Source organism: Aulostomus chinensis, chromosome 14 (genome assembly GCF_037954235.1).
Source record: "Aulostomus chinensis isolate RoL2024-O1b breed Wild chromosome 14, RoL_Achi_v1.0, whole genome shotgun sequence".
NCBI classification, from domain to species: Eukaryota; Metazoa; Chordata; class Actinopteri; order Syngnathiformes; family Aulostomidae; genus Aulostomus; species Aulostomus chinensis.
In genome coordinates, this window is record NC_141333.1 from 16,724,922 (window position 1) to 16,779,566 (window position 54,645).

The 54,645-nt window shown below is 41.5% G+C and overlaps 2 protein-coding genes across 6 annotated transcripts; one reads left to right on the plus strand and one right to left on the minus strand.

Moving 5' to 3' along the window:
- Positions 1 to 18,879: 18,879 nt before the first annotated feature.
- Positions 18,880 to 25,313, minus strand: atp5f1d (ATP synthase F1 subunit delta). 2 transcript variants are annotated; one of them, XM_086224802.1, is made up of 5 exons: positions 25,087 to 25,313; positions 23,919 to 24,072; positions 22,487 to 22,575; positions 19,124 to 19,257; positions 18,880 to 18,993 (listed from the first exon to the last, which is right to left on the minus strand). In XM_086224802.1, exons 1-4 carry the CDS (start codon positions 25,201 to 25,203, stop codon positions 19,135 to 19,137), a joined length of 483 nt encoding a protein of 160 aa, XP_086080928.1. In that variant the 5' UTR covers positions 25,204 to 25,313; the 3' UTR covers positions 18,880 to 18,993; positions 19,124 to 19,134. The 2 variants fall into 2 exon arrangements, with proteins under 2 accessions (XP_086080928.1, XP_086080927.1); XM_086224801.1 differs by having other exon boundaries at positions 18,880 to 18,998; positions 19,128 to 19,257; positions 25,087 to 25,312.
- A 3,762-nt stretch (positions 25,314 to 29,075) lies between these two features.
- Positions 29,076 to 47,573, plus strand: cbarpb (CACN subunit beta associated regulatory protein b). Of its 4 annotated transcripts, XM_086224823.1 has the most exons (11): positions 29,076 to 29,207; positions 30,482 to 30,678; positions 31,625 to 31,697; positions 34,127 to 34,275; positions 36,248 to 36,309; positions 37,000 to 37,162; positions 37,535 to 37,706; positions 39,561 to 39,716; positions 40,012 to 40,243; positions 41,706 to 41,895; positions 42,999 to 47,573. In XM_086224823.1, exons 3-11 carry the CDS (start codon positions 31,650 to 31,652, stop codon positions 44,497 to 44,499), a joined length of 2,673 nt encoding a protein of 890 aa, XP_086080949.1. In that variant the 5' UTR covers positions 29,076 to 29,207; positions 30,482 to 30,678; positions 31,625 to 31,649; the 3' UTR covers positions 44,500 to 47,573. The 4 variants fall into 4 exon arrangements, with proteins under 4 accessions (XP_086080949.1, XP_086080951.1, XP_086080950.1 ...); XM_086224825.1 differs by lacking the exon at positions 30,482 to 30,678 and having other exon boundaries at positions 29,179 to 29,207; XM_086224824.1 differs by lacking the exons at positions 29,076 to 29,207; positions 30,482 to 30,678 and adding an exon at positions 30,713 to 30,914.
- The last annotated feature ends 7,072 nt before the right edge of the window (positions 47,574 to 54,645 follow it).

The window sequence follows — 54,645 nt, forward strand, 5'->3', positions numbered from 1 at the left end:
ACTGACCTGCTCCTACTTTATTCCTGGTTTTGAGTAAATAAGGTCTCTAATTTGATTGATATGCTGTCCTTGAGATGGTATTGACTTCAGCTTAAGGGCTTGTTGTTGTAAATGGAAAAAGTTTGTGAATTATATGGACTTTCAGCCATTAGAGTCGTGTGTATGGGCAGATTGGTGGGTTTGTGAGAGTCACTGTTAAACAATGAGACATTAGATTCAGATAAATACAGAACATGTTAGTGGTAGCGATTGATAAGGGGTCACTGGGTAGAGATGTGATAGATATGATAGATTTTTTAGTCTGTGTGAGAGAGTAGGTAATTGGAGTCAATACTCTGGAAAATACAGGAGAAGTTCATAGTTAACTTTTATTAAGGCAGTATGTTTAGATTAGGTACTCAGATTAGCAAAGCAACTCCTCAGGAGCTGCAAAAATCCCACACAATAATAGATACGATTTGAAAGTTTTTCAAAATTCCATTTTCTATATTATAGTATTATATTTCACTCTATATTCACATTTTCTTTTTAGTTTTTATGTCACAATTGCTTAAGCAATGGAAACATGTGCCATTAAAGCCCTGTTGAATTTAAATATAGTAAATATTATCAATGTAAATATACCAGATGTTTTTTTCCCTCCATATAGGTGCGTGTAATATTTTCTGATATGAAATTTTTTTTTTAAAGTAACAAAGTGAATAACTAAAAAAAAAAACAGCAATAGCAAGGGAAGTGGTAATTATTTTAAAAAATGTGCCCTTTGATTCAGATCTGGACAGTGGTCTTGAGCCACAATGCATCATAACCTGCAGTTAAAGATCATATTCGTAACAGTGTATCATAAACATTCTCCTATTAAAACACGATGCGTTTTGAAGATTCTGTTCATTCATTCAGACATATTTTATTTCTGAGCATTTTCATACAGTTTTTGACTCTCCTGTTTTATAATCCTTTTTTAATTTTTTTTTTTGTTTTCAGCTCAGACTTATGTGTTTCGTTTTTTTAAAGTCTGTTACGTCTATCAAGTCACTTTCACTTGTGTTTACCCACCAGTTATGGTGGATCCTGCCCTTTTATTACAATAAAAACCTCACTCCTTTGCTTCCTGCCAGCTGCTACTGTTCATTTACCTCCACGCGCCATGCCAGTAGGATCTGACACTCTGTTGGTTTCCGTTTCTGTGTTTCAGTTCTCTTTTTGCTTGAGTTATCCTGTAGCAGCCTGCCTTTTAATAAAATACAACTCCTGCCTCACCTGCTCTTGGGACCTATTTTCCTGTGTCATGCTGGCCAAGTAGTTGAAATTCTTCTATTCTCTATTAATAATAATAATAATAATAATAATAATAATAATAATAATAATAATAACATGTTAAAAGAGAACATCAAAAAGAAAACATATCAAGATACCATGACATGGAAATTAAAACATCAAAAATACATAAAACAAGTAACATTACAAATGGCATTCAAAAAAGTGCATTAAAATAATTGAATTATTTCAAACTGGATGTCAATCAACAACAACAACAACAAAAACAGTAATTTGATGAATGGCCAATCACAGTACCTCTTGTACTATTCTCATCACACGTATGATGAGTTATTTCGACTAACATACGGAGAAATGTGAAGTCACTGACCAAGTCTTCCCATGTGAGTCAATATGTGATGTGTAGATGAATATTCTCATGAAAAAGTTTAAAATCGGACAAGAGGCAACTCTGGTGTTGGGGATTTTGGAGTTTGTTCTGTATCTTGAAGAAAGCTGGCCGTAGTAGTGGGTGACCGGAGTGAGATGTGTTTAATTTTGGGTCGTGAGGAAGTCGTGGAGGGGTGAGGAGCTGTGTGAGTGTGAAGGCTGCAGAGTGGACAAGGCCTCCGATCCCACACCTGCTAAAGGAACCGGTTTGAAGAACTGCTTGTTCGCCCTCCCGACTCACAGCACAGATGACTGATGACACATCTTGAGCTCTGTGGCTTTACACACTAAATCAGAGAGTGTCACAGCCCCGGTCTGAGAAACAGAGAAAATGTGCAAAACGTGCAACAGCAGAGGACAAAAGTGTCACTTCAGAATAAGATCTAGTCAGAGTTTACACAAACTTTTGCAAATCCAAGCCAGGGACACCAAAACCCCATTTCTATTGTCATGACTCACGACATTTTCTTATGAAAACTTTTATCTGTGAGCAGACTCTTCATGGCTCCATGACGAATCACTGAAGGCCAACATAGGTATGTATCGAAAAGTTTATGCTTTTCACTCATTGCTGACTGAGCGATGACTAAACTCAAAAACCTCAGTAGATTAAACAGAGCCCAAAGGCAAGTTGGATATAATCCAAACATTTCACAATCAAGCTCACTGTATTGTGTCTCAATAGTACATTCATCCCATGGCTGACAGTAAGTGTGCTCAGCGATGAAGAACAATATGTACCTTTTGGTGTTGTTGCTGTACAGCCTTCTGAACTCCGTAATCACTTTAACCTGAAGGACTGTTTAACAGATTATAGGTGTTTCAGTTGGTGTTACATCTGTAAACAGCAGTAGCCAGTTGATCAAGTATGTAGTTTGGTTTCCACATGAAGAAATTACTTAATGGCTGTGAAACAGTATAGCACTAAAAGAAAATTTAGCTTAAATCTTTTGTCGCAAATAACATACAAGACCTCATTGCTCTGCTTGCTCCAAACTAAACTCATCCTTTCCCTTGTTTGCAAAAGAAAGACATGTCCTTTAACCAGCCAGAGCCAAGCAGATTAAATCAAATCACTCTGAAAACACCACCACCTCTGGCCAGAAGGGGCGCCAAAGTCACACTAAACTGAAAGTTCACAGAGGCAACTTTAATCAACACATTCCTGAGTGGCAGCGAGCACCGATGTGTACAAAGTGTGTAATTAGAGTGTTGTTACTAGAGTGTGTTAATCAACATGATTCATCAACTGTTGTAGACAATTATTACATTATCCAAAGAGGGTGTTGTCAGTTTTTTTTATTGTTGGATTTTGAGGAGTTGTTCATTCACTCTCTGACTTTCTTTGATTCAGTAGTTTTGGAAATATGCCATTAGATGAGAAGACTCTCATCCTCTCAAATTTTTTAAGTATGAAGGTGCAGCCAAGAGATAATAAGTTTAGCATGAAGAGGGGAAGCAATTAACACTCTGGATCTGCTTTGTTACGCCAGTACAAAAGTGTTAAAAGAAAAAGTTGCGGTTTTATTTCAATGAGTCTTTTAGGTGATTGTCAAGAAAGTGTATTTCCTAACATTCAGAGCTCTTCCTTTTAGTGCTATTTATCACTGAGACCATTGGTTTATAGTAGCATAGTAATGCGTTATCGGTGTTATTCGAGCCTCCTCATGGAGCCTGTGAGAATACAATGTGCCGTAATGGCTTAGCCTATCACGTTTGTAACAGGATATTTCACACTGCACTCCATATTCTGGACTTGTTCTGTGAACCATTTGTCTTGTTCACAGTCTCTCTTGTCCTGACGCTGCACGACTCATAGGACACTAGCAGCCCAGCGCTACTTCCCTACCCCATATTCAGGCCTGTCAACCACTTATTGCACAGCCTAATCCAAATGGTGTAAATTCAACACCCCCACAAAGTGGACCTGATAATTGCTGCCTTTTACAGAGCCAGTCTGCTCGCACTAAAAGGCCCACAATAGGACTCAGGCTGGAACTGGGCTGAATGTGCTAAATAAGCTAATGAAATCCACCCACGGGACACAAGCTGGGCATGATAAGAACCTTTATAGCAATGAAACTCAGCCAAGCTGGGAGGGTGTGAGCTCTATCTGTTTGTTTATTTGTCTGTTTAACAGCCTAAGGCATAGTGCCAGGGGGAATGGTGGTCTGACAAAGGTTAGGTGTCGGCGTGAAGTGTATAAAATAGAACAAAGCATGAGAGAGAGTGAGACTGAGAGTGGGCAGGAAGTGTGGGTGGCTGGGTAGGTGGTTTTGGCACTGCAGAATGGACTTCTTGCATATTACTTCTGGTAAAACAAAGATATGCGATGGCTCTGCCCATTCACTCAGTAGTATCAGTTGTAAAATGCTGCTCTTTAGGGTCAGCATGTGCAGAGGGGACACCAGATCATTTTAGGAGCAGCATGTTATGATGTGCACCAGTACTCCTTGCATTTGTACACTGAAAAACAGGAGATAACAGCAGCTAATGTGTGCGTGTATAGTACACAGTGATGAATACCAGATGCAGGCATTTCCTTTGTTGGTGCAAGCAAGTTCAGAAATTGCCAAAACGCCCTGCTCTCCTCCCACACGGTTGAATACTTCCACACACACACACACACACACACACCCCCACACACTCCAGAATCCCAGCCCAATAATCCTCCTCCATCCGAGGCTTAGGGGTAGCTGAGGCTGCAGGCTAATTCAATCTTGGCTGGCACTCCTCTGTTTTATATCTCTCCTGTTGTCTTACTCCCCTCCACCCATGGTCTTCGCAGTCACACTTGAGCTTAATTATTTTTTTCTCTCCCTCTCCTGCTTTTAACTCTTATCAGGAGACTACTACTCCTTCCATACTTTTGGTTTCTTAACTTTCTGTGCAGCAGTAGCAGTAGCAGCAGCAGCAGCGTATCTGAACACATCAAGTTTTTGCTCTGCAGTTGACATGCAGTAATCTAATCACAGATATCTAAGGTCATTACAGCTCACATGATCTGGCTGGCAGGTTGTGCAGAGAGTTGATCCCACTTGTGACGTCAGCCCGGTGGAGTGTACGGTGGCCTTCTCCCTGTCACATCCTCAAAATACCCCCCCCCCCCATGGTGATGTCATCCATTCCCTCTAGCTCCGCCACTCCCCCATTCTCCTGCTACTCCCCCTTTTCACTCACTTTTTCCACCCCTCCCTCTTCTAACTTTTCAGGATTAGCCCCCATCCTTTTCTTTCCCCTTGCCATCTCTCTGTTTGTTCTTCTGGATAACAGCAATAATTCTGTAAAGGAGAGTGGATTGTATGTGATGATGATTAGTGTCAACCAGCCAAACATATCCATGACAGTTTTAATAAGTTGTTTCTTCTCTGAAAATTGGGAACAACGACATGCAAATGAATACAACATTTGCCAACCCGCCAATTTCCCAGCACTGGAATGACACTGTTGTTAAAAATCAGTGAAAGACACTGTCATCTCTGAGAAGAGGTGCATTTGGATAACAAAATGTCACCAGTGACGGGTGGTTAAATATTTACTATGTATGGGTGTAATAGCATGCAGTCCAAATGAGTCACACAGGGAGAGCTGCAGAGAGACGTTTGTGTCTACAACTAGCGGTCATTGGCTAACCTTCAATTTAACCTGTCCAGAGGCAGGCTGCCATGACACCTCCGCCAGTTCAAGTGTTGTGTCTTTCTAACAAAAATGTCCATCAATCTTTTGCAAAAATAGAAAAATATGCAACCCCAAAATCAGACATCTAAATTCATTTTTAAGCCATTTAGTAATATTTGACTCTATGATTTGATATGTTTTGCTGTGTAATTTTTTTCCTTCCTGAAAGCAAGATGTCAAATTTAGTAAAGTTATTAATGTTTCTTTATTAGCCATGCTAACATGGTCTTTCTGTCTGAAGTAGCTGGTTGTGTTGACTCCAGGAATGGTCAAATAGTTTTTGCTTAATTTGTTTGTAGGATGTAAATGTTGATTTTACAAATTAAAGAATAAAGTAACAAACTTTATGTCTGGTTGTTATTGATAGCATCATGCTAATAATTAGCCTAGCAATCCAGTCAGGCTAGGCCTGGCGATGTATGTCAGACCATGTTCATCTGCCATGTTGGAAGCCATCTGTTGTGTTTTGCTGCAGCCTGTATTTCATCTGTAATCACAGTTACATGTATTTTGTTAGTACTGAATCTATCATTCAATCCACAGTTAATTATTGGAAGACATTGTTGCGTTTGACATTGCAGCAGTGCTTGACATGACCACTGTGGTATGAAAATAGACAACTGACATTCAGTCATATGTCATAGAGATCCTGTTCTTAGAGTTGTATCAGTGCATCTATCTCTTTAGAGCACTATTTATTTCTCTAAGTTATTTGAGCAATACCTCAGCGCATTAGTTGATGTTGCCTGACAAGACATAGGAAAAAAAAGGGGGGGGGGGAATGAAAAAAAAGGTAATTTAAGCCAGATTTGACTCAACATACCTATATTCTAATGACAGTGTTTGCCAGTTTGATAATGTGTGCACCTTTACACACCCATCATGAACTAGACATGTGATTTCAGTGACTTATATTTACTGAATAGCTCAGCAGCTTCAACGGCTTATCCGACTCTTCTTCAAATACCGGTTCTTTGTCTTACTTTAACAGTTTTTCAAGTCAGTTTTATTTGTCTAGCGCCAAATCATAACAAAAGTTCTCTCTTGACACTTTACAAGTAGAGCAGGTCCAGTACCTCCCTCCTTCAATGAATCTACACCCAACAGTTCTCCATCAGCAAGCACATCCTGCAACAGCAGCAACCAAAACCTTCCTTTTAACAGGCAGGAACGTCGAGCAGATCCAGGCTCAATGGGGACGGCCTTCTGCTTTGAGTTGTTGGGAGGAAAGAGAGCAGGAGAGCAGGGCAGAAACAAGGACAGATAATGGAGGAAGACAGATATGCAGAAGGAAAGAGTGGGACAGAGATAAAGAGAGAGAGAGAAAGGGATGGACAGACAGACAGGGACGTGAACAGGCTGGAAGGAGAAAGATGAGTGGATGGATAGAGAGAGGGACGGAGTAGGCAAAGTAAACAACGACAACAACTAGCTACCAGTAATAACATCTATACATCACTCAGGCATTCAATTTCAGCATAATTTGAGTAATTGCGTGCTAGCAAATACATTGCAAACACAATACTGATGTTGATACTCGTAAATTATTGAGAATACTTATATGAATACTGATATAAATACTCCTAGAACCAATACTGATGCTACGGCTGGCAGCTAGAGCCTCTTCAGGTCTGCATCCTCTTCCAGCAGCAGCATCAGTCAGAGATCAGGGAAGTGAGGAAGCTTCGGCGAAGATGATGAGTTAGTAACATGTATGAGTACAGGAGGACAGAGAGGACAGAGAGGAGGAGAGAGAAGCCCAGTGCATCATGGGAGATCCCCTGACAGTCTAAGCCAGGGGTGGGCAACCATGTGCCATGGAGGGCCGTGTGTATGCAGGTTTTCCTTCCAACCAAACACTTTAACAGGTGATTCCACTGATTACCACACCTTCAGCCACAGATGAGTGTTAATCAGTGGAATCACCTGTTATTGGTTGGAAGGAAAACCTGCATACACACGGCCCTCCATGGCACATGGTTGCCCACCCCTGGTCTAAGCCTATAGCAGCATATCTAAGGGCTAGCCTGAGCAGCCCTAACTTTAAGCTCTATTAAAAAGGAAGGTCTTAAGTGGGCGGCATGGCTCAGGGGTAGATTGGCCGTCTAGCAACTGAAGGGTCGCTGTTTCGATCCTCGACCCCGGTGACCATGTCGAAGTGTCCTTGAGCAAGATACTGAACCCATAATTGCTCCTGATGAGTAGGTTGGCACCTTGCGTGGTAGCCTCCACCATCAGTGTGTGAGTGCGTGTGTGTGAATGGGTGAATGAGATGACACTGTAAAGCGCTTTGAGTGCCGCTAAGGTAGAAATGCGCTATATAAAATGGAGTCCATTTACCATTTAGGTCTGCTCTTAAATGTAGAGAGGGTGTCTGCATCCTGGACTGAAACTAGGTGACACTTCTACAGGAGGGGAGCCTGATAGCTGAAGGCTCTGGCTCCCACTCTACATTTAAGAGATTCTAGGGACCACAAGTAACCCTGGATCCTGGGAGGAAAGAGTTCTAGCTGGGTAATAGGGGACTATGAGCTCTGTCTGAATTTTGAATTCTATTCTGAATATGACATCAAATTGTCTTAGACTTAATAACAGTAATAGCACTACAGTGTTTGTTGTTAACTTCACTTCCTCCCAGCATGCCCCATAATTCAATATGAGGTGATGGTTCACAAGCCCTTTAGATGGGTTTCTTTAAAATGTCATCAAAGACAAGCTTTGCATGTCAGGGGGCAGAACGATGCAATCTCCACAGCAAATTAGCCTCTAAGCAATGATGAAAAGGAGATCTTGTGACGGTAAACTACACCAACCATCAAAAAGATGGATGGAAAATGTTCAACATTCAGAGGGGATCACATGTTTTGTTTTTTTGTTTTTTTAGAGAATCAAAGGAGATTATGATTCAAGCCATTAAAAGGGTGGATTAGGGTCCCTATGGTCTTAAAGGCAACGTCTGACTCAACCTTCATTATGCGAAACTCTGTTCCCATGTGATAATACCATGTCTCTTGCACATGACCACAAAGTACATAAAAAACACATGATTGCATGCCTGTTGATTGAAGAAACGCAGGGTTTCATCTCAAGATATCTGCACAGTACATGTCTGGTATATATCTGGCCCCTTGACCTAAAATCCATATGTGGGCTGGAATAGCATCAGGATGTTAAATGGGAATTTCATTGACTAATCTTAGCTTTTAAGGCTGTAACTGGTAAAACCATGTCCTCACTGTCCTTCATCTAGCTAGCTGTCCTACAAGTCTCATGGTGCTATCTGCAAATATGGGGAGGATAAACGGACTTAACCAACAAAATGCAACCACAAGTAAATTGGTAACTCATAATTTGATCTGCAAACTTTGTGGGGTAGTTTCACTCAGATAACTTCACGAGGTAGCATTTCCATCTTATTGACATGCAAACATAGAATACGGTAAATCTATATTAGTCTAATGAGGCTGTCAAAGCTGTTTTGCCTCCAGAATGCATACACTCCCAATACTGTTAGTGAACAAGTTATCTGTCTATACAGGATTACGTAGGTGGCTTGTCTTTCTCAAAACGGTCTGTAAAGCAAATTTGATCATGTTAGCATGTGAGATGGTGAAGGTGGCAATCATGGTAGGCCTTCCTAAAACATGTTAGCATGCTGGGATGAGTAAATTGCCTTGCAGCGGCTTGACAGATCTGTTAAACACAAAATTTTGAGAAGAATTATAGTTTATTTGACCAGAAGGGAAAGCTATGTTGATGTTATCAAGTGGCCATTCAAATGCTAGGAAACAACTATAACACTGTACTTCAGGGCAAGAGTACTTTAACAGAAAATGCTTCATAACTTTCATTAAATCCACATTATCTTGAATCAGCTTGCACTGACATATCACAGGGCATTTATTATAGTTAAAATATTATAATACAACTGAGGGAATTACCTTATAGTCTCTCAGCATCATCCATGTTGGAACATCAATCAACATGCCTGAAGCAGTATAAAGCAGATGATAACCTCGCTCCACCAATCCGTCTATATTTAGTCATGTTCTCTTGTGTTTGATGCTACTGGATACAGACACGCAGCCATCTATAAGGTTAATTAGTCGGTTGTGTCTATTTATAGCATGACAGTTGACGTATCTGGCTTTGAATGCTTCGAAGGACACTGCTGGTATTGTGTGTCATTGCGTAAAATGTGTTGGTCCTAGGCGTCATATGTAGATTGCGTAATTCTGTATATTATCAGTGATATGCAAGACATTTAATGGCGTATTTTAAAGTTATGATATTCAGTGTTCTAAATCAATACTGTAAAATAATGATTAAGTCTGTCTTAGCCCAGATGGTCTGCATGTTGTTGTTGTTGTTGTTTTTGTTTGTTTGTTGCAGAGGCATTGTTTGGCAAGTGTTTTTGATAAGAGAGCACATTATGTTAACTTGCCTCAGTCCAGCTATTTAGCATCTATTCATCAATATTATTAGTGACCCTAGTATTATTGGCAGACAGTGGACTTCATCAGACAGTTAGTCATAGATTTAAAGCAATAAGTGCATGGCATTTTTTCAGGAATGCCTGAATTTCTTGGCCTTTATTTGCAATAGATTTCCAGCCATATTAGCAGTGTCGCTTTAGGGATGTTAATGTGAGATGTTCCATTGCCAGTTTTGTCCAGATTATCTCAACATGATTCCTAAACAATGTATCTTAATGTCTTCAATGACCCACTGACTTTTCCTCTAGTGCCACTGTGAAGTTCAAATACTTGTAATTCGAGTCGATTAGTTAGTTAGCATGTAGAAACAGTGAACACTATAGCAGCTAAATATCTGTGCTCATGATATCAGTTTGGAATTATGTCATTCAGTGGCATGTCTTCTGAATCCTTGAAGGCTGTATGTAGGCCGCGTGTATCATGGACTCCCTCTATCTGACCTTTTCAGAGTCGTTTTTAACAGTACGCTGGCCTTCTATTTGGAGTAATGGAACAACCCCACCTTCCAATCCTCCATGTGTGTAATCAGCCAGTAGCTGCATTCAAGGAATGTCTGGCCTGGGCTGAACTCACGCAAAACACATGCCTGTGCAATAAGAGTCATATACTAAAGACACAGACCGCGTGTTTCGACACGGTATTTAAAAGCAGGTTCGAAAGAGGTGTTGGGGTAAAGTTGAATTTTGCGTATATGCATTGTAATTGATCTCTGGAGATTTTCTTTGCAGTCAGTCACCACGCAGTCCAAGATGTTGTTAGATGGGAAACCTGAGAGAGGGGGATTAAGGGGGAGATGGAGGAGGAATCCACTGGGGGGGGGGGGGGTGGTCAGAGGGAATTTACATGGGTATTTCCTCATTATACTGAAATAGACAAGACAGGAACTGGAAGCATACTGTATATTATTCATCATTAAAATGTGCTGGATATAAAAGGAAAAGGCTGGTTGAGTGTCACCAGGGCTGGAATCCAGACCCTCTCAGAGCCAGTCTGAGCGTGTTCGGGGAGTTATTTCTGTGTGCTTTGGGTGTCCGAGGTGGAAACTAGCTTGTTGGCATATTTTCCTACAGTGCTTTCAGGGAGAGGCTTGTGACTATGAAGCCACGATGAGCTGTCAGTCACTCTGAGCAGAGGAGAGAGCGTCACCCAGCCCAGAGGGATTAGTTGGACTGGTGAAGGTTAAAGGGAGCACATTTACACCACAGGGCATCTTAGAAAGCATGCCACATTGATTCATGAGTTTTTGTTTCTTCTTCTTGTCTGAGATAATATACTGAAGGACATACCGATATTATTAGACAAGGAGAAGAAACACATCTGATTACATCATTTGATAACAAGTCGCAGGCTTTGTGTGAAATGTGTCATTGTGTATGGTGACGATGGGAGGTGAATTTCCATAATGCGCACATAAAACCTAAAACATCAGGTGCACCTTATGTCATTTTCAACTAAATTCATACATGACTCAACAGAATACCTCTGTTTTACGTATTTTCCATCACAGGACCTTGGGGCTCAATGTGACAATAGACCTTTCCTAATCAGTCTTGCTAGTTTTCCATCACGGTGCTCGGATGACAATATTTTTGCAACAAACTGGAAGCAAAGGAAGCATGAGGAAGAGTAAAATAAAACATACAGTATACTGCAACACAGAGACCTTATATTTTGACGCTACTGTCAAAGCTGTTGCAAAATAATTTCATTTTGAGTCAAGACCAGTCAGATTTTAAACTTAATAACCCCCTATCCCCCCAACCCCACCCAACTACAGGGGTGCAATTCCTCTGAAATCCACTGAAACTGACAGGTACCAGTAAATGTTGGAACAGCAGTAGCGCTGTCCATACCAGAATCAAGTCAGCTCTATTTTGCTTGGTGATGACTTTCTGGAAATGTTACCTCATCCGTGAGATTTCAATATATTCTGCGTCAGTGGGAAGTTTCAAAACAGCACAGGTGGCAGAACAGATACAATGACATGAATCTTTCAACACAGCTCATGAGACAGGAAAGGCAATCTGAAGGAGCTCCTCAGATCTTATTTACTCACTGCCACAAATTCTTCTTTGGGCATGTTGTGCTTGTGTATGTGTGTATAAATACACGCGTGCACGCACACACACACACACACACACAAACATACACACAAGCTTAAAACAGGCTCCTCACCTGTGCTTTACCATGCAATTAAAAGGGCAACTAATAACCAGCTCCACTTTCAGGATGAGTGTGTTTATGTTCGTGCTCTCATGTATGAATGTGTTCTCACGTGCCTGAGCAGATCCAGTACAGCTTAGCCCAGTTCAAGGAAAATGTCTGTCAGTGGAAGTAGAAGAAGATGGATGGATAACTGATATGAACACAGTAGGAGAGAGGAAAGAGTGTGCCACCTCCAGGACAGGAAAATTGCAATCATCCTGGGGATGACTAACTCCCAAGAGGACATTGGAACAATCAGTCATCTGCAGTGATATGTGTGTGTGTGTGTGTGTGTGTGTGTGTGTGTGTGTGTGTGTGTGTGTGTGTGTGTGTGTGTGTGTGTGTGCTCCCTTGTTTGAGAAGAGTTGAGTGGCTGCACCAGGATTAGCAGCATTCAGCTGCTACTACTGTTAGCTTTGGTTCACAGCTGTCAGCTCAGCTGGCCCCTGGCGCTGAGGGTTGTGTGTTGACGCAAACATAAACTGTTACACAGGTGGTAAGTGAACTATCTGCACTATTGTCTGTGTGGTGAGAAAATGTATAGTCCGATCAATGCTTAGATGCGCGCGTGTGTGTGTGTGTGTGTGTGTGTGTGTGTGTGTGTGTGTGTGTGTGTGTGTGTGTGTGTGTGTGGTGTGATCTGAAGTAAGAAAGGACAAGCTGCATGTGTGTGTGTAGTTTGACCCTGTCTTACCTTCTTCCACATCACTCCTTTATGAAAGCTTCAATTTCTGCTGGCAGCATCTTTGTGCACACACATAAACACACACACATAAACACACACACACATTGAACACAAAGGCTGGGTTCCACCTTAATGATGCCCTCCTCTGAACCCTTTAGCATGTGACACCTCCAAATGGAATGCAAAAAACAACCACAATCTCCTTTGTCAGCAGCTCAGAGGAAAGACGGATATTTTACACATCTGTCTCTCTCTTTCTTTCTCTCTCTCTCTCACACACACACACACGTACGCACATGCACGCACACACACACACACACACACATCCCTCAGTCATCTTTATTCAATCTTCAAAGACGGATTAATCATACCTGCATTTCCTCTTGTTGATGACTATAATATATTATAATTGTGGCCTTGTATTTACAGTAAAAGCAAGGATGTTTTTCTATGGTTGTGTATAATTGAGGGAAGATCATAATGAGGTTGCAAAAACTGGAAACCAAACAGATAGAACAGATCAAAACAAGCAAATCTGTTGTTTTTTCCACTGTGCTCCACCTGAGCTGGTTGATGTTGAAGAGCTGATTGGAACGTAACAATCTATGTCGTACAAATATGAACACAAGCATGTATAATGGCTGTATTTATTAACAATATTCCTATTTTAAGTGTAAATACAATGTAAAGTGACCATGACGTCCTCGTGTCTAATAATTAAGCTAAATGTTGAGAATGGTGGTACTTTTTTATACCTGCATGGTCTTTAATAGTCTGCTTATTTCTGTGTGAATATGCATACACACACACACACACACACACACACACACACACACACACACACACACACAAGGATGGAAAAGCACTCTTCGCCTCTTCCACAAAAACACTCCATGCAATGATTACCTGCCTTGCCACTCAGGGGCCATTTGCTGTCTCCACAAAGCTGATTATCTCACCCCTACAGCAGGCTGCGGCTTTACGATTTTCTCCCAAATGCCCACACTGCTATTTGTAGAAATGATACCTCGCTGGAACAAGCTGAAATATGTTTGTGTTTGTGTGGATGTTTGTGTCTGGATGAGTGCTGGCCTGACTGTGTGTTGTGTGTGTGTGTGTGTGTGTGTGTGTGTGTGTGTGTGTGTGTGTGTGTGTGTGTGTGTGTGTGTGTGTGTGTGTGTGTGTGTGTGTATTTGGCAGGTGGGTGGAATGGAAGGCTGTAAGAATGGAGGGATGGATGACACAAACAGGGCAGAGTGGTGGGAGGCTGGTGTCAGGGCCCTACACCCACTACCAGGCTGGATGCAGTATCTGACAGCTGACTGAGAGTCTGCAAGCCCCCTCTTTGCACAGTCCCACCAAAAGGTCAGAGCTTCAATCAGCCTCCCTCTGTGGATGCCTCTCTCTCTCTATCCCTCTCTCTTACCGTTGCACAGCCTCAATTCACCTCCTTCAAGCACACTTAACTGTGCTTGACCATGTTTACAGTTGAAAAAAGTAGTATGGTTATTTTCATTTTAAAATTTTTTTTATTTATGTATTTATTTATTTTTTACAAAAAAGCAGCTGTAAAATCCGCTGTATATTTAAGGCAGATGATTATGGATGCGGGGTGATTCGTGTAATTTTCCTGCTCTTTGTTGTGTGGTAAATTACCGTCCCCAATCTTCAAACTAGCTCAAAGCTTTTTACAAAAAGAAACACACAAACCTTTAATTTCCTTTCAGGTCTCACACATCAGTGACTTTCATATATCCTGTGGCCTATCACCTGTCACTGGTAAATCATTTGTCTGCACATGATCAAAAACTGGCATTGAAATATCATTAAACTTACAGACTGGGCGGGGGTCCTTACACCACATAAGAGGAAAATAAAAGAACCATTTCATCTCAATCTTGTGTTCCCCTTTGAACTATAAGAAAACTAGAAACACTGCCGGTATTTCTACTGTGATGTGTGTTTAGTTGTACCTTAATAGATGGTTTCCCTGTTAGTCTATGAATTAGTCTTAAAAACCTGCCCTACACAATGCTACTCATTCTGCGTCATAAAGTTAAAAAGAAAAATTGTGGTGGAATTATGTGCTGAATATGAAAACATTTCCTCCAGGTACTCCTGACATAGCACCCCCATGAGAAATGGACAAGTGAGAGGTTAAAAAAACATTGACCTTTGACCTCCAAAGTCTTTTTCTTCATTTTTTTCATTCAAGTGGATTTTTGTGTCAGATTTAAAGAAATCCCCATGAACATTCTTGAGACAGCACAGTCACGTAAGGTGACAGTGACCTTTTGACCTCATCTGGGAAGTCCTTCATAGAAACTGGAAAAGTGCAGCCCCCCCCCCCCACACACACACACACACACACAAATATACTTGAATCAAAATCACATAGTAGAATAGATGAGTGAAAATATCTTTTCTTTTGAGAAAAGTCTTCTGTTTCATACTTTGCTCTTTTTCTTTTTTAATGAGGAAATACTCCAATATAATTGCTGCAACAGCAGCATCTAAGCTAAACTCTTCAGGAGCCGCCATTGTGGTTTCGCTGTCATGATACCTAAACCACGGAACTATTTCCTCAATGGACGCTGATTGGATGAACAACTTTTGGTGAGGACACAAGCACTTATTTCAAAGCCTGTTCAGATGGATTCTCCTATGAGCTGGCAGATCCAGCGGCACAAAAATCTATTCGATTCATCCTCAAGTCCATGTTTGTGTCAAATTTTTTAAAAATTACCCTAAAGTGTTCTCCTGAGATATCGTGTTAATGAGAACAGATGGAAAACTGCTGCTGTGGCTTAAAACGTTCCATCAGTTCTTGTAAATAAGCGATTATATAATATCTTATGTGCATATAAAAGCATATCATCAACACTTTTTTTTCTTTTTCAAATCTGATTACTCTCTCAGAATGTGTCATCTTCAACGCCCCCGTTTTATGCATAACTGCTGTATTATTCACCTATTACACAGTTTCATTCTTCCATAATTGAGCCTGATAAATTAACAGGTCTTCCATGCTGTCGGCTGCGTGAATGATCATTAACGTGAAGAGAGAAATGTCAATGAGGATGCATGTGAAGTGCGTCCTGTGATTTTATGAGACTAAAGAGATGAAGAGGATTTCGGTTCGAGTGTCCACTGAGAGACTCTTCTCCGAGTTGCGGGTCTGATGAGGTTAGAGTGACACGATATCCCAATCCACGTGCGGCCGGTGACTCACATGCTGTCTCACAGCCTTGTGTGTCATGTTTGAGCCTCAGAATATTAGGTTCCTCATTTTCATTGGATTTATGATCAATTTATTACATTTTCTCACAATAAAATCTCCAATCTACTGGACTGTGAACTCAACATTAGGCCTAAAGAAACAAATGACATAACTCTTTCGAAGCCCAAATCTTTCACCATCATTTTAAATATCTATTCATTTAAACAGCAATCAAATAGAAATAGAGTGTAATTTTCATGAGTTAACAATGAGCTATTTATATAATTACATAGAAAGTCAGATGCCTTACACAGAGTCAGCCATGTTGCAGCTACAGTCACCACAACAGACAAACAGCACCTTCTCATTTACTCCTGCTTGGTACATTAATTCTCTTGTCATATACACGATCGTTTTATGCTGCTCGATCTAACCAAGCTTGGAGAGATCAATTTAGACGCACAGAAGATTCACAGATGACACAAAAAACAAACAGCCATGAGGGAAGAGGGCTTGGTCTTAACTGTCTTCTTGTACCAAACTCCATTCAGAAAAAGAGCATTTTAAAGGTTATTCACATGTTTTGCAGACATGACGAAGTATGAATTTGTGAGTAGTACAAATACTATTATGATGTGATCATTTCCATATTGTTTCATTTTAATTATTGCAATTAAAGATGGAGGGCGGCACGGTGGTGCAGTGGTCAGCACTGTCGCCTCACAGCAAGAAGGTTCCAGGTTTAAGTCCCGGCTTGAGCACAGGATATTTCTGTGTGGCGTGACTGTGAGTGTGAATGGTTGTCTGTCTCTATGTGTTGGCCCTGCGATGGAGTGGAGACCTGTCCAGGGTGAACCCCTCCTCTCGCGCAAAAGCTGCTGGGATAGGCTCCAGCCCCCCCACGACCCTTAACAGGATAAATGGAAGAAAATGGATGAATGGATGGAATTAAAAATGGAAGCAGGAGACAACCAGATGAAGCTCTGTGAGCACCAAGGTTGATTAGGGAAGAATTCTCTTGATCACAGAATTGTTGTAGTAATTTATGAAGAGACCGGAAGAATAGAATGCAAATCCACTCAAAACTACTCTATAAATATTTTTCTCCTTATTAAACCTCATTAGGTAACATGTCTGTATTGTGAAGGGGGTGTAACACAGACCAAGTAAAACTTGGCAAATTAATGTTTTTAACGCAGTGGAAAAACAGCTTATATAATATATATGTGTATTTTTTTTTTTTTTTAATCGGCCTTAGTGACAGAATTCAATCTTGTGCTAAACACCAATCAGATAAACTCCCAGCAAAACACATACATGAAGCATGGAAAAGAAAAGCGTGACACAGACTGCTCATCTTTATTCTTGTTATCCTTGACTCAGTAAATAGACTCCAATGATCTCATACAAAACTGGAAGCTTCCACTTAAAGATGACATCATAGATTATCACCGCCTTGTATCACGTTATTCTCTCTTGGACGCAGACAGAGCAATCTTTTAATTACAGTCCGCAGCCATCAATGAGACAGACAATGACTTATCACAGGCCTCATCAGCACTGGAACACGATGGAGAGGCTCTTGAGTAAAAACTCTCAGTGGATACTTATCAACGTACAGCACTTCAACACTTAGGTCATTTGGGAGGTATCCACTGCATTAGGCTGCATTGTCAGTTGACGAAGAATAAGTTAATGCATCCACCAATAACTACGTAGGTCGGTTCCTTAATTAAAGCATCTGCTACTCCAGACAGACATTCAACCTCAGCACTACATTGGAGCAGGAAAAAAATGCAGTCGAGTTTGGTTTCAATATCCCTGTAATAAATCCAAGTTAAAGTAGAGGTGGTTCTGACACAACCGCTTTATCTTGCCTGACTGAAGTGTTACTCAAATGTGTCAGATGAGTGTGTGTGTGAGAATGCATTGTTCATGCATGCATGTGCGATGATTAAAAAAAAGACGGCCAGGAAAGGAGAACAGAGAGGAGTGGCGTTGATAGAGAACTATGACTAACCTAAATCCTGGTGATAATTAAAAAACATGAAGTTTACTGTCTTCTCTCAGCAGTTTTTTTTTTCTCCTCCAGCAAAAATAAGTTGATGAGTCTTCCTCTTTTGAAGAAGTCAGACCCTTCTTCTGCAAGTAAGGCCATCATGACTTCATTTGTGTGTCGACACTGGTAATTCCAGAATGTACTCAAACTTTAAGAGCCTCGAGAGAGTTTTGACATTCAAAATAAACTGGTTGCGGTTTGTGCTCTCAAAGCCTAAGTCGGCACGTGAATGAGGTCAGCGCCTCCTGGAGTGAGCTAGAGCTGAAACCTGTGGTTACAAAACAAGAGAAAGGCCAAGTTTTCCACAGGATGGGCAGTGAAGGACTTTTCCTGGCTTCATCGCAGAAGCTTGAGGTCATAACTCATAACAAACAGGAGCAGCTAACGCTGTAAAATCAAAGCTGTGGCTGAGGTTTGCAAATACTTCAACCCATTAGTGGCCCTTGACAGTAACGTGACAAGAGGATATTTTTGATAAGTTATCTGAACTTATGTAACAGTGCTTGTTTGTCATATTTTCATCCTTCTCTGAAATTACTTTAATAGGAAGTTAAATATAAATCCAATGATCTCAGGTTGCCTTTTCCACTTTCTTGTGAATCTTCACTGCCCCCTAGTGGCAGAAACACACCACAGAAAAACTTATTTGGACACTGAGGCCTTTCTCAAGTTGTTGCACAAAACGTGTGACTGCAGTGAGGTCATACTGATTACCTTAAAGGTGTTGTAGCAACAAAATGTAGTTCAGAGGGGGTCATTCGATGGCCTCGCAGATATGAAGGACTTAAAATTATAATGTCCAGGAAAAGAGCCAAACATAATCAGCAGGTAATTCCAAATAAATTTATTTTTTATTTCATCCACTGTACAAAGCAAACATGGAATCCTCCTGACACTGACGTGACGCATCCGGAAACGCAGAAATGGTGTTCTGTCCAAACAGATAACCTGGAGGTGGGGAAAGAAGGCTCTCAGAGGGCGCACACTAAACTTCTTTTCTCAGTTGTTGTTTAATAGTGTTAGGTTACTTGGATCAAATAAAGAGACTGCATGTCTCTGGAGGTGGTCTTGTCATACCGGAGGTCTACTCCAGAGCCTTGACGATGGCCTCGTTGGCTTCTATGGTGATCTGAACTTCAGCCTTGGTTGCCTCATCGCTGCTACTGCCCAAGGCATTCTGGGCCTTCTCAAGATTTTCCCTGGCAGCCTGTAGACACACATACAAGAAAGGAAATAAAACATTTCTGGTAAAAACTACTGACATTCAATGAAATGACAGTGGTTTTGTCCAAACTCTAACTGAATTAAAATCACGGGTAGTAAAGTGTAAAGTGTAAATGTGGGGCAAAACTTCTCACGCTAACTGGGATGTTCAAGAGAGAACAAGTCTGAGCAGGAACCGGTTAACAAAAAAAGGGGGCAAATGACGAGCAGAGCCTCTTTGCTCTGAAAGCTCCATTTGTCACAGTAGCGATTAGAAACAAGAAATGCCAAACATAGCTGGAAGTTAAAGGTCTCCCAGTGGGGATTTGACACATCTGCTATAACTCAACAGTGACTGACCTTTCCCTCCTTATTAACAGCATGGGCCCATGTGCATTGTTACAGCGGTGGAAGACGACAAGGAAAAAAAAGAAAAGAAAAAAAAACATCTCATTTACTGCTATGAAGTCAAGTTGACAGTGACAGTGGCACTGGCCAAGGTCAAAGTCAGATGGCGTTGAGAGAGCGTAACAATGCCGCATAGCATTAACAAGTCTGACATTTAAACAAGGACTCTGTGTTCAAGTCCAACTGCAACACTCATCAGATGGATCATCATCATCAGCTGGGAGGGGCTCATCAGAGCAGCAGATCAAATCGAGGAGTGTGTGTGTGTGTATGTGTGTGTGTAAGAGAGACAGAGAGTTCAAAGAAAGCGTATCCCTGCTGGGAGACAAAGCCGGAGGAACAATCAGTAATTATGCACGCCTCTATAAATTGGATAAGGACAGCCATCACAAGTATCTCATTAAACGAGAGGATCCATAAAAGATTGACCAACGCACTCTGACATTTTGATGACACCAGAGCAAAAGATGGAGGCGATCATTTCACATGTAACAAAGTTGTGGCGAAATTAGACAGGAGCGGTCTAGAGCTCGAGCGTTATCGCCCATGTTTGGAGCAGTGCCAGATGTGATGTTTCTGCTTATCCTAATATCAACGGTTTTAAACTTGAACAGATGAAATATGACCAGAAAATATGTGATTCAGGGCGAAATGATAATGGGAAATTGACAAAGAGGCAAATGGTACAGGACAGTGTAAATAATTACTATCTACCCCATAACAAACACAATATTTCCTTCTTTTTAGACCAACTGACCATTTAATTGATGCTAGCTGATTTGTCACTGATGTCAATGAATGCGTAAATCAAAATATGCAACATTTCCTGCCAGAAAAGGAAATCAAGTTTCTACACCCAGGTTCCTCTCCGACACTCTTGGGAACTTGAGAAACTCAAAAAAATGACTGACTGACAAGTTCAGTGTAAATTTCCATGGTAACAGCATGATCCACCCATTAGATTGCTGACGAAATTTATGACTTGAGTTGACGTCCACACAGCGGCCTCTACGGAAGCATCTTTTTACAACGTGCTCACTCATGGGGAGTCGACCTCGCGTGGTTGTGACATTGAGGTGACAAATACCTGGACTGTAAGGCTGTGGGTTGGGAGGCATGAAAATATCGGCATGTCACACACACACACACACACACACACACACAATATATATACATACATACATACACACACACACAAATATTTTCTCCATTTGGCACATTGTTGTTGTTTATGATTAATCAACACAGCAGGGAACTTTTTGAAATGCCAGGAAATGACGAAAAATTTGTCTCTTTCAAAATCAACGTCCGTGTGATTTTCAGCATGAACAAAATGCTGATATAAAAACGTACTTTTATACAGAAAATGTTGGCCTTGGCCAAATCAGTTGCACAATATCAGCGTATTTGCCCCCCACCCCAAAAAATAACAAAAAACATTGTGCATCCCTCTGCGTGTTCGTAGGAGAACAAGCAACACTCAAAACATTCGCAGTTTGTGCCCAGAGTGCACCTCCAGTAGAACCTCCAGGGCCAAGACTAACTTTAAGATTATCAACCCATAAGGAAAAGGACTAACCCTGCAGCAGCAATATCAAAAGGAGGAATTCATCTTTTCGCTTGGCAACATGCAGCATTCAAAGTTCAATGCTGACAGCAGAACAAAAGATCTGTTTGAGACTGGATCACTCATCAGCAACTAGACTACAGACATCATTGCTGCAGGGTCTCCAGAGGCGAGATCTAAGATTGAGACTAATTCACAGTCTATTTTTAGATGACCAAAACAACCAATTTCTGATAGAACATGAAAAGCTCTGTGTTTGAAATGCAGAAGACCAAAGAAAAGCAAAGGTCTAAAGGTGAAGGGTTACAGGCACTCTTCTGATCTTTTTTTTTTTTAGACAAATCAGAAGATCTAACTGAACAGTAATCTGCCGAATGAATACATAACATTAAGGACTTTAAGTACATGACGTGCTCACTAAATGTCCCTACTCTTGATCCCAGCACACACCCCCATTATAAAAGCATTTTATAGTTCATAATGAGGAGTTCAATGCCACCATGAGCTTTCTCACCAGTATAACAAATACCTGCGACTGTAGGATGCTGTACACAAGGCCCACATGATATTTCCTGAGGCATTAATGAGAAGTCTCCAGATGTGCTCTAGAAGCACAGAGCAGGGCTTGGCAACCTTAAACGCTCGAGGAGCCATTTGGACCTGATGACCATATGAAAACATCCGGAGCCAAAAAACTCATTTGACATCTCACAGATGATCATCAAGATAACCCCCGCATATCGTTTTTGTTACCATTATGAAATGAACAAACTGGTACGGAGAAAACAAAACCAAAAACATTTCTTCAGAAACTTTTTTCTTGATCCACGGTTGGGCAAAAGGGGAAAAGTTCAATGGAATGCGTGTCGGCGGGTGTTGCACGTCCGCAACTGTAACGAGTACTTTGAGCTTCAAGAAATTGAAAGCGTTTTATTTTGATGCCCCAAGATCACCACGATCTTCAAATTTACATTTAACTGAAGAAAAACTGATGAATTAAAATGAAATCCATTTAAATCAAGTTTAATGAAAATTAAAAGTTACGGACAATGAACGAGACTGGAGGTTTTTATTTTCTTAAATCACCTGCATTTCTCAGTTTTTTTACAGGCTTTTTTTTTTTTAATTCGGCTGAATTTCTTCATTTTTTGTTGTTGTTGTAGGAATGTGGATGTCCTTCACTGCTGCAGAATCCCGTCCACCCCAAAGAAGGACTCTTATGTGGCTATCAGTGAATTGAATAAGATTATATACTCACAGCAAGGTCCAGCTGGTCCAAGAGAACAGCCTCTTCAGCTAGCAGTTGCACGGAAGAGTCAGCATTGACTGTGATCGACCCACTGCTCACTGCGCACACGCAAACACACACACACACACACACACACCATTTTCCAACATGTAAATGATTCTGTTGACGGGAGCCACACCTCAAGTGTCTCGCAGCCTGATTAGCAAGAGATTCTCAGTAACTGGAGATAAAAATTTTTCCTGATTCCCCGTACATATATATAAAAAAAACCAACAACTTTGAGTATATCAAAATAAAGTAATTGAAATGACACAGCGTGCAATTTAAACTTAATCGCTAACTTTCATTTGCGAGAAAACAGCGGATGTGAAATTAAAAAAAAAAAACTTCACAATATAGAGCACTTTTCATACAGAGAATATAGCGCGAAGAGCTTTACATGCAATCGTGTCAAAATGAGAAATCATGAAATACTGTACACAACACATACAATTTAAAAGATTAAAACCTATCAATAGGAAAAAAAAAAAATCATTACGAAACACAAAGAGACCTATCACAGCGTATAACTTCTACTGTGCGTGAGACTGCTACGAAGTTAGCCACCTGCAATGCATACTGCGATCAAATACCTCGAGAAGGAAGCACAACAAACTGTTTCGACATAACCAGTAAAGCACCTGAAGACAGCACACTGAGCAGAGCGTGGTTGGTTTAAGTTAAGCCAGCAGAGGAGAAAGACCAAGGGAGCAGCGGAGCTCAAACAGCATTTGATAAAGCCAATCTTTGAGAACACCAGTTCCTATAAAAGGGATCACTAAAGATAATCACTAAAGACAGAAAATGAATTGAATTCAGAACAGTAGATCACTAGCCATTAAGAAAGGTGTGTCTATTTTACAGATGATGCTGTGATTGAGCTCTCCCCAGTGATACGAGTGATATTTGTAGCCTGGACATCAACCCCCATGTCAATGCCTTAGAGCGTGACAAAAATCCCATGTCATCTTGTTTAATATCAGAACTAAGTTAATGTTCTGCCTTTCATTAATTAGACTATTTGTGTTGCTTGGCCTATTAAACGGGCTTAATTATCAGTAGTTCTTACTGCAGGATACTTATTGCATTAACACTTAGGAGTTGTTTTTTTCCTTTGTATTACTCTGTTGGACAAAGTACAAATACGTTGTTGACTGATTAAGGACAACTTTTTGTGCTCCTTTCATCAGGACATGCTGCCACCTGTTGGAGGTCCCAGTATACTGCACTGCAAAAGCAGACTAACCAGCAGCTATAACGGAAAACACAAAAATGATTGGTTTTGGCCTAACACACAGATGATCAGTTTCTGCAGCAAAAAAAAAAAAAAAAAGAAAAGAGAAAAAAGTTGGCATGACTATGACAGACTTGTTTGGGTTTTTTTTATCAAAATGAATCTTACCAAAGTATTTGACAGGGGAGCCATCACCACCAATAACCGTAACAATGCCAGGCCGAAGCACCTGCAAGGTTGGTACGTGGTCAGGAAGGATACCAAACATACCGCTGAGTGTGGGCACGTCCACCTGTTTCACACTGGCCGAGTTGAAGAACACCTGAAGGTACGAGGTAGAAGAGGACTCACTAACAACACTGCAACAATATTCACATACTGACAAAGCAAAGTTGAGCTAAGAGACAAATTTATTGATCAACAGGACATTAGTTTGCAATACAGATGTTTTTAGGATGATCTATTCACCATTTTGCTGAAGAAAATGCTACAAGGTTGCTGTCTTCAGCTTCAGAAACCTTAGTGTTCTGAAATTTGACTCATGATTGCACGCTAGAACATAAAGAAAATGTAGCACTCAGACCTTAGATTCAGGGACAGTAAAATCGCAGTTAACTGTAAAGTAAATACCATGTAATTTGATTTCATTTTAATTGAAGATGTAGCCAACCATTTAGATAGTTTTACAATTAGAACACAATTAGCAATAAAAACTATAACACCAATAAAATTAATTTCTTCGCTCTCCATCAACTTTATTTCGACTCATACTCCAATCTGTGACCTACAACCACTGTTATCATACAGTCAAATGCACAATAATTTCGCAGCTTCACGCAAAATGTGCAGAATATATTCAGTAGCGAGAACCTACATCGATTAACGAAGTAAAATCAAGCTCGGACCCCTGTTAAGAAGCTCAAGGTTAGGGCCTGACTGCCATGCATGCCAGTGGAAATCTGTTCAAGCCAAAATTACACATTGTCACGAACACATGCATATAAACTAATGTATAGTCTGAATATAATTAGCAACGCAAAAAAAAACAATTTTAATGACGATTCATTATACCGTAATCAAAGAGAATGAATGACATCTAGCTTATCTAGCATCGGGTAACTCAACTTACGCCTTTCCTGGCGCTAACGCTACAAGCTCTGCGTGGAGAAACCGTGTTACCAAACATAATGATATGCACGAAATCATAATTGCAAAGTTACCAAAAGGACGGACGTTTAACGTTGCATTTTATTGGAATTATATCCTCGACTTGTAGCTAACGCTAGCTGGGCCCGAACCGCCTTACCAGTTAGGATAGTTAACTACTGTTAGCTACCTGTGTCGGGGAGGCGAATGTGAAGGACATCTGCGGTCCACCGATACCGGCTTCGGCGTAGCAGCGAACTTGCCTCAGCACAGGGAGAGAACGACGGAGAAACCTAGCAGCTAGCATATCTGAAAATATAATTTTACACAAGTATAAGTGCCTGACAGACGTCCCCAAACCCCAGCGTGAGGGAAGTCAGTGTGCGAGCTTGATAGTACAAGGACGTTGTGTACCTACCCATAAGGCTTTTCGCTGCCGCAATGCTGCAGGGTAATGTAGTCTTTTGAGAAAGGCCGACTGAATCCCACAGTGAATTTGATATGGAAATTCAGGTAGTATTTCTGGCTTTATGTCAATATCAGCTATTATCACTAGACTGGCTACATAAGAGCAATCTTTTTTCATACAACTTTACCACCTCTTCCATGTTGTATCATACTTAAGATCTGGGCGGCATGGTAGTGCAGTGGTTAGCACTGTCCCCTCACAGCTAGGGTTGAGTTGCTAGATGTTCATGGTCATCTCAGTTACACTTTGACTTTTTCAAAATGAAAGTCCCTGATATTCTATATGGGGAGCACGGTGGTGCAGTGGTTAGCACTATCACCTCACAGCAAGAAGGTTGCGGGTTTGAGTCCCGGCTCAGGCATGGGATCCTGTGCTCAAGCTGGGGCTCGAACCCAGAACCTTCTTGCTGTGAGGCGACAGTGCTGACCACTCTCTTGTTGTTGAACTCATTTACACGATAAATTAAAACCTTGAACCATGACAGACAGATGAATAACATCAGTTCTGAAACTGCTACTACTATTAATAATAATATTAATAATAATAATATTAATAATAATTTAATAATATTCTAGTAAAGTCAGACAGCACATATTAAGCGCTACAGAGGGAACTATATATATTGGAGGAATATATTCCAAAAATACTCATTCATAATGGAATTAAAATGAAACAGGCGAATTTTCCATAGTTTACTCCATAGTGTTATGTATCTTAAAGAGTTTGAACAAATTTTGGTTCATGTTTTGAATTAATAATAGCAGAACTTGGTCTCAACAATGATTAGTATTCATCTAAAAATAGTCCAATGGTGCAAAGGTGGAAGAAATGTTTTTTTTCAGTTCTATAAAACACAGTGCGTAGCATTTGTGTGTGTATTCTAAACATGGTCATGTTAAATAGCTTCATTCGTTGTGGTAATACATACTGGTTCTTTTACCAAAAAAAAAAAAGTTAAATGCTTGAAAAAGATTCAACCAGTCTGGTGAATGTGGTGAAGCCCAGAAGAAGTCCGACATGACAATGTCAGCAGGTGGAGTAAGATCCCACTGGAAAGAAGTGGCAGTGGCGTCAACATATCAGGAAGTGCTATCGGCACAAAGACGCAAAAGAAATGGAATCAACTAAAACCTTTGCAAAGGATAGAAGAGAAGAAACGAGGACGGTGGCAGTTAACAACAGCTGTACGTGAGCCAGGAAAGCCGAAGCTGAAAAACTGGGCTAGCAGGAGACACTTCAGCAGCAGGGACACAAAAGGCAGCTCACTGTGGTAATGTGAGATCTGTCAACTACCACTGTCAAGCAGCTTTCTGGAAGGTACAACTAGTCAGAATGTCAGTGAGTGCCAAGGATGATTAGGCATCCATCACTCGTTTCACATAACACACTGGCCTACATGTTCCACTGTCCTTGAGGTTCTATCTGATTCAACTGCTGACAGATAAGAGTTTGATTGAGAGCTTCAACCTTAAAAAGTTGGACACTGCTATGTGGATGCCACTCCTTCTAACTCTGGTCAGACTGCATTATTACTGCTTTATTATGGAGTAAACATTTTTTTTGAACATCAATCAATCAAACAAGGTCAACATACACAATCACTCAGAGAACATGCTATGATTTTTGATGTGATAGCACATGAGAGTTAGTTGCTAAAGGGCATGTGACAAATGTTTGGCAGATTATCTCGCCGGTGTGAACAAGGTTTCAATAAGATTTAAAGAAAACTTTCTCAAAAATATTTTAGTTTTTGTTTTGTATTTGAATAGCTTCCATGTCACATGAGCTACAGACTCATAATCAATACACAATATTATTATCAGACTGGAGTAATAAGATGCACCTCTTTTGCCATGATTTTCACTGCGTCCTTTATTTCATACCATAATTACAGTAAACTAATTTCCTACTGCCACTTCCACAGCATGTGACTCTGTGACTTCATTACTTCAGTGTCAGCAGAAATCTAGCATTACTTTTACAATCGCCATGTTTTGTCGACAATCCGAGTTTTGACTAATCTTCTGAAAGGAAAAATATGTGCAGCGGCACGGTGGTGCAGTGGTTCGCACTGTCGCCTCACGACAAGAAGGTTCCAGGATCTTTCTGTGTGAGTCTGCATGTTCTCCCTGTTCCTGTGTGGGTTCTCTCTGGTACTCCAGCTTCCTCCCACAGTCCAAAGACATCAAGAGGGGACGAGGCTGATTGATACTCTAAATTGACTGTAGGTGTGACTGTGAGTGTGAATGGTTGTCTGTCTCTATGTGTTGGTCCTGTGATGGACTGGTGACCTGTCCAGGGTGAACCCCGCCTCTCTCGCATGAAGGCTGCTGGGATAGGCTCCAGCCCCCCCCCCCCCCCCCCCCGCGACCCTTAACAGGAATAAGCGGAAGAAAATGGATGGATGATAGTAGAGCTATAGGAAGAGGTATAGGGGGAGGTTGTTATTCTTATGCCTATATATTGTTGACAGATTAAATCCAGGCCATGAGCAATTAATTTCACCTCCCTGTTCTTGTTGAGAATGAAGAGAAGCTGTAGAGAAATAACTACTGAAGCTGATTTCTTGAAAAATGAACTTGTACTCAACGAAGACACCTAAAATACACATGAAGCCATTATGGTCAATCGATTCAGACTTATCCAGCACGCCCAGGACTTGTCTGATGTCTTTATTTTATTTTTTGTCATCAAACCAGATTTTACTCCTTCAGTAATTAAGTCCAAAACAACATTTGAGCTCATAGAATGGAAAATATGTGATAATCATTATCTAATACTCAAATAAATCAGGCATTGATACATTCTACAAAAACTTCAAATGAGTGAGATCATTTGTCTGCATATAAGATTTAAAATCAATCCATCAGCAGACAACCTGCTTTTTGAAAAAAAATAAATAATTGCATTTGTGTTGTAGGTTTACGTTTTTTTCTATTTTCCATCCTGGTCCATCTTATAAATGTGTTTAACTTTCAGCATTGGGAAAAAAAAAATGTTTCTAGTAAAAACTAGAGTTAGGCTATTCATTCAATTAGTTTTGTTAATCTAATCATTTTACTTTATTTGTTGAAGTTCTGTGTTTACTTCTGTAAGCGATGGAGTGATATTTTTCACAGAAATATTTGACAGAAAATATACTTTGTAATTTACTCTCAACCGTATAACTACGTATTTTTCATTAGTTGTAACAAGATAAAGAAGAGGATAAAAGAAAAAAATCGTTACTGGAGTTATAACGTCTCAAAATCTAAAAACATGTCTTTTTTTTGTGTCAGTGTGACAAAACTCCTGATCCTCTTTTTTTTTGTCTAATCAGCTCTTCTCCCCCCGGAACGTACTGAGACTCTTCTGCCAGTAGAGGGCGCAATAAACACGCGTAACCACATAGCCTGGTCTACTTGGGGTTTTCTTGTTCTTTTGTGTGCTATTACTGCTGCTACTACTACTATTACTACAACTACTCCTACTCATACCCCCCCCCCCCAAAAAAAATAGCAAAAAAATACATCTAAGTCCCTGTAATTCGTCGTTGTAATTTTTCATGTGACAGGCTGAATAAAACAGCTTGCCCACGATCAAACAAGAAAGCAGAGGGGAGTCGAGCAGTATCTCGACGATCTAATGAGAGTAAATCAGGACCGTCAACCCTCTGTCACTCCGATTTACCTCACTCTTGGCGTCACGTGGTGCGTCTCTTACTGGGTGGTGGGTGTGTCTTAACCCGTGGGGTTTCATTCATAAATACTTTCAGCTTTATAAATCCACATTAAAGTGTTCAGACAGTAGTTTCATGTCGCCGACGCTCCTCTATCCCTGCATGGACCGGGCCAGCAGAGCAGGTGAGTCCGACTGCTGCTGCATGCGAGCCGCTTGCCGATGTCGTGAGCTGCTGCTGACTCCTCCGTCTGTCTGTCTGTCAGGAAAACCATCCTGCAGCATGTTGCGATAGCATATCTGAGAATAAATTACCAATTTAAGTTACATTTTCACTTTGGTATTCGGTTATTTGACCCCCTTTTGGTTTGCTGTTTGTTACCGGCGGATATCAGAGGAAGCCGCTGCCTGAGAAGACGCTCTTTTATTTTTCGAAAAGAAAGAAATATTGCAGTGCCACTTAACAAGAAGTGGGATGCTTGCTTTCATTTACTGTTATAAACAGGCTATTTACCAAAAAATAAAACAACATATTACTTTTGCTGTCTGGAAGGGTTAAGTACACAGACGAGACATAGCCGCTAGATGTGAATAACGTCGCTATTAGACCAAAATCTTGTTCAGCTTGGCGGCATATGCTAATGCTGGGACACCCCTGTCCGACCATCTGTTCGGTCTGTTTATGGAAGACAAGTGAGACATTCAGAATAAATTAAAAATTAAAGATATTTAAAAATGTGTCAGTTTCCCCTACACCCTCAATTTAGACTATTTACGACTTGTGAATTTTTTAAAAATTCATATCTTTTATTGTCTCTCTATAGGAACAATGTAATTAAAGTACTTCTGAAGAATCTGATGTCTTACATGTATAATTTATAGATGTTGCAACTCGCATTGACTCCTACTGATTTATCAGAGAAAATATGTTGAAATTGGATATTTCTTCTGGAAGGGGTGGAAACGGGGGGGGGGGGGGGGGGCAGGGTGGCACAAGTTACCCCTGGTCTTTAAGCATCCCATATATGGCACTTCTTTTGCACCCCACATTGCCAGATTGAGTGAATATTCACCTTTTTGGTTAGTTTCTATCCTATTGGGTCATAAAAATAGCATCAGTAGATACAGCATTTCCATACAATTAGGCTCTAATTAATGTATTGTTCATTAATAGATTTTCTGGCATTTATGTTGGTGGTGGGGTTTCATTGTAGTTGTGGTGGGTGTCAGTCTGAGATGGTAACCCTGGCAAGCCCAGGACTCCCCTTAGCCACCCCAAGGCCACCAGCAAGTTCCACCGCTGATTCAAAACGTAGCTGACAATTCATTTTTAAGACCATCATGAGTTGATGATGGGGGGAGGGGGGCAGTGGGCTCTGGGGTGCCTTTGTTGAATGCAGATACTTATAAGATGCAGATGTAATAAACTCATCTCTCACTGCTGTATGTTTGTTATCAGCCATGCAGCAAGGCCGTCCTGTAGTCACGAAGTCACTGGGCCAACCCTGAGGGGTACACCGCTGCTCAGGCTTAATCGGCTGGGTGGGCTGAGGTGGCTGAGGATGCACCAAGGGAGCTGAGGAGGAGGAGGAGGAGGAGGGGGACAGTCTAGCCTGACGCACACATCCAAGCTGCTACGCACTGCCCTCCATCAGGGTAAGATGCCTGACTAAAGCAGGATGTGGGTACAGTAGTGCAAGGAAAACATTCTGGTCACAGCCTGATGTACTTCCCGTAACAGTTTTCATGCTTGGATGATAGATGCAGGGAAATAGACAGCAGGGTGGCAGCATAGAGCACTAGTTTCACTGGTTGTGGTGCTGAAGTTGAGTGCTGCAGTGACTGGCAGGAGAGCAAGGAGTGCTGCTGGCATGTTGCTCCTTCCCTGCTGGGTGAGTATCCAGGTTTTGTGTGTGTGTGTGTGTGTGTGTGTGTGTGTGTGTGTGTGTGTGTGTGTGTGTGTGTGGGCGTTTGATGCAGCAGAAGCAGTATTAATGGCTATGATCCGTAAGAGAGAACGCATAGCAGCAGCAGCGACAGTGGAAGTTAACTGCTGGAGCCACTGTTTGGTAAGAGCTGGCGTTTCTCTCTGTTCTCTTCAGTGTGTGTGTATGTGTGTGTGTGTGTGTGTGTGTGTGTGTGTGTGTGTGTGTTTGTGTGGGTGTGCAGGCAGGGGAGATAGATGGAGAGTCTTCTGCTTTATAAGGAATTATGGGTAATGATTTATTACAGTGATGCCAACATTATCATCTTCTGTTGGATTTATGTGTAACAGCAGGCGAGGTCCACACATGCATTTGTTGTCTGCTCTTGGCACGCAGGCTTTCATGGCTATTTTTCTGCTGCAGTGTTTCCTGTAAATGTTCATTTGATCTCTGTAACACGTCAGTTTGCATTGCTGGATTTCACTGTCACGATTCTGTTTCTTCTGAAAAGTTGTATTTTATTCCTCTCTGGATTCTGTTTACATCTTTACTATATGTGTAATTTTGTTAGCAGCAGCATTTTATCGGTCAGGTAAGGTTGTCTTAGTGATTGGATGAAAAGCTCCAGTAACAGCCATTTCCTCTGTGTGTTTGTGTGGACATGTGTTGTCTCCCAGGGGGACTCAAAAGTTGGCCTGGACCATGAGCTATGAGTCTACCGTCTGGAACATCCTACCAGAAAACTCTACAGTAAGTCAGTCTTTCACCACTAGCTTATTCTCGGACTTCCTGTGTATGTGTGTGTGTGTGTGGGGGGGGGGGGGTTTGAATCCAACTCTCTACCAGAACCTCCAGTATTGTCCTCTAGCTGATTGACTGACTAATAGAGAACATCCTGACCTGGACCTGAAATAATTAAATCTGTGATCTAATCTCAACTTTAATTTCCCCTCACAGAGAGAAATTACAATGTGACGTCAGAGTCTAACACTCATCAACACTTGCTGATCGGTTTCCTCCTTCGCTCTTCATCCAGACTTTGTTCTCTTTACAGTACATAACCTTGGTTCTACAAGGGTTTGCTTTCTCTCCTGCTTCCATCGGTCATTGTAAGAACGATAATATTCTTGTCATGTTAGCCTTGTTTAATTGCGAAACTTAGTAGTGAACAGGTTAACCGGTTGATTTATTAACTAATAAACATAAAATTACACACTGTGATAACCTGTTTTTAATTATCAAAGTAAACTGAAGTCATCAACCGCCAGACTAAAACAATTGTGAATTTCGTTAACAAGGAAATAATTGTTTGAGGTATCGCTTATGAGGTGACGGAAGTTACTCAAAAAATAATTATTTTTCTTGTCCTTATATGTATGTAATTACTGTTTTTCCAATTGTAAAATTGTGGTTGATGTAATCTTACTAAATGTATTAAATTCTTATGAGTCTGTTCCTGCAAACTATTCCCCTATTCCTTCAGCATTTTTTTCAATAACGTTCACAATTTACACAATCCAATAAGCAGCAACCCGCTGGCACCACCTTCAGAAGGCAATAGCAGTGATTTGATCAAATTCACCCACTCTGTTTATGATGCCGTTGAACTCATTTTGTTTGCTGGGAGACAGATGGTATAAGGAGTGAGATTACAGGCAAGCTAGCAACTGGCAGCTTTACAAAAGCTACATGGATGATGCCACCACCTCCTGATCAGGCTGGAGGAATATCTCATTTGGGCCTAGATGGGTATCAAACCAGACAACCCCAAGGTCTCTCAATTTAGGATGGAGTCAGGAGTGACCATGTCTCTTGTGCTGGTGAATGTTGAAGGCATGCAGGATGTATATGTTGTATCAGCAACCCAAAGAATGAGTGTCTATCAGGAGACGCCTAGCAGTGAACCCAATGCTAACTCAAGACATTAAAGAAAACCAATTAATTAACCCGTCATGCAGCCAACAGTAATGACGAGGAAGCTTGACTAGTCCTGACCAATTTCCCAACTCAAGCCTCCAGTGGTCCTCCAGCAACATCATATATCTTAGAAAGACCATCCAGACCTGAATGGTCTTTCCAGGCTACATTCAAAGGGTGGAACCATCGCACTCTGAAACCGTGAGGGAGAACATTTGCTGAATGATGACCCAAAAGACCAGTATCCCCAGGGTGAGGGAGGGAAATAGGCAAATGGGTGAAGATGAGACCTCTGAGAAGGCTTTGCAGGAATACATAAAAACAGAAGAAGGAGTTCTTGACAAGTGTTCTGTCAGTTGTTTAGTAAAACGTGTGCAACACTGAGGAAACTGGAACCACTCTGAAAGTGCAAAAGGAGACCCATTCAAGTGTCAGGGTGACCATGAAGGAACATTAAATGTGGCACACCATGAAATCTACCTCACCAGCACCCAGTTTGACACAAAACCACACAGCTGGTTAGAAATCGTGGGAGAAGTGGACAAGATGAGGCAGACTTAAGCTCCCGGACTCAGCGGTATACCATGAAATTAGTGCCAGATGGTGCCTCATCTTCTATGAGAGTTTGGTGGAAAGACCCAATCCATCTCATTGACCTGGAGCAGAGTTGTGAACACCTCAGCAAAATGAGTGATCTCCAGCCTGTTTGAGAACATCTACTTCACCATTAACTACCAGATGGTTTTAGAACCAGGGTTCCCCCACCCCAAAATCTGGAGAGCAAATTGTTTGTGTAGTCCAGCTAGATTTGGGCTCATCAGGATTTCTTTAAAACTAATTGAGTCTGGTGCCTACCTAATTTACCAGTGTCTGCATATGGAGCTCCAGCTGAACTGCTACAACTTGCTGGTACTACCATGATGAGTAACAATTAGATCACTTTCACCTATTCTGTCTACAGCTGCCATCAAAGTCCCTCAGATCTTATAGCAGCTTGTACTGCCCAGCTGCGGAAAAGGCTTAAGGAACTCCTCACTGGGTCCGCAATATATATCAAGCTGAGGAGTGTCTGACAAGTCCACCAGTCTCTCAGTTTGGCCTAGAATATTCAAAGGATACCCTTTCTGACTGATGAGACTATCTGAAGCGAAGGGAGCGTGTGAACACAACCATACTGATGCCACCGTCATGCTGTGTGAAGTTCTGGAAAGAGTCTCTCTGCCTTTTCTGTCTATTTACCATTGCCATCCTTTCTATCTCAGGAGATCCCATTCCAGACAGAGGAGCAGCAAGATGGCTATGTGCTCCTCCTGGTGATCCTCTCCATCTTCCTGGTGGGATTGCTGATCTTCATCTCTGTTGTCCTCATCACCTGCCGCCGCTGTTGTCGCGGAGGGAAATGCTGCCCCAGGTGCGAAGCAAAAACCATGCATACATCAGTTCGTACCGCTCTACCTAACACCCGCAGTGTTTTGGCTGTGTGTGCAGCTGTCTTTAAGGGTTAAAGGATTTTTGTTAAGTTCAGTTTGTGTTGACACTGCATCTGAGAAGTGTTCATTAGCTGACAGTTTTTGGTGCTGCTGTATTTTTTTTTTTTAATTCCCCAGGATTTCCTGTGTTGCACCCTACACAACATGAACCTTGAAAAATCTGTGCTTCACAAAGAACAGAACAGTGGTTCTCAACCTTTTTGAGTCATGACCCTCCTGGATAATCCAGTATCAAGAATGGTGCATTCCATTTGGGCTTTATGTGCTTCGGCTATGTTTTAGATGCATTTGAATAACTGTGTCATCAAAGTGAACGTGAATACACAGACCTTAGTTTCAGAAATGTTGTCTTGGTTTTCGTGTGCAGGTACGCTTGAATCTTCTGTCAAATCTATGCAAAGACAAATTATATCAGTTCAAATCCCTTGAATCTAAAAAACTATTACCTGTCAAAAAAAAAATCATATTTTACTTTTTTGAACAAAACCATTCGGTGACCAACAAATGATATTACAACCCCTGCTGTGAGGGTCCTGCCCCGAGGTTGAGAGCAACTAGTTTAAATTACATAGCACAGGTTTTGCTTTTACTGTGTTGCATGAAAACATATATGCACGCACACACACACACACACACACACACACACACACACACACACACACACACACACACACACACACACAAGTACACAGTTTTATTTGAAACTCTTCCTTAGCTCACATGCAAGCGCTATTTACAGGCCAACAAATGCTCTTTTATTATTATCAGACAATGAACCGATGCATTAAACACATCATCTTTCAATAGAGGAGAGATGTGATGCAACAGCTGGTAGTAGAAAATGATGTAAGAATCATTTAAGCATGTTATACCACATCTGCTGTTTACATTTCTGGATCCTCTGTGGGGCTTTTATGAAAACACACATAGGTGGAAACACACTTCATAGTCATGCTAATTTGTGATTCATCTGTTTCATTCAGTGGTAACATTGCTACCCTCAACAGCGGCACCTACATTTAAATATACGAGTGTACGCTAGGCTGAGCCGTGAAAAGACGAGGCTTGCTTGGTGAGAGCAGAGGAGAATCAGCCAGACTGGTACAAATGATGAGTGTAATGAGATTTCATAGCAGCCATCGGCAGTGATTAATCTCACATCTCTCAACCCCCAGCCCTGGGTGCACAGGGAGGGAATATGCACACGCATAAACACACCTCACTTGCAAACTCACATCGGGAAGTGGGAGCCACAGAGGAAATGAAAGACAAGAGGAAACTCAGATCTGGGGCAACAGAGCAATCCCTCAAGTCAATTCACACCCATACACACACACACACACACACACACACACACGCACACACACTCACACACATCAAACTCATAGCTCTACACAATGGGAGGGAAATGACTGGAAAGAGATTTAATTTTCTCCTTTCTGCCTCATGAAGTGAATGCATGAGATTTAAGAAGCTTGTATGGAGACCTGCCAGCAATTAAATAGGGAGGTTTGTGCTTCTCAGAGATATCTGATTGAAGATGAAATATACTAAAAAGCAATATGAGGTGCCTTTTCTCTCCTCCCTTACAGATGAGTAGAAAAATGCAACCTAATAAAGCACCCTGCTGTATCAGTTCAAGAGATCCCCTCTGCCCTGAAGGTTATCAAGTTACTAGCCAACGTTGATTACACAGCCAGGCAGGGAGACATTTAGAAAACCAGCCTGCTGATCATTCACACCCATGAATTTGCCTTTTCTTGTCTTATACTTGATTTTATAACTCGACAGATACGTACAAATAAGGTGCATCACTGAACAGAAAGATCAGCAGGTCAAGCTTTGCCTTCGGGGATGATCGGAATGTTATTTGAATGTTTTTGTTTGCCCTAGTGCCAGAGATGACCCTGAGAAAACCAACACCACATATGTGGAGGAGTCTCAGCCCACCCACGGTAAGAAAACTGATAGAGGAACAGATAAAAAGATGAGGAAGGTGGGGAGTAGTAATGAAGCAGAAGGGGATGGTGGTGTGATGTTTGGATTGAATTGATGGTGATGGAGTGATGCTGGATATTCCTATCACATCAATGTGAATTTCTAATCTATTGCACTACTTTATTAGTGGTTAGTTTATGCTTTAGTTATAGACAAGAGTGCTGAATAAACTTGATTTAAGCATAGTTAACTATTTATGAATGAGCTTTAAGACCCTTAATGTAAAGTGGGGAACATGTAGCACCTCAACCTCACCTGTAGTATCAACATGAACCCCTTTAGTAAACCATTGATGGACACAGTTAAATGTTACGTAGGAGTTAACTAAGGATTAACTAATAATTATTCTTGTACCTTTACTGTAATGTTAAGAACATTGCAATATTTAGGGCAAGTAAATGTCTCCAATAAAAAAAGATTTATTAGAAAGCAGCATCTGTTAGCTATCCAACTGCTTTTAGAAAGGTTTGCCTTCAGTTTTAAAGTCAGCTGTTTGCCACATTGCCATGCACATCCTCAATAAAATTGTTTAAACATCAGACATTTTACACGAGTCTCCGTAAATACGCATAAGATTCTTTATCCATATGAAAAAATGTGCTCTGTGTCTTTTTGTTCTGATTATTTTCACTTGTATCTTTGGTTAGAAATCACCATCAGGGTGGATGAGTCCGACTGCCTGTCGATGGCCAGCTCTCACGATCAAGAGACAGAGCGCTTTCTCTCCACTGGCACCACAGGCCGTCGTGTCTCTTTCAATGAGGCCGCTCTCTTCGATCATGGCAAGAAGGCACCGGAGAAGGGCCGCAGGTCAGAGAGTACATATATATATAAATATATTTATACATACACACACACACGCATTGATACACTTTTCACTGTGCCCAGCTCACGACTATGTAAGTGTGAGGTTGTGTGAATTAATTCAGTATGCATTATGTATGCTGTGGTCAGTTTCTTTTGCATGATGTCACTTTTCTCTGTATGTCGCTTATTTTTCCTTTCAAGCCTTCAGGCTACTGTGCAAATTCCTCAGAAGGAGGTAAAATGCAGAAGCCAGAGAGGCTTCAAAGGGGTTTAAAGATGGTTGTCACCCTACGGCTGGTTTCTCTTGAGGAGGATAAGTCTTGTTATTTATCTATCAATTATTTCACTTTTTTTTATTTTGCTCTTCTACTTCAGATACACTCTGACTGAGGGCGACTTTCACCACCTAAAGAATGCCCGCCTCACACACCTCCACATCCCTCCACCAGCCCTCAAAATAGTCACCATCCATGAATGCGACTCAGCTGAGAACACCATCACCGTGGCAACACGCCCTGTCACTAAGTCAGCACTCTCCATCTTCCAGGTGACCTGCTTTCAGTACTGATGGATAATTAGTCTTGACCTAGGCCAACAAGACTATCAATCACTTGGTTCAGGGTGAGAGAATGTATTAACACTATGTACCCAAATGCAGGGATCAGGGATACCTGATTTTTCAACTGGCTGTGCTCATTGATTTCCCATTTGGACCAAAGTGCTTAATCACTGGTGCTATGCTAACAGCCTGGGTGGGAGCCTGGATTTGATATTCATTCATTGGTGTAGAAACATGGAAACAAATTTTGTAGAGGAGCTACACAGGTGCTAGGAGACTGTGGTTCTGTGCATGCCACTGATTAAATCAATAAATACAGGGCACTCAAGGAACACATACCCCAACAAGATGAGAATTACTAAAACAGGGGAGTGTGTAAAGCAAAAAGGCAGTGAAAGCCGATCGTATTTGGATTTTCCGTGAAGGAGTCGATTAATGTGTGCATTGTGATAAAAATATCCACATATATGAAAATATATCAAGTGGTGTTACAAAACACTCACCGTATATTATGTTGCTTCGTATAACGTGACGACTACACAGTAATTTTGATGTAAACAGAATGCTTTTTTTTTTTTACATCAGGCTTACTTCCTCCCACTAGGTGGCACTATGACTTTTACTCAAATTCAGCTTGTAAACGTCTTCGAATCGGAACTCTCGTCAAATGTGAAGTTTGGAAAAGATCTCACAATGCTGAGTCTGGTTACATCAAATTGTGCAACCCGTGTTGGCATGGCAGCAGAGGGTAGCTGGTTCAATCCTCACTTTCCCCTTGTAATCTTGTAGAAGTGCCCTTGAGCAAGGTATTGAACCCCAAATTGCTGCTGATGAGTAGGTTGGTTGCGTGACAGCTTCCACCATCAGTGTGTGTATGTTAATGGGTGAGTGGCCACAATCGAAAGTGCTTTGAGTTCTGCTGATGTGGAGAAGCGCAAAATAAAAATGGGTCAATGAACATGTTGTTGAATCAGAATTGGCCCTCTTACCACAGTGATACTCCATCCATCCATCCATCCATCCATTTTCTTCCGCTTATCCTGTTAAGGTTTGCGGGGGGGGGGGGCTGGATTCCATCCCAGCAGCTTTTGGGCAAGAGGTTGGGTTCACCCTGGACAGGTTGCATGGTGATACTGTTTTAAACTTTTAAACAATTCAGTCTCCACAAAAACCCATCACCAAGCTCTTTCGGCAGTTCAGACAAAAATGAATCTGGTTGATCCTCTTAGAGGAGTATGCCTAGAAAAAAAACACAGTTTCCTGTTGCCTGTTGGCATTATGACTAATCTACCGCAAAATTTGATGGGTTCTTCCTTGGCCCCTTCATATCGCTCTACCAAGTACAGAAAAAAATGGACAAGAAGGCTACATGGATACAGAATATGACCATCAAAATTTGTTCATAAATTTTATTCCGCATGCCCCTAAAAAAGGTCACTCAGATCAACCAGCCAGAACACAATCCATACCATCTCAGACAGCCTAATACTTAGTTCTCCAATGACAATACATACATTTCATCAAAATAAACTCACATTTTTCAGAGATATTGACTAGAGTGTGAAAAATAGGTCTTTTCGATCAATTTGTCTGTGACGTTCAGAACTACCACTGTGAACCATTCGCCTCCTTTGACCTAGAACAGTCTTCAGGAAGGTACAGATCACTTCCAGAAGTTAATTACTTGTTAAATATATTATATTTATTCGTTTTTGAGATATCCTGCCAACAAACAAATCAATGGTCAATAGTGCTGGTAATTATATGAATCCTTAGTAGAGGTAATGTAAAGGTGATGAGGAAATGAGATGAGGGACTAAATGTGGGTTTACTTCCTTTCAGCCGATGCTGTGCCCCCTACCACAAACAGCACTGACCAGTTTGAGTGTCAATCCCAGCTGTGCGCTCCCTGGAGATGCACTCAACTCAACTGTAGTGGACACCAGCTTCAGTGGGAACGCCAATGCTCTCAGTCCCAAGGAGCCAAGCAGTAGCTCTGTAAGTTCCCTTCAATTTCTTTATTCTGCATTACACATCAGGTGGTAACTCAGTCTTCATGAATGGGAAAATTTTGATTTTTTTTGTGAAAAAAATTGAGGTAAAACATTGTCACATAAGTCAACATGATGTGTACATTGTCATTTGTAAAAGTCTTACAGCCCAAGGGAAGAACAATAAGAGTGGTGGTTGATGGGTAAACAAGGAAGGAAGCCCATGTGGAGCATCCCTGTCAGTGAAGATTTTCCACAGACCATCAGTCTTGACACAATTTCTTCCTGACCACTTTTCTCAGATGGAGATGATGGGGCCCCAGGGCAGAGGCAGCAGTGTTAGTGTGGGAGAAGGGGCTGCGGTGGGGAGTGGTGTCTCTCCTGCCGGCAGCAGTGCGGGAGGCCAGGGGCCGATGCTGCAGTTCTTCACTAAACTGCGGCGTCATGCTAGCCTGGAGGGAGCAAGTCCATACTTCAAGATCAAGAAATGGAAACTGGACAACAGCCAGAGAGCCTCAAGTCTTGACACGAGAGGTGAGAGATGCTTGACTATGTGTGATGTCTTTCTGGAGGTATTTCTCTTAGAATAGCTCTCAAGCTATCTGAGCAGAACAGCAGGAAAGTGCAATGTGGTTCTCACAGGGAAAATAATATTGTACTGTTGATACTTTACTGGAACAACATTGTGGCTATACGCTTTCGGAACATTAGGCAATTATCTTTTCATTCTCCAGCTCTTCCACTATACGCTTGCTCTGGTTTCTCTTTGTAGCTCCATACGGAGTTTACAGTTAGGGCTGCAAGGGGTGTTGTGCTTAGAGGGTAGGGGGTTAGGATCTGGAACATGGGTTAGATAGGTCTACGCTAATGCCTCCAGATACCCTGAGTCATTATGTTTTCCGGTTGTCTGCCTGTCACATTCATTTTAATACGCTATTTGCAAAAGGCCTTGAGGGAATTTCTTCATATTTGGCCCAAACATCTAATGAGACTCAAGAATGAACTGGAAATATTTTAGGGGTCAGAGTTCAATGGACCTGGTCAGTGTGACAGGCTCAACACTGTGCATAAACCCCAAGTGTCAAGAGATATTTTTGCCTAAGTATTTAAAGATATGATGTAAGTATGATATCTATGTGGATAATCTCTGATGTTCAGTGCAAATCCAGCTCCAATGTGGGACAACTTTTACACGAGTAGTGAAATTTGTTTGATTCCAGATTAAGGCAAAAAGAAATTTAAAACATGTAAGATAAAAAACAAGACGTATTTGTATGTATAAGATGTATATTTTGTCCGTACTTGATAAGGTCTGGTGCACATGAACAAAACCCCATCGACACAATGGGAATAATCTGTATTCTCGAAGGAATCATGATACTGGTGGATTCTGGACCTCACAGCCTATCACAGGAGCACAAAACCATGATGCAGTATTTTTAGTTCTTTTTGTTTTGCCTTGTATCATCAGTAATCAACAGACAGTGTTAAACAGGGAGCTCCAGCATCCAACTGTGAGATACCATCTGACTGCCAAGAGTCAGATATACACAAACACATAAATGCACACAGGCTCAGATATGTTTATTCACTTGTGATGTATTTATGGACTTAAATTCATTTCCTGGAGATTTAGTCTGACCACATGAGTCACCTAGTCCCTAAAATTATTTTTCCCAAACAGGTCTTTTACCTGTTTTTGTGGCTGTAGTTATACCCACACACACAAACACACACATGAACAGCACAGATGGTGTGGTGACACGGTACCATCTTTCTAAGTCAATTTGAGCCCCTGAGTGAATCCACCCTGCTGGTTCTCCCTTGCATTATCCCAGGATCAGTTCTATCATCCCAAGAGACTCAAAATGATCACAAAAATCCTCCTCAGACACCTTAAGTTTTCCTCTGGATTCTCATTTCAGTCCTGCCTGCTGTTACAAAACTTTTACAACAAACTACTCTCTGCTCTGTCCCCATATTCACTGCGAGTCAGGTTCTCCAAAGAGGAGGCCGTTCCAGCGCCAGCGAGCCGCCAGCGAGAGCATGGACCAGGACGACAACGATTCACACCACATAGACCTCATCCAGTACATCGCCCGTACTCAAGATATCACCTACCGTACCAGCCAGCCCACCACGCGGCTCCTCTCATCTCCCTCCACACCATCCCCGTCCCTCGGCAGGTATCTTTAATTCCCTTGCCATTCATCCTGATCACTGCTTTGCTTTGCACTCATTTCTTCACTGTGTACAAGAAAACATATTGGAATGATACATATAGTACATATAAGTCCAGGTTCTTCATCACTTTGCCTTAACATAAGTCTGCTTTCATAAGCTGGTGAAGTGGTATTGCAAAAAAACATGCTCATCTGGCATGCTCATGTAAAACAAATTTCCTGATAATCCAGCAACAAATAAACAAGAAGTACTTAAACTCACCGAAAATATTTATGTGAAACTGCCTTTTTAGCTTTTTTTTTATTATGGGGAATTGGTTTCAATAAAAAGCATCTCACTGATTGGTTGTGTTGAACCACAGTTTGATCTTCATATGAAATGGTCCCTGTGAACAGGAGGTCTTCCAAAACCAATCTCATTTTTAATCCAGAGTTAGGGGGATTCCCGGAGTGCACTTGCAGAAGACTACTGTACCGGGAAGCAGGGTTTATTTGAGACTGAGGGAACCATTCCATTGCTGGCATTGTCTAATAATGACATGATGTCCACAAAAGTGCAAAGGTTATTGGGATTTTGTTAGCTTGAGTTCGTAGTAATGAAGAGTTTGCTCAATATTATGATATGCAATAAAAATATCCAATCCCTCTAAGCTGTGCCTTATATAAGCACTTATTTTCCCTTAATGAACATTACACATGAGTATTTCCTGTGTTTGCAAATGTTTGGTTTTGTACAGAAAAGCAATTTCCTGGAAGCTACCATAAGCGGAGAAATTTGATGATTCCTTTTGGTCATTTTATAATTGTTACTGATATCACTGAAGTGATTTCATGTTATGTACGGTATATAATTTGTTGTGTAATTTTGCTGCTATGATAACCTTTTGGTATCATTATTGAGCGGATTTCAGTGTAGGGACATACCAGCAGTCATTGCAAGTCATGACAATCATTCTGTGCACTGTTAACTGCTGCATCTCAGATGAATGTGGTATTTAGGGCAATGTTCAGACACTTGTTTTGCATGTTTCTGTGCTTCTTTCCCTCCCTTTCCCTAGCTTTCTTTCTTTTAATCTTGTTTCTTTGTACTTGTGTGCACACTATAGGGTAGAGGTTGAGGTGATGGTAGAACCCAGCTGCAGTCATGGAGGACCAGGGGTGATTGGCCTATCCCCTGATCCCCAAGATGAAGCACAGGCCCTATCAAGAAGGGAATGTGTTGACCCTCTGGACCCCCTTGATCTTCAGGATCCCCAGTCACTTTACAGAGATATCTGGACCTTACGTGCATCACTTGAACAATATGCTGCTTCTGACCAGAGCAGTAACAATGACAGGAACTCGGTGTGCAGCGATGCTGACAGTGTGTGTTCGCTGAGCGGACGCACAGATAAGGAAAGAGGAGGGCTCCCCAGCTACCCATCCCAGGATCTAGGGGATGAAGCAGATGGTGGAGAGAACTTCTTTGTGTATATGGATGAGAGTTTGGGGGTGAAGAAGATGACAAACAGGAAAAAGCAAAGTACAGAGTCAGAACGAGGGAGCAGTGAGGGAGAAACAGGGACTCGCAAACTGCTGCAAATGGACAGCGGCTATGCATCAATAGAGGCGCCGTCTCGTGGTCCAGAAGACTTGCGAGTGTTTGGGAGCAGCAGCAGCAGTGGCAGTCCTAAGGACAGAACAGCCCATGAGAAGAGGCACCACTTCACCAACGCAGGGCGAACTGGCACTATTGGAGAGAGCTTTGAGTCTCATCTCTATGAGGAGGAGCCAGATGATGAGCTGCTGTTGGGTGCTACTGCAGGAGTTTCCATTGAAACTGGTGCTGGCTCACCCATCTGGTTCCCCTATGGTCAGATGCTCAAACCCCGAGAAGCTTCACAGCCTTCCCCTGAACCTCCCACCCTTCACCGGAGAGACTACAGCATAGATGAGAAAACAGATGTGCTCTTCCATGAATTTCTCCGTCACGATCCTCAGTTTGACCTGCAGGAATCACCTCTAAGAAAGCACCGATCCCGAATCCATCTTCGCAAGCAGTGGCAGCGGCACAAGCAGTGGAGCGACCCCGGTGTCAGACACTTCCAGTCGTCGTTTGAAAGACAACGAACACCACTGCGGAGGGGTGTCAGTGTAAACTACCCCCTCGACACAAGCTACCACAGTACACTTCCCCGGATTGTCAGTGCACCTGATGAGGAGACCAGCGACGGCAGCACATCTGAAGCTCCAAAGGTAAAGTCTGCAACTGCTGAGGATGAAGAGACAGAGAGTGTCAAACTCAGAGACTCTGAGGAGAGTGTCTCATCTTCTCCCCCACTTTTTCATCAGTCTATCTCAGAGAAAGATGGAGCACCAGGTGAGCAACTTGACCCTCAGGAGGACAGTAAACCATCTGGACTGGAGCCCCTGGATGAACACCCCCCCTCTCAGCTGCACTGCTCCTCAGGCCATGGCCCACAAACCATCACAGCAGAGCTCACGGACAAACTGACTGTTAACCTTGACGAGAGGCTGTACATTGGCCTTCGCAGGACCAAGGACACAGCGACTGAGTGTATAACAGTGACAGCAACACATGCTTCTCCAGACCACAGCCCAGTGTAGCAGGGCTCCAGTCATCCTCATTGACAAGCTCACTCCTCTTTCTGTTTGATTTGTCTTGTGTCAGTTTAAATGTATACAGCTTGGATGGCATGACCCAGACCCGTAACAAAACACCTAAAAGTAGGCTTCAAGTCAGTCCCTTTAGAAACAGCAATTCCCAGAACCACTTAGTAACTCAGCGTGACAAAAGATATAACTGCAAATAAATGATAACACATATTCAAACACACATCCATAAACTGATGTCAGAGAGCTCGGTTTCTTGCTCAAAGATACTTGAAAACTGCAGGATCAAACCGGTAGCCGTCCAGTTACTAAATGGCCACTCTACCCCAAAACCATTCCGCCCCATCAAGATGGATGGATACAGCGAAGATTTCAGAATCACTATCATTATATTTATATGGTTTTCTTCCACTGATTCTTATCAGGAATCTATGTATCCTCTCTTTTGGTGTGTCTACCATTGTCATTTCTGCTTCTGCCCTCCGGTATGAGATATGGAAGCTAATGGACGGTGTAGCCTCTGCACTCAATGATCCACTGTGAAACCAGGTGCTATTAGAGTGGTAGCTACACAGTTACCAGTCGGGCCTTTGATGATGCATTAATGGAAAATAGGTACTTTTATCACTATTTATGGGCTAAAAGAGAAGTCACTCAGTCAGGATATGAGCATAAACTTCAGTGGTTTCTATACTCTCTGCAAGTCACCTCAAGGGTTAGCACTCACACTCACACTCACACTCACACTCAAGCCAACGAGGGGGCAGGATATGACGAGAAAGCTTACTTGCCCCCTAATCGAATAAACAAGAAAATGCTAACTTTCTTAGCATGACCACCCAAAGCTGTCAATGTTTTACCAAAAGATAATGATTATGGATACAAAATGGGATTCTCTGTAGAGTGGCTGGTTGCTTCTTCCTGCTACAGTGACTATTTCCTCTTTAGGTACAAAACCCAGTGATGTATACCTTTAGTTTCTAGCTGCTTAGCCAATTTACATACAGCACCTGTCCACCGCTGTTTCTCAGGCAGGTTGCCAGGTAGCAAGAAGATGATGTCTCCACTTCTAATCCCACCTACAATGCTCTGATTGGTTGATTGTTTTACAACCAGAGGCAATAGCCATCAATTGTCTCATACCAAATACTTGACTTCATTTTAAAGAGCCACAATCTAAAAAGGCTTATAAAGACTGCTTTGAGTAAATTGAGAGGAATAACATCGTTAGTAGTGAATTTCATCCAGAAACCAATTGAAATGGAAGGTCTTTTTTTGTTTGTTTGCTTGTTTGTTTTTTGTGCATCTGCATTGCTTAGATGAAATTCACTGACAGTGTGGCAGGCCTGACACAACTCAAAGGACAGGTTTGGTGCCATGAAACGGATTCAGCAAACCGCCAGGAACACACCGGTATGGTGACGATTTGTTATCCATGACAGTCACTCACAACATGCTAGGAATGACAGTTAGCACACCTGGAACCATTGACGTGACCTGTCAACTCAGATTGAGTCCTGTTGACACATTTACTACTGTGAGATGGGCAGTTAGATGAATGCTACAAGACAAGATGGTTGCCATCACAAATAATCTGTGTTTATTTATAAGAAAGGCATGCTTGCCTGTGCATGGGGCTCAACCAAACAGCTTTACTTTTCTGCATCTGACAGTCTTTTTCTCCTTCCTTATTCCCCTCTTTTCAGAAACTTGATAGATGCCTCCCCAGAGTGTAGCGAGAACTTCATTCATGTCAATTTCTGAAACTGGAATGACCAAATATGTTATTGATAATTAAGTTCACTTACTGTCTCACATTTGGATTCCAATTAAAATAACCAATGCTGCCATTCATAACAAACAATTTTTACTGGCCATCCTGTTCAGGAATTGTGTAGAAAATCAATTTTTACCTCCTAGATCTCTGTGTTTACATTCTCTGCAGTAGCAGCCGCTTGATTGTAACCCAGTTTTGCTGATAAAGGGCCATTCTCGTAGGGGTTCTCTGTCTCCTCCACGTGCAGCAAGGGGAGCCACTGCAGAAGATGGTGCTGAATATAAATCAGAGTGAAAGAGAGAGCGAGGGGAAGCCCTTTCATCCCGTCTCCCTTCCCTCATTCTTTGAGGCTGTTACACTGCAGTAAATGGAAAGAAGTGAATAGAAAATCAAAGGAGGAAGAAAAAACTCTTTGCATTGATTGGGCATGATAATGATGATGATAATGATGATGATGATGATGATGATGCTTAACACGCTAGCCTAAATTTAAATGAGAGGAGTCTCCTGTTGAGCTGAGAGGGGGCACAAGCTATGATAGTCATTAGGAGAACAATGGTTAAGATAAAAGGAGGTGAATTTAAATGAGTTTTTTTTAGATGATAAGAGTTCTTTTATGACAGTGCTGGTCAGTATTATCAATGCACCTCTGAGTTCTGAAGATGCCTCCTTTCTGAATACAGTATAAGCTCAGAAAATTGCCGTGAAAAACCAGCGAGTCAGTACAATAGCTCAACCACCAACAAACAAGAACAGGACAAAAATTCGTATATTTGTACAAAGAGATAAAAATTTGCTGTGTATACAAGCACAATGTCACATGAGCTAGACTAAATCAGTGTCCTCTATTAGGTGTAGACAGATGCTGGGGTAAATGGTGTTTGTGTACTAACCCGTAGCCTGTCAAATGCATCGATGCATAGCTGTGTGTAGGTCTGCATGAGAGTTTACATTTTAGAACAAATCTTCATATTTTCTCACACTTGCGATACATAAAGCCCATAGTTGACGCTCATTCGTTCGACGCAGAAGTTAACGAGAGTTTATATTTTATGGAATCCACTTTGAAGAGTCATGCTAGGATGCTTTAACTAATGAGATTTATCTCTTTGAGAGTATTTCTGTACTTCTTGCTTGTTAGTAAAACTGCATTCTTTCTCATTAAAAAAAAAAAAAAGCTTTCTAAACACCTTTGCTTTAGTAGATCAAATTTATCGAGCCTTGAGGGACCAAATCATACAAAAGTGTTATTTTAGGGTTGTTTTTTTTTTTCAATCTGTGAATAAAGGAATAAAGCAAAAACCTGTTGTAGCTTGCCTTATTTTGAAGGGTCGGTCTTTCATCAAGCCGTGGGAACAGATCGCAGATAAGGTTCCCTTTCATGAATCTCATTTCATTTTTTTCCCTGTTGCTTTGGCTTGTATTGATTTTTTGCCTCTTCTTATCAACTTGTCCAAATTAATTGGTGAGATAAGACAAATCCAGCCTGTGATCTACAAAGAGAACATCTGCATTACTTTTTGCACACTATTATTGATTTCCCTTGCTTTTCTGAGTTTAGAAACAAGCAAAATCTGAACCCGTAACACTAACTACATTTACAAGCGGCCATTATACAACTTTTATTACCCTTTTTTCCCTCATTTCAAAAATTAAAATATTCCAACAAAGGAAAAATGAATATTATGCTAATAATTCTGTTTAGATGCAAAATGCAAATTCTACCTGGCTAATCAGAAAGGCAGGAATAAAGTTAGTAATCATTTCTCTCCTGTGCAAAAACAAATATTAAACACTGGTTTTTGCTAGAGAAAATTCTCCTGTTTGCTTACATCATGATGACTACATGTTTAATTACGAGGAAGACTATGAATCTATTTCAGGTTATGTGCAAATTGGCCCAGTTAGCGGTCTAAAAGAAGCTAGCACACTCACGCATTTGGCCGTAAACAAGTTTGTCAACTGCTGTAAATATGTGCATATGCTGTCCACAAAGAATGCCAGCATATCCCACATGTCTTTATCAGAAAATGGTCAAATCCTGAAAATCCAAACAAAATGGGTAGTTTACATCACCCTGATGAAATTCAGAATATTGCCATTTTCTTCATGGTAGTAGAACATTAGCATGCATGTAAACCATTGAAGACAAGCTAACATGTCTTTCTTTCTTTCTTTCACAACATTTCAGCCAAATCATTTTAACCTGCTGCTGATGCTTAAATTCAGGGTGCAACCAATGTAATCATTTTCCAGCTCTTACTGCATGTACACGCTTTAATGTGACTAGATATAACACCGAAAAAACTGATTATGCAAGAACAACCAGAGGCACCACCAAGTATAAATGTGTGGGTTTGAGCGCTATGTAACAGGAGGCTGCTTTGCATTAGTACATTGTCCATCAAACTGAGAAAAACAGGGAACAATAGGCAGGGATTGAACTAAATGATGCAATGTTTGACTCTTTAAAGGAGCAGGTTTGTTAAAGGAGGAGCCGCAGCTTGCCTTAGCAGAGTCTGGGATACTGCCAAGCCACCGATCGAACCATATATCAAAGTCAAGATGAAGTGAACTGCAGAGCTTTACTGGATGAGATGCAGCAGACTGCATAGAGGGGCCTGCTGCTCCAAATGCAGAAAAGAGCTGAGACAGACTGAGCTGCGGTCCATCATTCATTTGTGATGTTTTCGTCTCAAAAACTACGATTTTTACAGCAGCATTGTACTGTGTTGCATTTAAATATATACGCTAATCCAGCCGTTGATATGAAACAGATCTCTTTGCTCCTCTCATTCACAGAGTGAATTGTGCCTTTGAAACAAGTTACGTTGATCCAGTGATGGCTGGGGAAAGATTTCAGACTGCCCATTCTCTCTGTTTTAGCCATTTGCATCATCCTGAGCACTAGTTCAATCACCGTGTTCATTATCTGCAATCACCAGTCGCTCAGACAGATGCCTGACTAGTATGCTAGTTGGGTGTTTGAAAAGGATTTTCCTCTCTACATGAGAGTGGAAAATCCCCCCAAAAAACAACCTTTTCACCATTGAAATACCAACCAAAAAAACCCATCCATAATCACATCTATTTTTCTACTGCTTGGCTTCTGCATCTCTGTGAAAAACTGCAGTTTACTGCAGTGATGGGGTTTTGAGTCAACAGGGACCAAACAAAAGAGTTAATCCATTTTGCTACACAGCTGGATATTACATTTGGTCTGTGAACCCTCCAAAGCCACTCTCAATGGATAACCAGGAGTGGATAGTAGGTACTGGCTCTGTGTCCTGGGGGTCCCAGGACAGTGCCTTGCCAGAGCAGATTCTTGCTACATGCAGCTTAAATGTGTGCAAAGCTCAAGCAACCATCAAGGGGCCCCATTGTAGCAACATATTACTGTATTTCTGCGCTGGCACCATTCCATAACAATTCACTCAGTTAAGAAATTTATAGAATTTCTCCAAATTTGGCAAAAAACTGAACTCAAAGATTAACTGAAATGATTTTGGTGGTCTAATGTAACTGTGTACACACACAAAAAAATTCTAGCTATAACTCTAGAATTAACATTTTAATTATGACAAAAATTTATCACATTATTTTAATAGCATGAAACGATAGCATGATCTCATTTTGCATCCAAAAGGTCAAAGGTCAACCAAAAACGGGACATCCTGATGTTCTGAAAAATGGAGTGCTAGATGTTCATGGTCATCTCAGTAACGCTTTGACTTTTCAAAATGAAAGTCCCTGATATTCTATATGGGGAGCACGATGGTACAGTGGTCAGCACTATCACCTCACAGCAAGAAGGTTCGAGTCTCAGCTTCATCACAGGATCTTTCTGTGTGGAGTCTCCGTGTTCTCCCTGTTCCTGTGTGGGTTCTCTCTGGTACTCCAGCTTCCTCCCACAGTCCAAAGACATCAAGAGAGGACGAGGCTGATTGATACTCTAAATTGACCGTAGGTGTGACTGTGAGTGTGAATGGTTGTCTGTCTCTATGTGTTGGCCCATCAAGGGTGAACCCCGCCTCTCACCCGAAAGCTGCTGGGATAGGCTCCAGCCCCCTGTGTCCCTTAATCAGGATAAGTGGAAGAAAATGGATGGATGGATGGATGGATGGAAATTCTGTATCACAAAGGTTACAGTCTACATGAGTCTGGACAAATAAATAAAACCGTGACAGGTTGGCAGAACCACACAACGTGGTTATTCCAGTTTATCTCTAAGATAACAAAGTGTCCTCATGCCTGAAGTAGTTGATCTAAAACATACTGGCTGGATTATTTTAGCTCAGAGTGACGAAAGTGATAGCAATATCAAAAAGCAGTTTTTATCCCGAGAGCTGCTTTACATCATGAGCCTCAGATGATATGATAAACTGATGTTGACAGCTGTTTCATTCGCATGAATGTTTTATATACGGCCATGGCGGCCAAAGCAATTTTCCTTATAGGGAAATTAAAATGAAAGACAGCCAAGGAAGAACAACTTTTGTAGAGGAATAGCAAAGGCATTTAATTTCTTACTTTTTAAGTGGAAGTTACGGGCACGAGAAATATTGGCTCAGTACTGTAACATTAGCAGCATCTTACCTAACAGGAGCTAACCTAGCTAATCTATGTTAGCTAATGTGATCAATGGTAAATCTATGTCAAAATCATACATTGCTGCTGTGCACTGGAGAGAAATCCTGGGTTCTCTGCACTTCTGGCTACAAACAAAATGCAAAAAAAAAAAAAAAGTGTGAGTTGATAGCAGAATGTGAGACCAGGACCTTTAAGGTGGGAACAACTCCTTTCTTTTGATTTCCATGGTAAAAATTTTTTTTAGTACGACCTAACTTCCTGACATAGACATGTGTTCTGGGACTGTATTGGACTGGGTGTCTCATGAGTGAGACTATTTTTCAGTTCTGTCGGTGACGACCTTCTGTAGGCTAGAAATAGTCCCAGTAGCCTGTGTGAAAATATGCATAGCTGTAATGTTTTACTGATGTTTATTGTTTTACGTTTACCTCCCAGCTGCTATGTCATCCAAAACATCTTTCAAAGTCAGTCCATAAGGGTATGCTGGTCATCACAGGGGTATAACCAGCTGAGAAACAAATGTTTTCCCTGCATTTGTCTGTTTCTGTCTTTTTCTACATGAGTGGGTTGTTTAAATGTGGATATTTTGATAATGGGGTTTGCTGCGGCTCCCAGATCCCAATGCTAAATTCTCTTATTCAGGTGACTTCATTCACTACCAAAGTATTACTCATTCTATCTTGAACCACGATGGCGTTCCTTATTTTGCACCCTTACTTCACACCCACCACCCACATGTTGCACATTCAAGGTTTGCCGTGTACACATGAACACATATTTACCATCAACCACCTCCCCCCTTGCCACAAACACACACACACACACACACACACACACACACACACTGCTCTGTACCAATATAAGATGGTTGTCACAGAGATGCCTAGTATTCAGGGAGATTTCTCTCTGTGAGGAAAACCCACTACAACCCTCCTCTTTGCTCCCCTTCACCACCACCTGCTCCTCTGTTCCCCCTCCACCCACGCCTTCCCCTCCTCCCCACCTCTCTCTCCAGAGATTGCATTCAAACTGAGCAGCTCCAGGCGCCTTTCAAACGTGCGAGAGATGCTGATGACTCACCAGCTTCCACTTTGCTCACGATTATTTTATTTCTCACTTATCATTTGTAGTTAAGTGAATGCCAATGCCAAGTACATGTGGAATAACATTGATTGAACAGAACAAGGGGTTTTACTATGTGTACTGCGACTGGCAGAGATTATTAAGCGAGAAAATAATGGAAAACTATTGTAATGTTTACATTACTTCCCGACAATAATGAAGCTGAAAATTAATCGAAAGTAGAAAAAGGCTGATAAAGCTAAAAAGGACAAAGGAGAAAGTAAAGATAAGAGAGAAGGAGAAAACCCTGGAAAGCTGATTATGCAGCATCTCCTTCCCACGCAGTCTGCCTACGCACTGTCTCTTCACACCCTCCTCCTCCTCCTCGTTCTGAATTCTGTTCTATCCATCTCTCCTTCCCTTTCCTTCCTTCCTTTCTCAGCTGCGTCACCCAGCTCTTCATCATATGCGCCCCCACCCTCCTCCCACCACCTCCGGGGAAAGAGCTTCACCGTTCAGGTTTGTTATCACATGCAGACTAAAGCTTTTGGCCAATTTGTTGCAGTGGCGCCATTGATGGTTTTGAAGGACAAAAACACACCCACGCATAAGTAGATATTATTTTACACACCGGAGAGGAATCATTTATTTATTAGCCAGCCAAAAGCCTTTAAATGTAGCCATCTGTTTCATTAAAGCTTGGTGAAATATCCTGCTCAGGAGCCAAAAGGATCCCAGAAACTGTGCAGTGATATTTGTGTTATTTTGTTCAGGGTTTCCTCACATTTTAGTGTCTGGACTCTCTGGGGTGTAAGGTCACTCCAATTACTGCTCAATGTGGAACATCCTTTGTCCAGATTTTGTCTGATCCTGCAGATAAAGAGAGTCACTGGCTCTTGTTAACCTGTCACACAGTTAGATAACCCTTGTGACCACGTCGATCCAGCCAATCCTCATTAAGCCCTATCGGGACGGAGAGAGAGAGAGACAGAGAGACAGAGAGAGAGAGAGAGAGAGAGAGAGAGAGATACTCAGGTCAGTGATGCGGTTAAAGTTAGGAGTGACTCACTGCATCTTGAGACGTGCAACATCAACACTTTCATCAACACTACACCAGAGGGACGTGACTGGCGGGTATGACTAAAATCATCACCTCATCAAAATATCAATCCTTGTAGCAGTCACAAAGGGCCTTGGGAAGCGAGTGGGATGAGTAACTAATGAAGAAAGTGGCTGAACTTTTTATTGGCTGTGTTAGAGGAGAGACTCTTGGGATGGTAGCGGCGGTCAGCCTGTCCACCAGTTTACAGTCCCCTGGAGATTCAGCCTGTCGAGGGTTTTTCTTTTATCCAAATCACTTGCAAAACCAATCATATTCCCATCAGCCTCAGCTATACTGCAGGGATGACATATTACTGATGGCCAGCTGGGAATTTATAATTGCCATGGTTCACCCAAGCAAAGGCATTGGGATTGTTACATCAGAGTTTGGTTTATAGCCGAAAATAAGCTCTGCGGCAACTGGCTCAGAATAGTTTGTGTGACTGAAATGTTTTGTTCGGCAAGATAATCTACATAAATGAACACCACTTTTATGATTTTGAAGCATAAATGTGATTGGAAGTACAAAGCTGTGTGCTGTATTATGAACTACACCACGGACCACAAAAAGCTTAGCTCGTCTTCCGTTTTTGGCATGGTGACATTGACTGTCCACAGCAACCCTTGCCGTCTCATTTGGCCACTTGTTAGCAATTTTTCACACACACTTCAACATTAGCATGGTACTTACTGACTTATTTGAAACTGCACGAAAAAAACTAACCCTGAGGCAAAGAAAGTAATGCTAATTTATCTGTGAGTTTCAGGACTCATTTCTGCAATCAGAGGAACAGGCATAATTCATAATGCAAATCTTGGTAATATCTTGATAGTATACTGGGTGCAGGCCAAAAAAAAAGAACAGAGTTCGAAGGAAACGGCAGTACTCACAACATCACTTTTTAATAAAAATGTACTACGGACGGCAACAGATGTGTTTCAGAAATTCCTAAGGACTCGTCGCTGTGGCACTTTTCAACAAATACTTACATACTAAAATTAAGATGTTTCTGTTATATGAGGATGTTAGTAATTTCATTATGAGTCATTAGGGTCCAGATTTGAATGTGTTCCCTTGTGTTCATGCGGCGAGGAAATGGGAAAGTACATTTGACAGTTTCTCATGATTTCTATCAAAATGACGACATTACACAGCTTTAGAGACGGTAGTGTGGCTCTGAAGTTTTCATTGTGTTGTAGCTTACATTTCCCTTGGTTTATTATCATCATATTTTACATGTCAAAGACAAAAGAGGGAAAGTTTCGTTCTTATTTCTCATCTAATCACGTGTAAAACAAGCAAACAATTTGTATGGACTCATACGTTTTTTTGGCTGACAAATCTATCTTGTAAACCATTTGTTAAAAGCATCATTTTCAACTGTCCTAGATGGTGACGTGAGGTGGGGTTATTCATTTCTAGCAGGGGTGTGATGCTGAGAGAAGCAGCTGTAAACATGCAAAAGTCCTTCCATAGGAAAACAGGAAATTGGGGAAAAAGAGGGGGAAAATTGTTCTACTGCAAATGATGCCTTATTAATCAGAGGTAGAGAGTGTTCTAGCTAGCGCTGAGCAGGGGTCCCTCCGCTCTTTCTGCCCTCCTCATCTCC

What these genes read in the sequence shown, in the direction of transcription:
- atp5f1d (XM_086224802.1), bottom strand. Translation starts at nt 25,203, where the DNA reads ATGCTAGCTGCTAGGTTTCTCCGTCGTTCTCTCCCTGTGCTGAGGCAA. An exon ending in CATTCGCCTCCCCGACACAG is followed by an intron (nt 24,073 to 25,086) that starts GTAGCTAACAGT and finishes TCGTACCTTCAG; the next exon opens with GTGTTCTTCAACTCGGCCAG. An exon ending in CTCCCCTGTCAAATACTTTG is followed by an intron (nt 22,576 to 23,918) that starts GTAAGATTCATT and finishes GCGTGTGCGCAG; the next exon opens with TGAGCAGTGGGTCGATCACA.
- cbarpb (XM_086224823.1), top strand. Translation starts at nt 31,650, where the DNA reads ATGAGCTATGAGTCTACCGTCTGGAACATCCTACCAGAAAACTCTACA. An exon ending in GGAGGGAAATGCTGCCCCAG is followed by an intron (nt 34,276 to 36,247) that starts GTGCGAAGCAAA and finishes TGTTTGCCCTAG; the next exon opens with TGCCAGAGATGACCCTGAGA. An exon ending in CCATCCCCGTCCCTCGGCAG is followed by an intron (nt 41,896 to 42,998) that starts GTATCTTTAATT and finishes TGCACACTATAG; the next exon opens with GGTAGAGGTTGAGGTGATGG.